This window comes from Argiope bruennichi, chromosome 8 (genome assembly GCF_947563725.1).
Source record: "Argiope bruennichi chromosome 8, qqArgBrue1.1, whole genome shotgun sequence".
Lineage (NCBI taxonomy): Eukaryota > Metazoa > Arthropoda > Arachnida > Araneae > Araneidae > Argiope > Argiope bruennichi.
Genome location: NC_079158.1, coordinates 110,022,695 through 110,092,266, shown reverse-complemented (window position 1 = coordinate 110,092,266; position 69,572 = coordinate 110,022,695). Strand labels below are relative to the sequence as shown.

Genomic DNA, 69,572 nt, shown 5'->3' with positions numbered 1-69,572 from the left:
TGCCTTCACACACTTAACCCACCGACCCTTCCACTGCCGAAAACACTCCAGGAAGACTTCTTTTGGAATGGTGTTACTTTCTGGCTGTTGCGTTCTAAGATATCTTCTCTAGGCTCAAAATGGGATTTTGAGGGTAGAGAAGAATTTCAGCGGCATCTTCAATTTCGGAAACAACCATAAGGAATCATATTTGAATCGTAGGGAGGTTGGAAGACGACTTGAATTCCGTGTTTCACCAAGAAAGTCTAGATCAGGTGTGAGGAATGAACCGGAGAATTGTCAGGATTTAGCTGCCAGTTTTTCGTCGTCCAGACATCTGCATCTCTGAGTCGGTGCAGAACCTGTTGATAGTAATCTTTTGTTCTTCCGGTGAGTATTCGTGATCTTTTCCACTGATGAGCGACCATTTTTGAATTGATTAAACCGCTCCTTTGTTTATGTTATCACCATAGCATCGTCTCCAAACACTTGCTAAATCTTACGGATTGTTTCGCTTTGAGAAAAACCAAGCTTTTGACGAAATTTGACACAGTATCTTTCATAGTTCAGGCATCTTGAGAGAAATCAAAAATCTGACGAACAATTATAACAACACTTTCCTCACTATTCAGCATGCAGCGATTGACACACTCGAATACGGAGAAAACATTCAAGCATGCGCATTGCGTATTAAGTCGTCTTCTTCCACTGTGCACAGTGGCGCCGCTCTAGCATCATTACCGTACGCAGGAAAATAGAAAGTTGGATACTTTTTAGACTGCCTTCGTATTTCATTACTAGTCACCTTTGACGACCAGCTAGTTTGACGCAGATATTGGTTATACTTAATTTCAGTTAGGTAGTTTAGATGTGTTCACAATTCCGCTATATTGTCAGGCATTAAAGCAATGTTATTATGATTGATTTACATATGTTCAGTTTACTGAATACATAAAGCTTTCCAATAAAAAATGACTGCACAACAAGATGTAGCTATTAAATACGTAAATGTGCGATTCACCTGTCATCAAAATTTCATTATATTGCAATTACAAGTTTCCTCTTATAAACTACACATATTGAACAGTAATCTTTTTTCAGCTTTCAATATTGGAATTTTTTTACATTTAATAAAATTACAGAATTAAATATTTTTTAAACAATGAAAGCATTTGAATTTCAGAGCAACTATATTATCTATTGCCGGAAATTAGGCAAAAAATATTTTTAGAAACCTTCCAAAATTCTGGAAAAATTTGCATTTTAATAAAGATTATTAAAAAGTGATTTTTAAAAATTTAGAAATGTTGTAAAATTTATATTTGTATAATAATACTTTCAGAAATTATAAAGGAAAAGAGGCGAAATTTTGTTTCGTTTATATTTAATTAAAATTCTTATAAAAATTTGGAAAAAAAAGGCGCACATTCCCATTTTTCAGTGTATATATATACTCTATTTGGTAGCTCTAAGTCGAACTGTCTGGCCTATAGAGAGACGGCACACATACATTATCTTCTATTTTTAGTACACACACTTTGATCATTATTAGAAACATATAATAGTTCCCAAGATAAGCCAGAAGTTATAAGATTCATTTAACTTTAGAAGCATCATTTTTTTTAAAAAAACCTATAAATCTATGAATTATTATTAGAATACCTTAAAATTTTATAAAGAGATTAATTTCATGATAAGTCAATTCAGCAAAAAAACAAAAGAAAACTTTCATTTTCAATTTTTCTAGCTGACAAACAAAGTTTTGGAGCTCGACCAATTTTGGGATAGGAAAAAAAAAAAAAAAATCGTTTTTTTTAAATATCGACGCATGCGTAATCTGATAGTCTCGTGATTGTTTCAAACTGGTTTAAACTTGTTAATGACTTAAATTAATTAAAATAATTCGTAAGAATTCAGAGAATGTATAATTTGGAAATCAAATTGTAACTTTAGTTGGCGATAAATCGTCAAATGTGACAACCTTCTGCATTATTTTGTAATAACCATATTTTAATTAGTTGAAATTATCCCTGAACCAACAATCTTTATCGATTAAACAAACAATATTTTAATTTATTTGGTATTTTTAAAAAACGTTGCGCGAGTTAGGCAATAACACTGTGATTTCCAAGGAAAATACTACAACAGCGGACGATAGATAATTCAAAAGCTATACAGTGAAAGCCGACTCCAAAATAAAACTATATTAGCAGATGATAGATAATGGAAAAACTATACTGTGAAAGCCGACTTCAATATAAAACTGCATTAGCAGACGATAGATATTTCAAAAGCTATACTGTGAAAGCCGACTCCAAAATAAAGAAAGGGATAAATAAAAAAAAAAAAGGGCTTCAACAATTTGTTGCCTTCAAATCGCTCCAAAAACCTCAAACCAAAACAATATCATGTTCTCACATGATAAAAAAATACCGTATTTTGAAGATAGTAAGATTATTAGATCAAAATATTTAGAACAAAAAATATCAATGGCGATATTATTGATTTATATAATTCTTAATGGATCTAAAGTATACTGATGTTGTTTTATTGAGTAATGAAACAAGATGAAATTTTAAATTGATAAGCATTCCATATGGACAAATTAAAAGCCTATGAAGCCAATATTTTGTATAACAAAGCTAATATACAAGGAGTTGGTGTTATAACAATGGACGTAAATTTGACATTTTTATGATTATCATATTTTTTTTTTTGATGGATAGCATATCAAATTTCAAAAGATGTCTTCTATAAGATTTGAATTAAAAATTAATGATACTGCAAAAATAACGACACACATAGATGAAAGCTACTGATTTTTTAAAAAGAAAAAATATATAAATAATAAAAATGAAATCTACAATCGCAAATTTCAAGTTATCAGGTGAGAACATTATTATTTTTAAATCATTATTTGTCTTAATTAATTTAAGTCATTAACCAGTTTAAACCAATTTGAAACAATCCCGAGACTTCTCTATCGGTCTCTATCCCTGTCTCTCTCTCTCTCTATCTATCTATCTATTTTATATATATATATAATTTTTTTAAACTTTTATTTTCAATTTTTCTAGCTAGCAAACAAAGTTTTGGAGCTCGACCGATTTTAAGATGACAAAAAAAAAAAAAAAAAAACATTGTTTTTCTAAATATCGTCGCATGCATAATCTGATAGTCTCGTTATTGTTTCAAACCGGTTTAAACTGGTTAATGACTTAAATTAATCAAGACAATTCGTAAGAATTCAGAGAATGAATAATTTGGAAATCAAGTTGTAATTTTTTTGGCGATAAATCGCCAAATGTGACAACCTTCTACAATATTTTCTAATAACCCTAAAGGTGAAAAAGGCTGATTGAAAATTGACATTTCTATCAAATATCACATTTTCTATTTATTTCATTTCATACAATCACGTGCTGAAAATTAAATTTTTCTAGATTTAATTTGAAGTAGTATTTAACTTATTTTTTAATCAGAGCTTTTGTAAATGTGATGGTAAAAAATTAATAAAAGCTAATTTTTTGCGATGCTCGTGCAGATTAAATTTTATTTTTATTTTGTGCGAAATTAATTGTTGAAAAACATGATTACATTATATTTTTAAAAATTCATTAAAAATAGAAACTTAATTTATAGATCAAAACATTAATATCATTGAAACGATTATTTTTTGAACTTCAACATGATGTAGAAATCAATTTTGTGCTGTAATATTTTCGCCAATTTGTTGATTACTGAATTTGAGGCTTCAAGAAAAAAAACTCAAACAGAAAAAAAAAACCATCATGTTCTCACATGATAATAAAGAATCATCTTTTCATTAGTTAATGCTTGAAACGAATCGAATCATCTTATGTGTTTACAAATTTTTTTTTTATCTTTTCAATGTGATCAATAGTCAAAATCGACAAAAATCAAAGTTCTAGTTTTTCAGGTGGTATTATATTGATTTAAAATAGTGATCAATAAACAGATTACAGTACGATATTAAGTAGCTTATTTTTCAACGAAAGTGCTATTGTTACGAAAAGCACTTTCACTTCTTCTGAGACAACTCAACTCCTGGAATTCCTGAAAACAAATTCGGAACTTTTTCTTCAGCGAACTTTGCGATGTGTGGTGTTACAGCTCCATCGCATATGTTTATACTAAAAATCCTGTATATAATTCTGTAAATAATTTCAACTAATTAAATGTCTTAGTATTTGTTTAGATTGGCTCTCTTCAGTATTGATGACTGATTGATTTAATTTAATAGCAACTCGCATTAATGTCGATTCGTACGTTCGATGTGACTTCATTCAGCTCGAAAAGAGCTACCGCAGGCGCTATAAAATAGCTTATGAGTTTATTATGCGTATTATTTTATAGCACAGCTATAAAATAATAAGCATAATGATGAAATTTTATACCCTGTAAATGGTCATATTGAAGAACCAAATTTTTAACACGCAGAAGACTCGAAAGCATTCGTTTTCACGAAATGCCTTGAAAAATGACTGATTTGATAAAGATTTTACTGCTATTTAGAAGCTAATTCTGCATTTTTTTATAGAAATTATTCTTTTTCAAGGAACTAAATTATATATTTAAGAAAATTCGTTTCTTTAAATAACTTCTATTTCTAAATAACCTCCTCTTAAAAATAATTGCTTCAATGTCGAATTATTTCTTTAGACATAAAACGATATTAGTAAGTGAATAAGAATTAGTGGTTAGAAATTTTCGTTTTCAGTTTTGTTATCGGTTACAAAGATCGGAAGTTTAAAATGACAGTCATAATGTGTTATGCACTGCTATTCTACGCTGTAATTTAGTATAGATACTCTGTATTTCTTCCTGTTATGGGCTATGCATCTCAAAAACGCAGCTGTTAATACAGTTTTAACATTGAACTCAAGTCAAAACATTTAACGTACTCTGTTGTGACAAATTCCAAGGAAAGAAAAAAATTACGTTTCAATTTCAGAAGATTTTGAAATTTTATGAAAATCTTATGGATTAATCTTTAATATATACTTGGAAATCTTACTGAAGAAAAAAAAATTCCGAATTAGGATTTTTTTTTTTTTTTTTGAATAAATCTACATGCTTGGACAAAAATGTTAAAAGTTTTAGATTTTTTTTAAAAATTTGTTTTATTATTTTTGCTCTTTATAAGTCGTCTATCTATCAAGAAGAAACTAGTTCATATTAAATCGTTTGGAGTTTCTGAATATACAGGTTAAATAATTTTTCTATAAATAAATTTAAAATTTTCTGAAATATTTTCTGATTTTTTTAATGAAATGATAATAGAATGATATATAATTCTCTGTTCTAAATTCCTTTGACGTGTAAAATATTTCTTTAAGATATTAAATGAATGTAAAAAATAAAGGCTTCAAAATCAGAGTCACATACTTCGAAGAAATGCCTTTCTAAAAATTATTTTTCAAAGAATATACATTTATAATTATATGGTTTTTATGCTGTACAGATAACATAAAGATGTAATATTTGTTTGTTCGAAATTCTTTTGGAGAGAAAAAATATTTCTTTAGAATATTAATACATCAAAGGTAAAAATGTTTCCAAATCGGAGCCACATACTTCGCAGAAATACCCTTCTGAAATTTCTTAACAAAAAGGGGAATGTTTCTCAGATGCATCAAAGAACAAGAATGAAAAATAATAAATTTCCAAAGAATGATTACGAACCATTCTTACCTAGGTAGAGTCATTTTGAGAGCTCACTATTCTGTGAATTTATATGAATTTTTGTTGTTTTTCATTTGTTGGACGGAAATGTAAGAGCGAAAATGTTTTATTTCCTGAGCAGATATTTGACATATTTCGTTTATGTAGTTTTCTTGGTAGAAAATTTTACTCAAACTGTAAGTTTGTATGATTTATCGGAAAAAACATTTCTATTCACTCAGCTTATGATTATATTGCTGATAATATCACTTTACACAACAATATTGAAAAGGCATCGGCCAATGTTACAATTTATGCATGCATTCAATGAGTTATTTAGATTGCTACCCGATATAGAATTCATAGAAAAGAAAAATCATTTTGTTGGTTACTTTATTTACAAACACATTTATTTATTTATTCTTATTTTTTAGAGCAGTATTGCAGAAAATTGGTCAGAATTTGCTCATTCTGGAGGATTTTGCGACGTACCATTAATACAAAATTATTTCAGCTTCAAAATGTTTCCATGATGTTCCATTACATCTTACATACTTGACAATTAATATTTCATATTGGCAAATGCTCTTTTACAAATATTCACAATCTATTACTTTTTTTTTGCAGATTTTTACGATTGTTTTATCAGCATTTGTTGTAAATCTGGAAATCTGTAATTTGGTCAAAGATTTGCCAAAGTTGCCAAGTGTGTGCTCTGAAACCACAATAATCGTGTCAAGAATTAATGATGCCTTTTCTTTTTCTGTTTTTCTTGTATTCTGTATTAACTTGATTGATTTATTTCGGTATTTTATTAGACCGCTGTTCAGGTCATTATGTCTGCAGATTATCTTTTGGGTTTGTTGCAGATCATTTCCGTATTTCTCCCTTTGATATTCATGCTTGTTTCCATCCGCGACGAAAGAAATGGCAGAAAAAAACAAAGATGTTATAAAATATTTAGTATATAGATATCCCTTACATAGAGAAGAGCTGAAAGCCGCGTATAAAAAAGATTTCGTTCCAAATAATTTCCTTAGAGTGTGGAATCACTATGTGCTACATCTATCCCTTTTCATATGCTGCATCGGCACATTATTAATGTACGGAATGTTATTAGGAAGTTCAAGTAAATAAAATAAAACTGGAAGAAAGACATATCTATGCATTCATATGCTCAGATATTCCATCTAATTTCAAAACTCATAACCAATAATACGATTTTCAGCAATTCTTACCGCGAATTACTCACTTTCTTAATGTTATTAAAAAGCAATGTTGACTTTATACTGTAGAATTTTAAAAAAATGAAATAAAAAATAATTACTTTTAAATTTTAAGATAATACGAAAGCCATTATTGCGGAATAATTGTTTTGGAAGATATGGTCATAAATTCCAACTGGTTTACATAAATTCCCTTTTATGGCCATAGCGATTACACCTCTGGTGAAAGATTGACTAATTTCAAGCTCGATTAAACATTCTGTTTGACCCGTATTTCTTGATTTCTTTTACATTATTATTATGTGAGAACATGATATTGTTTAGGCTAGAGGGTTTTGAAGCTCTAAATCGCGTAGGCAATGAATAAAGCACAAATGGAAATTTTCATCATCGTCTTTTAATCGCATACATTTTTTTACCTGCTTTTACAAGTATTGCATTATTATTATGTATGCTTCTTTGAAAGCAGATACGCTTTTAAAAGGTTGACCTGCTTTTACCAGTATTGCTTTAGTATTAGGTATGCTTCTTTGACAGTAGATGCGTTTCTAAAAGGTTATATATATATATATATATATATATATATATATATATATATATATATATATATATATATATATATATATATATATATATATATATATATATATATATATATATATATATATATATATATATATATATATTGTTACAAACCTGTAATTTAGCTTCCCAGCTCGAATACTGTCATCATAAGAAAGACCGTTTTACAGTCATCTGTATTGGATGCTGTCGGATGCCGAACCAGTGATCTCAGAGATTGCCGATAAACTTAGCGACCATTTGGCGACAAAATGGATAATGCTTGAAATTTCGAGAATTTTGTCGATCCGTCCATTAGGAACCGAGACACGCCTGATTGGTCTAGAAGATTATAGGTTAGCCTCCCGGGAACTTTAAAGGCCGGCACGCTCAAGCTGTGGGGTGTCGTCGTGAGTCTTTGTGAATTGTAGTTGGAGTCGCAGACAAGAAACGAGTCTTCGAGAAGATAGCGAAGTGCCAGCGTTGCGTGGAGCGAATGCTGAACTGCTGTGTGCCGAATCCTGTTGCCTACTGTGAAAGCAGCGTCGTATCTTTTGTGTAGTAGCCAGTTGTGAGAAGTAGAGAGTCGGTAGTTAAAGCTAGAAGTTCAGTCGTTTGGAGAGACCGTAGCGCGAAGCTCCGAGGATTCCCTCTCCTGCTGGATTCTGTCTGGCCGCTTCGTGTGCTGTGAACGATTACTACTTGTGGGCTACTGTTTACTGTAATATTAATGTATTCGTCTCGGCTGTAAATATTTGTCATCTTTGTGCTTTCCTGTCTTCGTGTAAATAAAGTCGTAGTTGTTTTCTATTGAGACCTGCTGATTGTGTTTTTCCACACCATACACCCACTATCAAAAGAACCCTGCGGTCGGAAATCCGTAACAATATATATATAGATATAGATAGATAGATAGAGAGAGAGAGAGAGAGAGAGAGAGGAATAGAGGAAACTGGTTAATAACTTAAAAATAATAATGTTCTCACATGGTAAGTTGAAATTTGTGATCGTAGATTTCATTTTAATTTTATTATTCATTTATTTTTATTTTCCCTTTTTTTATATAATTAATATCTAATGCTGAGTAAAGTGCCTAAAGAAATTGAAATAAAAACTAATTACTAGTGATATAATTCAATAAGTGTAAAAACTTCTTTTTCAGATCATACGAAAGTGAAACCAAAACTTTATTAAAAAAATGTTAGCGAATTTTGCTATTGTACTCAGCAACACTTTGATTTGAAAACTAATGAAGTTGCTTATTGAATTTACCGATAAACATTGTGGCAAAACGCAATAACAGTTGATACAATGGCGCAACAGAGCCAAACATAGCTCTTGCGCTAATAAGTCGCACCGAGCAACTAACGTAACGAGAATAAAACATATATTAAAGGGTTAAGTGCGAAAGATTTAATAAATAGTCTAAAGATATTTTAAAAACTTTTACTTATATATATATTTCTTTAATTTAAGATATTTTTTACAATTATTTTACAAAGGAAACACCATTTTATAAGATATACATGAATTTTCCTATTTAACTTCTTACTAAATAAAGCCTACAGCATGGTTCTTTTGATGCTTGCACTGCATAATATCATTCTTTGAGTAACTACAGCTTAAATAATTAAACTCTATCAGATAGGCTTCGCTATTGTGACATCGCATGCTTAGATTGTAAATGAATGTTGTTTTGAGACTGTTTATGTTACTAATGATTAATAGGTGTATTATATTTTAAGAAAAATGCCAACAATAAATATTTGAAAAGATTTCACGAAATCCTGGCAATGTTCAAATGATGTGTGATGTAACCTTAAATCATGGAAACTCGATGGCTTCTTTTTGCAAATGTTTTTTTCCATGCTATTAGATATGAAGTTAAAAATCTATTTCCTGAACCATCATTTTACTTTTTGAATCCATGCACTTCATTTTTTTTCATATTATATAAGTTGTTTAGATTTTTTTCTTTATTAAGCAAGTCTATTTTAATTGTTACTACCAATAATTAATTGAACTCATAGGAAGAAATTATGATGTTTACTTATCTGTTTCCTACTCAATACTTACTGTTGATAAAAAAAGTAATATATAATAAAAAATTAAGTCAATTCCTACTTAGGTCAACAATTTTTTTAAATTGCATAATGAATGAAGAATTATGTCAAGTAATATATAAATTTTTTTAATTGAATTCCTTCTTATTTTCTTTTATTATTCATATATATCTTGTATTATTTATGATCGGTTGTCGCGTCAGTAATTTCAGAGCTTGGCGACAAATTTGGCAACCATTTGGCGACAAAATAGTAATTACAAGACAAATTTAATTAATTAATTAATATTTGAAAAAAACTATATTAACATCAAGTGTCATCCACTACAAGTTTAAAAAAATGTATTTGAACTTGAGTGGATGAATAAAAAGTGTTTTATTAACGACTGAAAATTTGAACAAGATATATATATATATATATATATATATATATATATATATATATATATATATATATATATATATATATATATATATATATATATATATATATATATATATATATATATATATATATATAGGGAGAGTGTGAACTAATAGAAGGAATTGAAAAGAGATTTGTCAAGTTGATATGTGATGTATGATTTTTGAATAAAAAAAATTCGCCAGCCCGTTGTTTTATTTATTTTTTAAAAAAACTAATTTCTGTTTTTTTTTTCAAAATATCTACATTTAACGATTTAGAGGCTTTTTTTACGTCTTGAATGAATAGATTTTATTAAATTCTTATTGATATCATTTATAAAATTAAAAAGTAGAGCTTTGCATTTATAGTAGAGTAAATTTATTTGATAATAATCTCACTATAATAATCCCTATTTTTTCGTACAATCAGTTACAGTATAAGATGGTCTGAAGACGGGTAATATGCGCTTTAACTTCCTACCTATTGAATGTAAATAAGCGTCGTAAATTTCAAAAGTGTTAAAATCCCAAATTCATTGATATTAAAAAAAACAGACTTGCTATTAATTTTCAAAAAATTATAGCTTTTAAATCTGTTCATAATTTACTTAGAGAAAACTGTCGATTAAAAAAAGTTACCCTTTTTCCAACAGCATCATTATGACAAATTGTAAACCAGTGGCTTTGAAAGTGATTGAATTATGTTTAATTAAATATTGTGGCAAGGATATATGAAATTGGAAATAGAGGTAAATCAAGAACTGGAAAACAATTGTGATACGAGACAAAGTCATGCAAATTCTTCCTAAACTTGCAATAATTGCACGAATTTTCTAGATTTTTTTTTTTAATTAAGAAGAACTATTTTTTTCATAAAATGTATTTTAGCTGAATTCTTAAAGACGAATTCGAAGATGATTTTTCTTTTCCTGGTTGCGGAACTTAAATAAAGAATTTTACAGAAAAAGAAAACTTCCAAAAATTCAATGTCTAGATTTTGAGGAATCTCCAAATTTCAATTTCTTCCGAGACAACGGCATATTTTTGGAATTAGATCTGTTTGCCTATGAGCATACGAATTCAAAAACACTTTAGGCTTAACGAATGACATTAGAAGTATGGTCTTTACACTAAATTTGTATATTTTTTATGAAATTATAAAAAAAAGCATTCAGAAATAGCTCTTCTATCTGTCAGAGACCAAGAGATGCGATAACTACATAACATTTAGAGCTAAATGGATAAAATTTATTTCACAGTTTCAGTATCTAGAATACATATTTGTGTCAAATTTTGTATCATATCTATCATAGGATTGACTTCTATCAATATGTAGTTTTACAAGCATATAAAGCATATATTACAAGATGCTGTGACTTTGATAGCTCAAATTTTATATGTGACTAGCCGCCTTTGGCGACCATCCGGTTCGCCAATCTTAATGTTCGTTAAAATTTTAATAATTAAATATTTTATGCAATTCCTACTTTAATAGCTTCTTCACCAAAATATTTTAAAACTTCAGATTTTGATAGTCATATAATTCTCTCATAATATTATAAACGCCTTCAGTCATAACGTAATATGTATCTCTCTAATTTTCTGTTAGTTCCCGTAGAATTTATACTATAAATTAAAGTGGAAAGGATTAATCTGCAATTAATATAATAATATTTTTTACTGAAACAAAGTATTTTTTTGTAATATGATTACTGAAAACATTCACTGAGCGTTTAAACTTTATGGGCACTAATGAATATCTTTCCTAATTTATGTAATATTTCAAGAATTTGTCAACAAAATATTCTCAGATTCATTATGACCAGAACGATTAATTAACAATGTTTAATTTTAAATGCATCAAACACTAAGAAAATAAAACGAATCGTTTAAAATAATCGGTTGAAAACAGGTTTAAAAAAACGATGTACGTAAAACTATAAGCGTATGCAAAAAATATATAACATAAATACAATTTAATTACAAAAACATGCAACTAACCTAAAAATAATTTAAATCATCCGTTGATAATGGTTGTCATGTCAATAATCAGAACACAATGCGCATGAGTGAATTTTCAACGCAGTTACGGTAACGCAAATGCGTGAGTTTTTCTACGCCAGTTGGGGTAACGCTATGCAGATTAGAAATTTTTAATTTCCTTTATTCTGTTTTATTTTAATTCAAAAGTACTTAAGAATGAATCTGAAAGATCGATTAATTAACAATGTTTCATTTTAAATGCATCAAACATTAAGAAAATAAATAGAATCGTTTCAAATAATCAGCCGAAAAATCTTAAGCCTAGCCTCATGACTGTTGGGGGAAAAAACTGAAGCCGTACTCATTTGGCGGTGGGGAAAATGAAAAGATTTTTTTGGCGGGAAAGTTAGTTTTTAATTAATAATTACAATTCTAATTAAAAATTCAAAAAAGGGCTATCCTATCTTTTAAGTTAGATCAAACTGCACACGGTGTGCAAATTTTATTAAAATTGATTAAGTAGTTTAGGAGTCCATCGCGGACAAACAACGTGACACGTAATTTATATATATTAAGATATTATTATTGGGATTGTACTTTCTTGAGAATTCTGGTTGCAATTAGCAAAAAAAGACATCTAAAATGCATCTTTGATTTTTTAAATTATATTATGAAGCTCAAAACACTCATTTGAGGAACTGAGAAAACGAAAACTTGATCACTCCCAGTATTCGTGCCCAAGGATGACGTCTTTATTAAGGAAAGTGTATGATCGATTTTCGGGAAGATTACTCAAGTATATTTTCTTTTAAATACGATTAAGTCGATTTATGTTAAAGTGATAAACTTAAACTGGCGAGTTACCATTCATATTTCACATCCACCAATTAATGTTTAAAAAAAATAGCAACGATAGTAAAAAAATGCTCGTTTATTGATAGATTTATTTATTATTTGTTTTATATTCTCTTGGGAATTTGGTTTTATATATGCACATGAGAATTTTATTTACGCTTTGCGGATATTTTTAGCTTCTCAGACTTTGTTTAGTTTTCTAAATATCAATTTCCATTTATGGTAGAATTATTCACTTCATATATTTCATTAGAGTGTGTCAAATTAGAATTGACAGAATTTGTTTTAATTTACAATATATTTAATTCTTTTCTTTACATTTTTAACATACTAAATATTAATTAATAGTTATTAATAGCAGTGTGTTTGTCAACATTATTAAGTTAGATCTAAAAGATCGCATTTCAAACACCGATGCAGTTTTAAGAAATTCTCTTCGAAGTTTTACACACACACATTTAATAATTCGAATTCAGAATGAGTACACGAACATTTATAAGCAATTGACATCATTTATTGTAATACTGTTTAATTATCCTATATCATTTAAAAAGTTTTTAAAATCGAAATGCAACTGTTATCGTAACATCTCTTTCGAAAATCGTAGCATTGCATCAGTAATACCCGCATTTCTTAATATTTATTCGCCCTATGGCTGCTTGGCGCTTACACAACCAAATTGATGACAATGGCATTAATTTCACCTTAATTTACTATATATTTAATTATTTCCTTCATGGCATTGTAAATGAAGTTAAACATTAGAATGTATGAAGATATTACTTAATTTAACGTACAAACGATCCATTTAGAAACTTTTAGTTACGTCGAATTTTAAAAATGCAAATTTTTTTAAATTGCGCAATTTACTTATAATTTATCCTGATTACAGCTAGGATGATGGCAATCGTACCGAAAAATTATTTTTCTCGAATATACATAATGGAATTGGAACTCACTATTTTATAAAAAAAATTTATAAATAAAATTTTACTGAAATACCAACTACTGTTCTGGAGCCGAATAAAGAAAAAAAGGATAGTGATTAGGGTTTAACAAATACCCGAGTTTGCTGTATCAGATATAAGTTAATACTGATACTCGATTGCGCCTGATATAACCGGTAGTCAATTCTTTTCACGCCGAAACGAAATAATCTTATAAAAAAATATGTAATACTGAATACATGAGGAAATTTTGAATATTTTCTCTTTAATGGTGGTATCAAATAAATATTATTTTCATCAAAGAATTCATATTTGTAAATTAGCCCCTGTTTAAACAAGTAATAAGTAGTTAATATTTTAATTATAACACGAAGTTTTCCAAATTTTGTCGCCAGTTGCCAGCACAGTCAGAAATGTTCAAAAGTTATCTATTAATGACCAGCTGGAAGTCGTTGTTTTGACACTGGGGATAAATTAATGAGAAGAGTAATGGAAAAGTTTCGTCTATACATTCGTAAAGGAAAGGTGGTGGTACACATTATCGTCTGATACACGCATCCTCATATGGGATAAAGAAGAGCAATGGCTGAATAGAAGATTAATTGTTGAGAAAAAAACTTTAGGGATTTTCTCTTATATAAAAGTATTGGATCTTAAGTTGATAGTTTTCTTTTGTGGGTTAGGTTTATTGCTGTTTTGAGGAATATAAATGGATATAAAAAGAATCAGTCATATGGAACTTCATTTACTTTAAAGAGAAAGAATATTCATTTAAATAATATCTTATAAAGCTATTCATTCCTTCAACTTAAAAAAAAATTGCTAAGAAAGCACTCAATTATCTCTTTATGTTGCCAATATCTCTCATCACATAATTCGTAGAAATCTTATCCAAATCTCTCAAATCACTGAGATGAGACAAATTAAAGTAAATTTATTCTAGACTCGAAATCAACAGTCTCAAACAAATTATAGATATAAACTTTATCTAAAAAAATAGTTTAATAGCGGTGAGTTTACACTATTTCAATAACTAAACACATTCATACTACTAAATTAAAATGTCTTGGGATGCTTAGTATGCACATAAATCCACATTAGCGTAAATCTCACTAATGAACTCAAAAATACAATGGAATAGAACATCAAGTGAAAAATTCTATTATATGTTTTGGATGCTGCTGCAAATATTTCAAAACCATTTAAGAAATACCGTGATGTAGATGTTTCGTTTGCTGTAGAAGAAATTACATATAGTTTTCTGCATTAGTTGAGTTTATTGCACAACATTTAATATCAGGGGAAATGCAAGTAATGAATAATCTAATTAGCTGGAAAAGAAAAGCTTTGAATATTACTGCTCTGAACCGAACGTGTAATCTTAAAATGGCTCTCTGCATGAAAGGAAAGTTATATCCTCTATTTTCCTAAAGTAGCAAGCAAAATTCCGTAAGTCAACAAAGCACCGATACTGGATATTACGAGATGGCGATTCAATACATAAATCTTCCACAAAGTCAAATTGCTTTCTTTTGTTCTAATATTCAGTTTCTCCAAGTGATTCGCGCAATGCTTATTCAGCGATTCCTGAAAGGCATTTTTGGCTTTGTTTACTGATTCATTCGTCAGAGAAGCTGATACAATGAGGAATAGTAGCGATAATAAGTGGAAAAATGAAGTTATAATATAGATTATTTTTAGTCTTTGAGATAGTGAGGGGTAGAATATCAACCTGTATCCAGCGGAAAATAAGCTAATCATTGCCAGGACAGTAGAGAGAAAAGCAGGAAGTGAAAATTCCTCATCGAAGGTGCTCAAGTTTCTCAATATCGTTTGGTAAATTGCAAGATATTTTTCGATATCTTTCAGAGAACAAGGATTTTGAAGTTGTTTATACAGATGGCGTAAAGTGATTCTGTTATATCTGCAAACCAAACTGTAGTAAATAACAAAGACTGACTGAGAGTTTCCAGCAAAGAAGTAAAAGAATATTGCAATTATTTCTAATATAAGAATAAACAGCGACGGAAGTTTCTCAAAACCTCTGATGGAAGATATTATTTGCAAATAATACGCCTGAGTTCTTAGTAAATCAATAGTCCACATTATTTTATATGCTACAGAAAAGGTGAAAATAAAGTGAATAGGAAAGTTGCTTTTTTTGAGTAACTACCAGGTAAAAATTTCGATATATTTCTTAAATTTAGTAGAATCGGTAATACATGTCTTCGTTTAACATACATTGAGATGTAAAAGAGAATTTTGACTAACTGCATAATAAATAATGCTAACTCACTTCTTTTATCTGGCGAGACTATTGCGCAAGTTATGAAAATTAGTATATTGACAAAGAAAATTGCCGAAATGAAGAATTTGAAACATCTTTCAACGAGTATTCTCTTATAAAATTGCCGAAAATTGCCGAAATGAAGAATTTGAAACATCTTTCAACGAGTATTCTCTTATAAAATTGCCGAAAATTGCCGAAATGAAGAATTTGAAACATCTTTCAACGAGTATTCTCTTATAAAATTGCCGAAAATTGCCGAAATGAAGAATTTGAAACATCTTTCAACGAGTATTCTCTTATAAAATTGCCGAAAATTGCCGAAATGAAGAATTTGAAACATCTTTCAACGAGTATTCTCTTATAAAAAGTTCGATTATCTTCGTAAATTGTTGTCAAAGGATTAGAATTCGTAAATTTCGAATAATACCGAATATCAATGCCAACTGAATAAAATAAAATGAGCAGAAGTCGAAAATCATCCATTTTAATGAAGAAACAATTTTCTTGCAAGTACTTATAACGAATTCTTACACTCCAAGAAGAATTTTATGTTTAGTTGGTTAAATGAACAATCGATTAAATGAAATCCTTCGTCTTGCTGTATGAATTCAACAATGATGTCTCCCGATATCTCCAGCAATTGATTTATCTGCAGAAAGATATAAATTTTAAACATTCAATATTTTTGCTATATTTGTCTTAACCGAAATACATGTTATATGTCAACTATTCTTCTATAATATAGTTAATTTTTTTTACATTAATACCTAAATAAGAAAAAATGTATTCTAAATAGTTACAAATTTGTATAATGGATGTGATTAGTTTTGAATAGATTCTTACCACTTAGCTAATTAAAGAGTTTTGGTCGGCATGCATAATTATATTTGATTATATTTATGATTATATTTGTGTCAATTTAGAATTTTTCGCTATTGCATTTCACCATTGATCTTCAAAAACAGTTAGTAATTTATCATAAGCAGAAATCACATTCAAAATTTGCAGAATTCGTCTTTGTAAAATGATAATTTTAGTTTTATTTATATACTAATAGTAATGTTCAGATTTGTAATAACAAAGTTTTTCAAAATAACGTAATTATATAACTCTATATGCACAATTTTTTAATCATTTTGTGTTTCTGAAACGACATAATCTGAACCAATCTTTTATTTATTTTTCTTCTGCCAGGTTTAAATATCGTCTGCTTTGAAAAATAAATTAGAATATTAAATAATTTTTTTTAAAAAAAAAGAATATTTAATATTCTAGCTTGTTCTTTTCAATACTTATAATGACAATATTTTTTCAAATATAATTTTGATTTTTTTTTTCGAAGTTGATATTTTAATGGTTTGACATTATTAACGTGTGTGATTCCACAGCTTCAACAAGATAAGTTCTCTGTTGCTCTTACAGATACTCTTATTTTAATACTAATATTATTAAATACTCTTATTTATATTTTTTTAAATGTTTAAAAGAATAAACGAGAGTTTATTCGAGCATTAATTAATAGTCATTGCTTAATGTTCTTTAACTCTTATGGTGGCAATACTTTTACTGATATAATTTTCGATGTTTTCTATGTTCTGATATGAGTTTTTTTTTCGATGTTGACATTTTAAGTTTGACATTATTAACGTGTGTGATTTCTCAGCTTCAGAAAGATGAGTTTCCATTGTTCTTACCGATAAATGATGTTATTTATATTTTTAAATAAGTAAAAAAATGAATGAAAGTTTATTCGGTCTTTATTTAACATTTTAAAGGAAAAGGAATTTTGGCTGCGTTTCGTCTTTATGGTGTTAAGTGCAATAGAAGAAACAATAGAAGATACAAATATACTGGATTATAAGTCTTTGTCACGTATGATTAATTAAGATAAGTGCTTTTTCCAATATTTTCTTCCAATATTCTTTCCAATATTTTTTTCCAATATTGATCTTCAGGCGATATATCAAATTTCATTTATGTAGCTCAAAGCGTGTTTCTGAGTCATCTGTTTTTGGTGACGGACAGATATCCTTCCAAAAATATGTGTTTCGGATTCAGAGAGAGCTGAGAAACATGAAATTTCATGAAAATCTTGAGTTAGCATTTTAACATGATTACAACATTATGTTATATTTTGTATAGGAAAAAAAAGTTTAAAATGTCAAATATCTACTTTTCAAAACAAAAGAAAATATTAAAACCTCTAAGCTAGCAAAGGAGCCATATATGAAACAGTAATTAAATTATAGAGTACATAATCTACAAAAACGTTAAGATACACCCCACATAATTAATTTTTAAATTTTAGAGCTTTGTAATTCTCTTCAAATAATTACTCATTTCTTTCTGGTGAACACCATTTTATTTTCGGACACATTTTTTGTGCCACTTCATGTAGACTGTTACAGATTAGGACACCTCTCACAGTTGGATGCCTCGTCTCACTCACAGAATCGTTCTTACACACTCTCCGTTCTCATACAAAAAAGGCATTAACAGAACTTTGTACTCGACAGATACGCCATCTATCGGCGTGAAGCTGTAACAAGATTCAAATTACTTTTCATTATTTATAAAGTAATTTTGAATAGAATTAAACTGCTTTCAGCTTTGCTTGTCAGATTAAATGATATTAGGAATAATAAAAAGAAAGAATTTATATAACTTAAAAATATATATATAAGTTTTTATAAGAAATTAATACCAAGCAAACTTTTATCCTTATTGGACTACAGTCTTCATAGAACTGAAGTAAAGTTAATTTTTCACCCAAGCTAGATATAGTTTTGAAGGCTATTATTTAATTTAACTTGCTTCACGCTTGAAGTTTAAAATTTTGCATTCTTGTATTTATGAAAGAGAAATAATTTAGTATTTCAGGTATTTAATAATCGATAAATTAGTAATTAAATTAAGTTTGGGTTTTATAGAATATCGCTATAAATTTGAAAAAAAAATCAATTCTACTTATAATGAAATGTTATTTAAATAATAAAAATAGGATAATATATATATATTTAAAAATCTACGTTTTAATAAACGAAAAATTGTGTTTTTAAACTGTTTTTATTTTAGTTTCAGAAAATTGTTACACCTTGTTGATGCTCTTTTGTATATTACATCTCTGAAGGAATTATTTGTTATAAAAGGGTCTTTCATGAATCCTTTTCGATCATCCTTATTAGTAGGTCCCAATAAGTCTAATTCATATCGCAAAAACCTTTGAGAGAAGCATTTGCCCTGAGTCATGAGAAACATTTTGCCCATCACTGTCTTCTATAGCAATAACAAGTAAATACTTTTAGTTATGAATTTTGAGTTTCAACAGTTACAGCAGTGAAGTTACAACAGTTACAAAAGGCAATAGTACAATAATACAACATATACATATGTTACAAATAGCAATAATTCTCCAAAAAAACCATTCAATAAGTAGATTCAATAATTTTGACAAAGGACCAAAAACAACTACACTGTTAAAACAAATACAACGACACAAAACTGAAACTAAATACTAAACAGTACAAAAAATAATTTAAAACAACGAACATTAGGTAAAATAAAGACGTGCCTAAAGCTCAAAATTCTAAAAAATTTTTAGTTATATATACATAATGATTACTACCAAAGGCATCCAGTGTGTGTTTGTGTGCAATATCTCAAAATCTAAATTAAAACCTAGTTAATTTTCTAATTTTTATCTTACTTTTACGCAAATTTACTTAATTCTAAAATGTTCTTTCTATTTCATGATCCAATTCCATCTTTTTTATTTAATTAATGCAGCACAGCTCTGAAATCGGCAAGTTCCCACATTCCGAGTGAAGGGTTAAAAATCTTTCCGATATAAACAAATTCTTTTAAAAGATACCTATTTCTGCTTACCTAAATCGACACGTGTTAAGAAACCCCTATCAGAATCTCGCAGTATATAGTCATGGGGATAAACACTTCGTGCACTCTTTTTGCTTTTCTATCGCTTGTGATGGATGTCAGCTGGTCCGCGTTTCTTGTTCATAAATTATGCCTCCCTGGATGGAATAAAACGAAGCTCAAAAATTAAAAGTTTCGTCAGCCACGAAAACTGCTTCAAAAATATATGTTTTACATTATTTTTGAAGCATTTTCGCATTTTACCTAAGCGCGGATGGACTGACGTCCGTTCATAAGCGATTCAAAAGCGAAAAGAGCACATGAAATATTTAGGTAAGGGAATTATAGGTATATTTTAAAAAAATGGTTTAGATCGACATATATTTATTTATCCCTTCATTCGGAAATGTTAACTTGCTGATTTCAGTAATTTTATAGAGCTACGCAGCCTTAATTAAATAAAAAAGGCATGCTTTTATCTATTGTAATAACTTCATAAAAGATAATTACTTAAGAACATTTTTTAAAGATTATACTTGTATCATGTTTTATAAGTAGGATAAATAATCTTCTTACTTTTTGAATTATTTGAATTTTCTGGAAGTGGAGTTAAGTGGACGATGGACTCTAATAGGCACTTTTGCGAATTATTCACTTAGGTTTATTGAATTTTCAGGCATATGTATTAAAATATAAATAAGTGAAATATCTATAAAAACTCATTAACACGAATTATATTATTTCTAAAAAATTAAAAAATATATCCTTTTTAAAATTTTAAAATATTTCAGGCGATTTAATTTTTAATTTTTTTCTTATGTTTTTTTCCTTGTCTATACTTATAATAAAGCTCAATGCGTGTGTGTGTGTGTGTGACGCTCTATAGGGCCAGACCGTTTAACCTACAGCTACCAAATTTGTTACATATATACCTAGGGATTGCAATACCGGTATACCGGGATACCGAATACCGGTATTTTGAGTCATTTGTACAATTTCGTAATACCGGTATTCACAAGTTTAAATACAGGTTTTTCGGTATTTACTAGAAATTTTTTAAATGGTCTCCACTATATGTTCAGGTATCGAGAACATAGCAAAATAGTATACGTTTTCGTTTATATGTCTCCCTAACGGGCGAAATTCATTAGCCAATTAATGGCTTAAATCTAAATTAGCGAAACATGGATTATCTCTCAAAGAAAATATTATAACCATAACGACTGATGGGGCAACAATTATGAAAAAAGTTGGAAAGTTGTGCTATGCACATGGAATTCAATTAGGAATAATAGATGTATTATACCAAAAAAATAAAGAACCTAAGAAACCAAATACTGTGGATATAGAAATTTTGGATTCCAACTTTGAAGAGAGTAAGAGTGAGAGTGATATTGACAATGAAGATAATGAGAATGTAATTCTTGAAGAAGATATTGCTAATGAGGATGAAATATTAATCTATCAAGAATTGCTTCCTATAATTTATAAAGTTCGAAAAATTGTTAAGATATTTAAACGTTCCCTCATAAAAAGGATATATTACTAAAATATATACTAACTGAAAATAAAACAGAATATATGTTAATATTAGATTCTAAAACACGTTGGGAACAGTTTACTTCTAATGATGGAACGATTTTTGAAACTGAGAAATCCAATCCAAAAAGCAATAATCGACTTAAATAAAAAAAATTCAACGAACCAAAATACAATACAGAAATCAGCTATATCCAAAACCATCCGACGAGAAATTGATTTATTTGAAGATGAGGGATTTAGAGGTAAATACTTGGAAAAAGTATATCGCGCATTGCTAACAGTACCACCAACTACCGTAGATGCCGAAAGAGCGTTTTCGACAGGCTGGTCATTTTTACACAAAATTGCTTTTCAGGCTTAATGACAGTACAATTGATGATTATGTTTTTTAAGATCACATTTCAAAAATTTGTAATAGTATCACAGACTGAATAGTGATATTTACATTTTTTTTGTGATTTAAATAAATAAGATTTTTCTTTACTTTTTTGTGATTATATACTGCTATAATTTATAAGTTACAAATTATTTTTTGTGATATTTACACTCCCTAACAAAACTGGCAAATAAAACAAAGAAACACCTGTGTTTTCTTTCTTTTTCCAAAATTTCTAATACCGGTATTAAAACCGGTATCCCGGTATTAAGATTTAAAAAATACCGAATACCGGTATTGAAATTTTGGTCCGGTATTGCAATCCCTATATATACCTTAGAGGTCGGGAATGTACACCTCAGAACGATTTTTTAATGTTTAATTATAATATTAATTAAGTAAAAATTAAGCGAAATTCGGCGTTTTTAAGCGATAGCTTCCGACAATATTATTGCATAAACAAAATTTTTGCATGAAGTTACAGATAAAAAAAATTAGCTTTTCAATGATACCAATGATTCAACATATAATTTAAATTTCTATTTGTATAGAATTTTTTAAAAAAATACTTTAACCATATTACTCAACAATTATTTTGAGCAAAATAAAACTTAATCTGCATCGAGCATAGGAAAAAAAAAATTAGCTTATATCAATGTGTTGCCATCACATTGATAAAAACTCAAGCTTAAAAGAAATAAGTTAACTGTTAATGGAAATTAAACTAGAAAATACCAATTTTCAGCAAGTGTCTACATAAAATGAAATATATTTTCTAAAAAGTAAATGCAAGAAAAAATTTTCTGACTTTTTCACAGTATCTGTATTATTAATTCAATAAATGAGTTTTATTCAAGGCAAACATGGGTTTAATATACACAGGATATCCACTCTAATCAGGGCTCAGTAGTTACTTGATAAACCTGTAATAAAAAAACATATTTCTGAAAACAAAACGCTCTAAATGAAGTAAATAATTATATTTTTTATGTAATTTGAGTCAATAAATGCTCTGATGAATTAGGACTTTTAAATTTTTACATAGATCCTCTGCCCGGTGAATCGTATTTAACAAAATATTCTGGAGACGTTAATATTTTAAATAAAAAGAGTTGCACTTCTATCAATCAAATCAATCTCTAAAAATAACTGACTTATGAAAATCTGAATATCACTATTTTATAAAAACTGGCGATTTTAGATCATTTCATCGACCGTCTTAAAGATCATTATGCCAATCATACCCCAGTATTTCTCAAGAGTGATTGGCTAAAGATTGTGAAAATGTTGATTATTCTAAAATTGTAATATTTAATCTTCATAAATCGACCAGATTTGATCGCAGAAAATAGAAATGATTATTTAATTTTTTTAAAGTTAGAGTGCCAAGAATATTTCGCAGAATAGGATTCCTTAGGATCAAAGGACTGTCTAAAAATAAAACTTCCAGAATTTTTTGAAGTTTATTTATCGACCGAAACAAATTTAAATATTATTATTGACTCCATTTATATCCTTTTGAAAATAAAACTAAAAACTTAATTTTACGATGAATCAGGTAAATTTTTGTTGATTAATCCTTTGAGATATTATATAAACTATAAAAATTATTCTGTAGAGCACATAAGACTTCAGAGTCGATAATTGATTTCAACTATCATATTTAAGAAACATGCTTGGTTTTAGTAAAAAAAGGCTTTTATATTACTTTCAGTTTAACATTTCCATTTTATGCAAATGTATCTCTGCAAAAAGTACAGAGATACGTTGTAAAATTAACAGAAACGTTTAAGGCCTGCATAATAGAATGACTGAATTATATGGCTATCAAAATTTAAAAGTAGTTATTAAAAGAGAAAATGGTATAAAATATTTAATTGAAAATTTTAGTGTGGTCGGCTGGTCGTCAAAGGAGGCTAGTTACTTAATATAAATTTATTTGGAACAAAATTGTGAATGATTTTGTAATTTCTATTAAATGCTAATTTTTTAGAAATATTTTTATGCATACTTAGTGAATTTTCATTGGAATTTTATGGTTTTCTGAACTAAAATTGACCTCAAAATATAAAATGCATGTAGCTTTTTTTTAATGCTTAACTGAAATCTTTATTACCAATTCCATCTAATTTCTTCAAAAATTAAGACACTGGGAACATTTCAAAGACGTTTAAATATAATTATAATATATTGATAAAACTCAATAAATTGTACGTTTTTTTTCTCTAGGCCCTTCAAATATCTATTTTATTGAACATTACATTTTATAACTTTATTTTAGTTGAATATAAATATATATTTTGGTGATGAAACGACGAAAATAAAATTTCACGGTTTCGTCCATTTTTGATTATTTCAAATTCTATCGTCTCCTTAAGAAAAATGCTCTTATCACAATTAACTTTTCAGTTTAAAAAATGAACTTTTCAATTCTCAGTTTTCTGAAGTCAAACACGCACTTAGTCGAATTTTCGAAAGTTAATAATTTTTTTCAATCTTATTATGCTTAATTTTAGTTGACTAATTATTCCAATGAATAACACAAAGACATATTAGGGTGTCCTATAAGTTTCTTTCCTATTTCTAATATGAAATGAATACACAATATTTACTGTTTAAAATATTATTTGTTTTGTTATATAAGAACTCTTTTGCTCTATTACCTTCTTCCATCTCTCAGGAAACCTCATTATGCCTTCTTTCCAAAATTGTTGTGTTTTGAGCGAGAAATAATCCTCGTGGTACGCTTTTATTTCACTGATGAATTTAAAGCGCTTATTGCGAAGAGAATTTTTTAAAGACAGAAAGAAGTAATAATGAAATGGAGCGATATCTGCAGAGTATGCAGGATGCGGTAAAACATCCCAATCAAATTGTAAGAACTTCTCTCTTACGATTTATGCAATATGTCGTCTCGCGTTGCCATGATGAAAAATAAAACTCCCTCGGTTCATTAATTCTGGCCGGTTTTTTTTTTTTTTCCTATGGCAGCTTTCAATTGATCCAGTTGATGATAGCATTTCGTAGAATTTATTGTTTCATCTTGAGGAAAGAGCTCGTAGAAAATACCGCTTTTTAAATCACACCAAATGGACAAAAGAACTTTTTTTGGGATGTAGCCCTGGTTTGGGGTGTAGTAGAGCTCTAGTACGACTGAAACCGAGGACTTAGACGGCTAACAGATAAACCTACATGTTTCCACAAGCAGAGCCAGGTAAGGCCATTCATAGCGCTATGAGAAGGAAACTTTTGGGATACCTTAATACATTACGTCTAATTGTCAACCTTGTTGGCGCACAAATTAAAAAGGCTGATATTTGCTTCCAATAAGATGTGATTCTTGTGTCTCTAATTAAATGTTCTGACTTTGTTTCAGCTAGCCCGGTGATTTTTTATCATGTGAGAATATAATGTTGTTTACATTTGTGATTTTTGAAGCCTCAAAATGCATGGGTAGAAAATTGGCGATTCGTTGCTTTTCAGGCATCAATTTGTCACTTTTAGAGTTATTAGAATATGATAAATAGGGTGTCACATTTCGCGACTTACCATCGACAAAAAATTAATGTTATCCCGAATATCCGCAATGTACCTTTCAGGCCAATAAAGGGCGGGGTATATTAAATATTATTTTTTTAATTTTCAATTTTTCTAGCCGGCAAAAAAAGTTTTGGAGCTAGAAAACGATTTTGAGATGAAAAAAGACAAACATAGGTTTTCTAAGATTTGACGATTGCGCAATACAGTAGTCATGTGATCATTCCAAATCAGTTTAAAATTGTTTTCAAAGAAAAAAAAATATTTCGGCCCCGAGAAAAAATTTTAGAACTCAACTGATTCTGAGATGGCCAAAACCCATCGCTTTTTTAAATGTTAGTGAATGCGAAATATTAGTCATGTGAGAACAGGGTATTATTTTCCTGTCAGATTGATAAATTTTAAAATTAAAAATAATGTTCTCACATGATTGAAATCTTCGGTAACAGATTTCAATTTTTTTTAAATTTTATTCTATGAATCGCTATATTGCTCGTACAAATTATTTTTAGTTATTCATAGTGCTTGCCTTTACAATAACAATACGAACTTTAGCTTAACATTATATATATATATATATATAAGTATGAATATGTAAACATAATTTTTGAAAGCAGAGTCGGGGCTGAAGACAAAAGTGACACTTTGCATTTTTATTTTCATCCCGGGAGGCACAATCAGCACGGACAAAACAAGTCCTCTCACGGCGCGATACTAAGAGCAGTTACCGAGATATAAAACATAGAGCAAATAACATAAAAAAGAGAAAGAAAGTAGTTTTCCCAGTGTTTATCTATATCTATATCTATATCTATATCTATACTTATAATAAAGCTCAATGTGTGTGTGTGTGTGTGTGTGTGTGTTGGCGCTCTACAGGCCAGGTCATTTGACATACAGCTACCAAATTTGGTACATGTATACCTTAGAGGTCGGGAATGTGCACCTGGGGTCCCTTTTTTTGAAATTTTAATTAGAATTTTAATTATTAATTAAAAACTAACTTTCCCGCCAAAAAAATCTTCCATTTTCCCCACCGCCAACTTTTCCGCCAAAATAATCTTCCATTTTCCCCAACGCCAAATGATTTAGGCTTTAGTTCTTTTTTTCTCCCAACAGTAATGAGGCTAGGGTTAAGATTTTTTGGCGGATTATTTCAAACGATTCTGTTTATTTTCTTAATGTTTTATGCATTTAAAATTAAACATTGTTAATTAATCCATGTTTCAGATTCATTCTGAAGTACTTTTGAATTAAAATAACACAGAATAAAGGAAATTAAAAATGTATAATCTGCATAGCGTTACCCCAACTGGAGTAGAAAAATTCACGCATTTGCGTTACCGTAAAAGGTGAAGAAAATTCACGCATGCGCACTGTGTTCTGATTGTTGGCATGGCAACCATTCTCAACGGACGATTTAAATTACTTTTAGGTTAGTTGTATGCTTTTGTAAGTAAATTGTGTTTATGTTAGTTATATATTTTTTGTATATGCTTATAGTTTTAAGTACATCGTTTTTTAAGTAGTTTTTTTTTAACCTGCTTTCAATGATTTAAATTATTTTTAGGCTAATTGCATGCTTTTGTAATAAAATTGTATTTATGTTAGTTATATATTTTTTGATATATGCTTATAGTTTTAAGTACATCGTTTTTTAAGTAGTTTTTTTAAACCTGTTTTCGACCGATTATTTTAAACGATTCATTTTATTTTCTTAGTGTTTGATGCATTTAAAATGAAACATTGTTAATGAATCGATCCGTTCATGATGAATGTGAGAAAATTTTGTTGACAAATTCTTGAGATATTATATAAATTAAGAAATATATTCTTTAGTGCCCATAAAGTTTAAACGCTCAGTGACTCTATTATCAGTAATCATATTATTAAAAAAAATGCTTTGTTTCAGTAAAAAATATTATTATATTAATTGCAGATTAATCCTTTATACTTTAATTTAAAGCATAAATTCTATGAGGGGTAACAGAAAATTAGAGAGATACATATCACGTTATGACTGAAGGCCTTTATAATATTATGAGTGAATTATATGACTATCAAAATTTGAAGTTTTAAAATATTTTGCTGAAGAATCTATTAAAGTTCGAATTGCATAAAATATTTAATTATTAAAATTTTAACGAACATTAAGATTGGCGAACCGGCTGGTCGCCAAAGGCGGCTAGTATACTATAAAATTCTGATAGGGATTTCTTACGCGTGTCGATTTTGATAAGGGAAACATAAGAATCTTTTAAAATTAAGTGCTTGCTAGACAGCTTTTTATACCTCCCCTCGAAACGTGTGAAAATGCAAATTTAAGCATATTTACAAAACTTGTCTTGAATTAATTAAATAGAAAAGGTGGAACGGGATCAGAAAATAAGGGAATAGAATGAAGTTAATATGAGCTAAATTGAGATTAAAATTAGGAAATTAATTAAGTTTAAATTAGATTTTACAATATCATTACTTTTATATAGATAAATAGATATACAACAGGATAAATCAATTTACCAAGCGTTACATACACAAGACAAGATACATTAAAGTGTAATAAATCGATTATTATTAATAACAGTTGATTAATCACATTTTTCGTATCATATTTCAAGTATATGCAAGCAGTAGCCATCGTTAATTGTAATTAAGTCATATTTAAGTATACGTTTATTGTCTAAATAATTTTTAGCAACCACTTGCCACTGTTGTTGCATTAATTTCTTTCATAAACCATTGCGATGCAACAGCCACAAGTGAATTCTTATGACTCGAGTTTCGGCTGATTGACATTTCCAAAACAATAGCGATTACAATGACGTTAAATTAAAAATATATATATTATATGTCTCATGACATCTTAAATGGATATTAAACATTAGAAATATTGAAGTTTGTACATTTTTTCAATATGGAATAGGACCATTCCAAACATTTGACCCCATCGACTTCAAAAAAAATCATTATCGCTTTCCAAATTCTACATTATGTTTAAATTTACCCTAAACGATGCAAAGATCATGAAAGTGTTTTTTTTAACTTTGTCACGATTGTATCAAGAATAATGACAGCATTCTGGTTTGCCAACACGAAGATCGAAGAAATATACTTTTTCTAATAGAGTTTTTCTTAGGTCTGTGCGTTAAAGTAATCGATTAGTGCTAAAGCAACAATAAATACATTTACTTGCTTGTAATACCAAATGCTATTCTACGACTCAATAGAGGAAACTTAGTACAGAATTTAGAAAAATAATACTATTAAGAGTCGTATGCTTATAAGCAAATTTTTCATTCAATTTCGAATATGCAGTGTCTGCATGAAGCTGATTTGTTACATAATGTTTAATATCATGAATATAACAAGTTTCAAAGAATCTATTTAACTTGAAAATAGAATAACCATAAAATGAGCTAAAAAATGTCATACTTGAAAGCAGGCACACTTAAATTACAAAAGTTTCTATGGATAAGAAAAAGGTCCTCGTTCTATTTTCCTAAAGTGGCAAACAAAATTCCATAAGTGACCAAGGTGCCGATACTAGACATTGCAAGTTGCCTGTCCAATACATAAATCTTCCACAAAGTCAAATTGCTTTCTTCAGTATTTATGCATAATCGTCGCTTTTCTGAGTCATTGGGACAGATCTTGTTCAAAGATTCGTGAAGGGCGTTTTGGATTTCTTTCAGTGATTCATTTGCGAGAGAAGCTGTTATCATGAGTATTAGTTGAGTTGATAAATAGAAAGTTAAAGAAATAATGTAATAGATAATCGTTATTTGTGATAAATCGGGGGAAAACGCCAACGAGTATCCGGCAGAAAACGAGCAATTCATTGATATTAGAGTAGAAAGAAATGCAGCTAGAGAAAAGTGCTTATCAAAAGAACTCATGTTTTCCACTATCTTTTCATACACTGCAAGATATTTATCAAAATCCTTGAGTGAACATTCATTTTGAAGTTGGTTATGTAGGTTGCATAAAAGAATTTCGAAATTTTTACACACGAAACTATAGTAAGTGACAAAGACAGACTGCGCAACGCCACCTACGAAATAAAAATATACAGCTAATATTTCTGCAAAAAGAGCACAAAATGACGGAAGACTTTCAAAAAATTTCAAATTGGATATTATTTTCTTCTTAAACGACCGATTTATACTGTAATATATAGTCCACATTAGTTTAAATGCTGTAGAATAAACAAAAAATAAGATGAATAGGAAATTTGTTCGCTTTGGGCAATCAGTTTGTAAGAATTTCAATATATCTCTTATATTTTTTATCATTGATAATATATGTCGTCGTTTAATATACATTGCAAAGAATAAGGAAAGTCTGATTATCCTCAATATAAGCACTGCAAGCTCATTTCTTTTGTCTGGTGAGTATAGTAAGCAAGATCCGAAGAAGAGTATGTTTTCAGATAAAACAATAATATTGAAGTAGCTCAAACATTTATCAATCAACAATTTCTTCCAATTATTTCTATTGTAAATTGTTTCCAGAGGTCTTCTATTATTAACATTCGAATGATAGAGAATTTCAATACCAACTATATAAAACATAATACGCATATATATGAAGTTATCCATGTGAAGAAAGGTGATAATTTATTTTTCTGTATATTCTTCAAACGAGCTGTTAATTGAATAAGAATTTTGTGTTCGAATCGGTTAAATAAACAAACGATTAGATTAGATTAGTGCTTATGAGACTTCAAAAATTCTTATCTTCAATAAGAACTGCTGAGAAATAGTAATTTTCAATATTCATTGTTCTTGTGATATTTTATCTAAATCAAATATATTTTATATTATACTTTGATCTCTCAATTCTAGTGCAGTTTCAAATTTTTCAGTTTTTTTCAGCTGTTTTAGTCAGAAAATGTATCCTTACAATGCCTTTTCAATTTCTGAATCTAAAAGGAAATTCGAGGCAACTCATATTGATTGTAAATTATATATCAAATGTAACTAAGTAGCTAATTATTTCTGCAATGGATACGGTTAGTTTTTACTAGATTCTAAAAGCACCGTTTAGCATATAATGTTCCATAAGCGTGAATATATTATTTATTCCGTGATTGAGTTCGGTTGTAGTTAGAACAATTAAAGCAGTTATAATTTGCCATAATAGGAAATCGAATTCAAAGTCACAGAAATTGTTAAAAAGTAATATCATTAGTTTATGTTATTAGCTATATTTTTTCTGTATTATTAATATTCTAATGGATATTTTAAAGATTCTAATAGATAAATAGAAAGTTCTTTAAAATTATTCAGCCCTATAAAGCAATAAATGTGTAATTGCCCATATAATCTGACACTTAAAAACCTTTCATTGTTTTTTCTTCTGTCGAGTTCAAATATCGTCTGCATTATGAAACAAACTAGAATATTGAACATTTCTTTCTTAACAACAACGAATATTTTATATTCTTATTTGCATTCTAACACTAATATTAGCAATAAGAATTTAATAGTAATTTTCATACCTTTAATAAATTTTATTTTTTCGAAGTTAGTATTCCAGGAATATGTCCATTCTAAAATGTGTGATTCCATATCTTCAATAATGCTAAATTCTTCGGGGTTTTTTTTTAAATATTTTTTTCTTTTTTAAAATAAGTAAAAGAAAAAGAGCCTATACATTAATACAATTATTAATATGCATTAAATAATATTTTGAAGGTAAAAGAAACTTTTTTTTTAATTTGGTGGGGGGGGGGGTTATAGTATATAAGTCAAGCGACGAAGTTGTATTATACAAATCATTATTTGAATTCTCGTTGCGTAATTTTTTTACAATTATTTCTTTTAATTTACTTTCGGTTCTTTGAAATTTAATTTAAGGTGGTATAGCTTTACAGTTCATTTTCGATTTTGAATGAATTTTTAATAAATATATTACTTCAAAACTGAAGTACTTATTCTCTTAATGTACTGTTTTATGTGATAGTTCTTTTAAAATAGTGCCGAATATCTTAACCTGCATAGTAAAATGAAGAGATTGTCATTGATCTGAAGATTACACAAATTTTCTACGAAATCAAAGTGCCCACCATAGAATCGATTATTTAATTTACGAGCTTCAAATTATCATCCTCCATTTCTCTATATAATATAAAAAGACAATGAAACTAATACACATAACCAATCACAGGAGACCTAAGAATCAATTGCACGAAACAACCAATTAGAAGCGAGAACACAAATCTGATGAAAAGTTACAGCTCATCTCGATATAACATCAGTTCTAAATTTAAATTCTAAAGAATTATGACGAATTAATACTCGGGCGGTTAAAAGACGGCAAGTATTTCAGCGCATAAGTAGAAAGGGACTGATTTATGTTTGCCACAATTTCATAATATAGATTCAGGTATTCCATGTTTGGCTATAAATTATCTTTTCGACGTCCCTGGATTTTCCTTTTTCACTGAATATCGTATTAAAATGATGTATTTGCTATTTACACAAAGAAACATGGTAAAATAAAAAAAGAATCTCAGCATACCTTAATTTGGACAACTATAAAAAAAACACAACATTGCATTAGAAAGAACAAAGAGCAAAAATGTCAGAATTAATCTATGATAAGTGATCCATTTTTCAACGCCAAAAACCCATGCCAAAATCTAGAAAAGTATGCGCAATAAGAAAAAAATACAATACATTGGCACATTTTTGTCCCGTAGGAACAATTACTTGCCATCGAATGAACAGCATTTTTCACCCTTTCTACGTATGCGCTGCCCGTAAAGTGTAAACCCGGTGTAACGTTGTTTATGAGCATTAATTTTCTAAAAAATGGCTAAAAAGTAGAATAATCGATGCGATTATTGTAAACGCTATCGAAATGAAGCTGACTATTCTGAAGCAGACAGTATTTATCGGTAAAATAACTGAGATGCAATTAACACACGGCAAAGAAATACTCGCATAAGAAGAACTGAATGAAAATGAGTGTCTATGGGAGACTATCAGACTATGTACCTTTTTTGGTACACTGACTGGTACACTGACACTGGTGCATTGACCTGGTACACTGAGTGAAGAATGTAGATATCAGACGATGTGCCTTCTTTATTAATTGGTATATTCAGTGAAGAATATGATGCTATTTCATTTCTTGAGGAGTATGGCAGACCTAAACACAATTGTTGTCACCATGGTAAATCTGAACTCGCCGGTGTTATCTATCCAGAAATTATTTTCCTCAGCAGTCATTCCGATGCTATTATTTTTATCCAAATTTTCACTTGCGGTGGCTGCTTTTTGCCCACCACAAGAAATGTCTTTCTAAGGTATGAATTGTATTACTTTTAAAAGTGATGTCAATGTTAGGGCAACTTCAAGTTCGATTCCAGTTAATTATCAAAAGTACGCATTTGTACAAATTTATATACAGGACAATGATTCTGCTTTGTCAATAGAATTTCTGTTCGAAATGTTCTACTTATTATTCAAAACTTTGATAATTGTGCTGAAAATAACACAATTTTGTAAAGTTATGACAAGTGACAAAGTAGGTAATTCTGTGGTAGTACCAATAATTATACTAAATAGTAATGACATGTCTTTTGTTTGACACAGGAAAGTTTCCTTTTCGACTAGCTTTTGTCATGACCATTAACAAGGCACAAGGTGAAACCATTGAAAAAATTGGTATTTATATAGATAAAAATAAACCAATTTTTGGACATGAAGTGTTGATATACTTTTTCTTATTATTCACTATCATACACTAATTTATTCATTTTTGCATTCGTTTTCCAAATTTATGCATAATTACCCAAATATGTTAGTTTATAATTTAAGCAACGTATTAGTTAACAGTAATTTATGTTTAATTATTAAAATGTATTAGTTTATAAATTGTTTGAATAATTTTTATTTAAGTACTTTATAGGGAGCGTCCGGCAACCTATTAATTGAGTCAGGTATTGCCACGCGTGCTTCGTTAATGGAAATTAATCTTCGGTTTATTCCCTACTAGCCGCCTTTGGCGACCAGCCGGTTCGCCAGTATTACCGCTCGCTACAATATTCAATTAAATATTTCAAATAACTTGTCTCTTTTAATAGCTTCTCAAACAAAACATTTTTAATCTTCAAATTTTGATAGTCATACCAAACTTATACTGTTGTTTAGATCGTTTCGTTCAATTAACTATATATATTTTCTTAATGTATTGTCATTTCCGGTAAAACTTCAACTTTAATTTAAAATGCAAATGCTGAAATTGCAATTACTGCAAAGATATTTTTAATGAAACCAAGCGTTTTATTTTATTTATCATTTTTATCGTTATTTATTATTATTGAATATGAGTACTGCAAACAGAATCGCTCAGTATTTAAGTCTTATGTGAACTACAAAATATTTTTCATAATTTATGTAATATCGCAAATAATAATTCAACAAAAATTTCTCAGATTCAGCATAAAATTCAGTTTTTAGTTTTGCTTTCAAAAGGATTGAAATGAAATCAATAATAATATTTTGTTCCGACCTATAAATATATTTCAAAAATTATGAAGTCAAAATTTAATGCAGTAAGGTATCATATTCTGAGAAATATTCTGGACATACCAAATTTTAAATAAATGAATGAATGTTTCTATTTTCCACGATCAACTAAGACTGATTTATGAAACTGAATGTTAAAAATTTAGAAAAACTCAACATTTTCATAATCTTAGGCCCATTAATCTTGAGAAACCTGCACGCTGATTGGAGTATTTTCTTTGAAATGATTGATAGAAAATCTAAAATTATCTTTTTTTATTGAATAGTGATATTCAAATTTTCATAAATCAGTCAGTTTAAGGGATTGATTTAGTTGATTGGAAATTGACCCTTTTTATTTAAAATATCAGTGTTTCAAGAACATTTTGTTAAACGGGATTTCCACAGCAGAAGCTTTATGTAAAATCAAAAATTCAATTATTTATTAGAGCATTTATTGAATCAAGTTACATAAAATATAATCATTTTCCATTTAGACCATTTTAGCAGATCTGTATCTATTACTAAAGGTTTATAAATTAGCTGTGTGACCCTGATTTGAATGGATATCCAGTTCATATTAAACAAAACCTGCCTTAAAATATAACTGATTTATTGGATTAATAATATAGATAGTGTAAAAGATCATAAAATAACTTTTCTTAAATTTATTTTTTTAGAAGAAAAAAAAATATTTTATATTTGTTTCATTTCCTACAGACACGTGCTGAAAATTATATTTTTACAGATTTCATTTCCAAAAAGATTTAATTTATTTTTAATTGGAGCTTTAATCAATGTGATGGCAACACTTTGAAAAAAGCTAATTTTTTCCCATGAATGCGAAACCTGCTCTTGCAGCTTAAATTTTATTTTTATTTTGTACGAAAAAAATTGTTGAAAAATATAGTTAAAATATTTATTTAAAAATTAATTAAAAATAGAAAATTAATTTTAAGGTTAAAATACTGGTATCATTTGAAAGATAAATTTTTGATCTTTAACTTGATGTAAAAATCTTTTTTGTGCGGTAATATTTTCGGAATTTATAGCAGAAACACGCTAAAATTTAGCTTAATTTTTAAATAAATAAAATTCTAATTAAAAATTCAAAAAAGGGACCCCAGGTGCACATTCCCGCCCTCCAAGGTATACACGTGCCAAATTTGGTAGCTGTACGTCAAACGGTCTGGCCTGTAGAGCGCCAACACACACACACACACATTGAGCTTTATTATAAGTATAGATAATCCATTTTACCTCATCTTGCTTCCTTAGTTTAATATATTAATTTATTACTTATTTCTTTGTTTTCTTATAATATTGCCAGATTTACACTCGGTCTGTAGGCAGCGCATGCGTAGAAAGGCTGAAAAATGATGTTCGGTCGATGGCAAATAATTGCCCAGACAGGTACAACAACATGCAGCGATATTGTATTATTGTATTATATTATATTCTTTTAATTAAAAGTGAAAAATATCTACAACTTTATTAGTGACATTTATCAAAAATTTTAATCTTTCAGAATCCTTAAATTTTAATATTTGTGATACGTTTAATATATATACAGAATATTCATGATTCTGATTGGAAAATATTCTAGAATATTGTTCGAAAATCCATCTAACATATAAAAACGAATGCTTTTTCGTATTTTATGCGCTGCCATACCATTCATTCGATTGCGATAAAATTTTGCCAACTTATTGCTTCCTCTTGCGTGAAGATTATAGACATAGTGCAATCACTAGTATTTATTTTGAATACAATAAAACTTACAAACAAATTGTTTCATATGTTTCAATTATGGAACAAAATTTTGAAATTGACAACTGACGAAAAGCAAATAGTAAACGACGCATGTCATTCGGAGTTAATCATATATATATCAAACTAAATAAAATTATTATCATCGATTCCAATCAATATGAGTGAAATGAAATAGGGAATATTTAGTGCAAGCGCTAATATTTTTGTCTTTTCGTTAATGAATAGTCATCCACACAACATAGTGTCATTCAATGTGCACAATGTTTTGGCTATGTCGAACCGCACATATTATTCAGAGTTTATCTCGCACATACAAAATAGAATTATTATTATCAATGCCGACCACGGTAAGATATATATAAAGAAAATTTTCCACTGAAAACAGTAATTTTTCTATTTATTCAATGAATTGACAAACGATATTTCGTTCATACAAGCGTTGATTTCTTCGTCAAAAAATATGCGTCCGAAACGTCGTCGCTGAGTAGATCTTAGTAGACTAGCTTAATAACTTAGAAATAAGCAAATTAATGTGCTTCAAGAGGTTGACACGAGAGCAATGAAGCAGATCGTTTATGAATTGCAAATTCATGCGCTACAGAATCTCCAGATCAACATACGTCAAGAATTCTAAAGACAACATTTACGTGCTAATTGATCACGAGCATCAAAATCAGAAGACCAACATACGTCGAGAATCGAGGCACTAATCTTAACTGAAAGTCGAATGGAGATGTGCTCATTCCCATTATTCCTACCAAAATGTCTTTTGATTCAAATGACTGCACATACGACTTGCATTCTCGATGACCATTTAGAAGGCGCAAGGTCAATCTTTTCAAAAGTGGACTGAACTTAGTAAATCAATGTTTTTCATATGGCCAGTATGACCTATGTATGTTGGATGCTCACCAGTTGGACAGCCAAGAAATTTTTCTTTGCTTAAGAAGGGAAAAAAATGCCTACTCTAAAGCACTTGAATAATAAAGTAAAAAAACATAGAAAAAATATTATTTATGCTTCTATTATATTATTAACATTTCTACTTTATATATCGTTCGATTTCAATGAATGTATTATTATCGACAAGGAAATAAATATAAATCTTTCTATTATTCCTAATTAAACAAGATCATAATTTCAAATTTCAAACGATATTTGCCAAGTTATTTCTTCAGTTGCTGCAACGCGCCTGGTACTAGCTAGTTAAATAAAAAAAATTTATAATGCAAAGACATTGACATTTTATGATGATGTAAAAATCAATTTGTACTTTCATACTATCAGAGATTATTGAGGAAAAAAGTCAAAATTTGTTCTAATTTCTAATAAACTTTTTTAAAAATTGCTTTATGGTGCACATTCTCACCTTACAAAGTACATACATAGTATATGTAAAGTTTGGTAGCTTATTATAAGTAAAAATAAAGAAGTACTAAAACGAAAAACGTTTTTCTTTTTATTCCACTGAAAGAACATGCCCTTGAAAACAGCTGTCCTTTTAGTTAAAAACATGCTAAGCGTTAACGATTTTTTAAAATCTTTCCTTTCATGATGATGATATTAAGTATGGAATAAGATTAGACAATTACTTTGTAAAATTATAGAACTCTAAAAGGAATGATAAATTAATTACAAAAATTCTATTATTAAAGCCATGTAACATGCAATGTTGAAAAGAAGTGCTTAAAAATATAGGTTTATATGAATTTGAATTTATTAATGAATAAAATTTTCTTGTTTAAATAGGTATGTTTTGTAGCGTACAAATTCATTTTAGGCAAATTTGACATAGTCTTTTTTAATTTTATTTTAACTTATTTCAGTTTTTTTATTTGTTTATTTATTTAAAATGTATTTTCATCACTTGAGCTAAAAGTATTTTTTAACCAAAATTTTTTAGGTTAAAACATATTTTTTTTAGTTTTTCCAACTGCCTGAACGTAGTAAATAAAAGTAAAATGATTTTCAATACAATTACGAATGTACCCATTATAGTAATTTTTATCCAATATATATTCTTAAAATACGAGCGATATGTATTCTTAAAATGCTTAAAGCGATTGCAAGTTGAAAGTTATTTTCATTTTTGTTAAACAATAATTACTTGTCAAAGTACTGTTATAGTAAAATTTCTTCACTTCTTTCTATACATCTTTTTTTTACAATGTCAACTTACAAATCGTTTGTTATCAATAATTGTTTGTTATTTTTGCAAGTGCAACCGATTTGCTTCCTAATTTTCAGAAAGTTATAAGTTATTGTTCACAAATTACGATTATTTATCGATATTTATATAAGACCTTTAGAAATAAATAGAATTTTTTTTCTAAAATAATCACAATTTAATTTTTGTGAGAAATAAATAGCACATTACGCAGTTCAGTGTTTATCATAATTGATTTAACTGCAAAAGCATGAATTACTCATATTCATTATATATGGAAACAAAGTAATCATGGAAACATAAAATAATGAAAATTAAGTTATTTCCGTTATAGTAGTTTTCATTGTTTTGTACATCCATATCTTCAATTCTATGTAACTAAATAAATGCAAAAAGGAATGTTTTTTAGTAAATTGAAATGTAAAGCATGAATGTGAGGTAATACGATCCCTCTGGAGCGGCTGCTTATTTTTGCGCAATCGCAAATAATAGAGGCGCCAGGCGAGAGCCGATGTCTGACGTATTTCCTATTTGAGGAGAGTACGCTCAAACGGCTCAGGCGATGTAAATCCAAGGTGAAAACAAAAGTGTGTGGATTTTAATCAGAACGATTCTTTGGTGATTTATTTCTGAAGATGTAATTTTAACAACCTTCGGATAGCTGCAATTAATGTCCCCAAAATGGTGACTTGGACAACAATTTTATAAAACGGAAAAAAAGTCTTCTACTACCGCTTTCGTTCCAGCATGACTGAAGTAAGCACTGTAAGAATTCCTCCCTACAATTTCAGCGATCCACATCTGTGGTTTGCTATGTGTGAAAGAATTTTTGAGCTTGGTGTACCGAAACCAGTGACCGAAAGTGTAACTTAATTCAACTAAATAGTATCAAATTTTCCGCCGGAAGCCGCTGCCATAATACGAGATGTCATCATAAATCCCGATGCAACAGACCCATATACTGCAATTAAAACGCATACAAAGATCCGGTGAATCTTCGCAACAAGAAATATGAAAATTGCTTTCCGGTGAGGAATTAGGAGATAGAAAATTTTCATAATTACTAAGGACTATCGTCGTCCCGCTTCACACAGCTTTCCAAAAGAACTTGCTGTAACTTTTCTTAGCAAATGCCAATTTCTGTTCAAAATATTTTGGCATCAATTACACCAATAACTGGAAAAAGCCGTGGAAATTGATGATCGCATCCTCGAAATGAACTCGTCGAATAATTCCCTTTCAACTAATGCAATATCTTCAACCGGCGAAAATCAGATTTTTCAGGAAATCGAAAAACTTAATAAGAGAATTGACAAATGCACAATTCGATTAAATGCACGAAGAAAGATTACAGAAGTCGCTCTCGTCCACGCAGCCGTTCATCTACCCGTCCCAGAGACTCAAATGTGTGTTGGTACCATAGGAAATTCCAAGAAGCAGCAGGGAAATGCATTCCTCCATGCAATTTTTCAAAAAATTCCTCGAGCGAGCAATAAAAGCGATTACCTCCTCGCTGCGTCATGTTTCGCGTCACTTATTTATCAGGACAGATCATCAAATATTTCTTTTCTCATTGATACAGGATCTGATGTTAGTGTACTCCCTGCATCATTTGCCGAGAAAAAGAAACATAATTGTATACAGCTACTGTCGGCCGCTAACACATCTCCCATCAATGTATACGGTAAGAGACTTCTGACTTTAGATTTGAATTTAAGAAGCGTATTTCAATTCAAATTTCTAATTGCATCAGTTTCGAAGCCTATTGTTGTGACTGAAGACGATCTTTTATCTATAAACTATTTATTTTACATTATGTACAGAAACTATATCAAAAACTTAAACATGGATGAAATTCTACACTAATTTTTTCTTCCGTTGCCAGTAGGGATTGCAATACCGGTATACCGGGATACCGAATACCGGTATTTTGAGCCATTTGTACAATTTTGTAATACCGGTATTCACAAGTTTAAATACCGGTTTTTCGGTATTTACTAGAAATTTTTAAAATGGTCTCCACTATATGTTTAGGGATCGCAAACATAGCAAAATAGTATATATTTTTGTTTTTATGTCTCCCTAACGGGCGAAATTAATTAGCTAATTAATGGCTTAATTAATTGCTTAAATCTAAATTAGTGAAACATGGATTATCCCTGAAAGAAAATATTGTATCCATAACGACTGATAGAGCAACGATTATGAAAAAAGTTGTAAAGTTGATTGGTGCAAATCAGCTGTTGTGCTATGCACATGGAATTCAATTAGGAGTAATAGATGTATAATACCAAAAAAATAAAGAACAGAAGAATCCAAATACTGTGGATATAGAAACTTCGGATTCCAACTTTGAAAAGAGTAAGAGTGAGAGTGATATTGACAATGAAGATAATGACAATGTAATTGTTGAAGAAGATATTGCTAATGACGATGAAATATTAATCTATCAAGAATTGCTTCCTATAATTTATAAAGTTTGAAAAACTGTTAAGATATTTAAACGTTCCCCTATAAAAAAGGATATATTACTAAAATATATATTAACTGAAAATAAAACAGAATATATGTTAATATTAGATTCTAAAACACGTTGGAACAGTTTACTCCTAATGATGGAACGATTTTTGAAACTGAGAAATCCAATCCAAAAAGCAATAATCGACTTAAACATGTAAATTATTTTTTCAGATAGTGAATTCGACTTAATATCCAGAATTATATCAGCTCTATTTCTAATAAAACTGACCATTGAGGCATTATGTCGAAGAGATTCTAATAACAGCAAATGCAACAATAAATTTCATGTTGCAGTCACTGAAAGAACAGCACACATCACTATCTAAAGAATTATATATTACATTGAAAAATCGCACAGGAGAAAGGCATACCAAAATAGAAAGTCTTATGGTATTTACATAATTATAATGATTTTAAAAATGAAAATGAAGAAGAAGGAAAGAAAATAACCAGTTCAAATCTGATTAAGTTTAGAGTAAATTTTCTTAAAATTTTTTACCCACAAACCTATCCACATTCAGAAGAATTCGGTTCAATTATCGAAGATTATGATGCCACTACTGTCGATAGAGAAAAGGAATTGTCTCTTGAACAAAAATTAGAATTAGCGATAAATAAAAAAAATTTCAACGAACCAAAATGCAATACAGAAATGAGCTATATCCAAAACCATCCGACGAGAAATCGATTTATTTGAAGATGAGGGATTTAGAGGTAAATACTTGAAAAAAGTATATCGCGCATTGCTAAGAGTACCACCAGCTAGCGTAGATGCCGAAAGAGCGTTTTCGACAGCTGGTCATTTTTACACAAAATTACTTTTCAGGCTTAATGACAGTACAATTGATGTATTACTTTTTTTTATGATCACATTTCAAAAATTTGTAATAATACCACAGATTGAATAGTGATATTTACACTTTTTTTGTGATTTAAATAAATAAGATGTTCCTTTACTTTTTTGTGATTATATAATGTTATAATTTATAAGTTACAAATTATTTTTTGTGATATTTACACTGTCTGACAAAGCTGGCAAATAAAACAAAGAAACACCTGTGTTTTCTTTCTTTTTCTAAAATTTCTAATACCGGTATTAAAACCGGTATCCCGGTATTAAGATTTAAAAAATACCGAATACCGGTATTGAAATTTTGATCCGGTATTGCAATCCCTAGTTGCCAGTATCGCTAGCTGAATAACAAGTTACATAATTAGAAAAGACAACAGGAAGTGCGAAATATAAAATGAGTGGCAACATTCTCCCACCTTTTGTATTGCAGACAAACACTTTAAAGCAATACAAAACATGAACAAATTATTACACACGCATTACAAACTCAAAATCTTACATATGACATTACAAACAGTTTACAAATTCAGTCTTTTAACAGGAATTAATGGACTGCCACATCGAGATTTTTATGAGTATGCAAAACCAGTCTTTCTAGAAGAGGATGGTCTGGTAAAACTGTAGGATGTGTAAAGTCCTCTGGATCTTGACTGAGAATCAGTCTTGTTTGAACTTTCAGGATGCCATTTTCCTCGAAAAACTGTATCGTATCCTTGTATTTCTCACGTATTTCAGAGGGCTATTCTGACTGCATGATTTTTATTAGAGTCTCCTCTGCCTTTTGAATCTCTTCACATGAAAGTGAATTAACTAACTTAGGAGAGTTTCTTTTAAAATTGTTGCAGAATCTGAGAACATAAGCAGTCATTCGGAGAATTTTCTTATAGCTCGAAAAGTACAGGAATCTATCTCCAAATCTAACTTCGTTTCCTGTGGCTAAATTTGTCACAACTGTCTTACGCCGCTCTAGAAATGCTTCATCCGGAGTCTCTGATACCTCAGAACATGGCCAAGATTCTTCATCGTTATACAGCTAGCCGGGACCCTCCCACCATTTGCTTTGCAGGAGGTCCGACCAATCACAGCATCGGGTAGCTAGAATAGCAGGGTTGACTTCTCCAGGTACATGTCTCCAGTCATCTATATTGGTCAAATCCCTGATTTCCTTCACTCTATTTCCAACGAATGTGTTCCATGGCTCCCTTTCCTTAATCCAGCTTAAAACTATCATTGAATCGCACCAAAAGTAGGTTTTAGAAGCAGTTCGTAGGACGTTTGCAATAAATATACGTAATACAATGAAATAATAACATGCAATATATGAAAATAATATACAATAAATACATGGAAATTACAGCTTAACTAATAATAGGTAATGATATTAAAGTCATTAATTTAATTTACAATTCCAATTTCCACCGACTCCTAACTCTAGAAGAAGTAGTCGTAACTCCACGAGCAGTAGTAGTAACTCTAGAAGTAGTAGTCGTAACTTCACTAGCAGTAGTAATAACTCTAGGAGCAGTAGTAATAACTCTAGGAGCAGTATTCGTAACTCCACGAGCTCTAGGAGCAGTAGTCGTAACTCCACGAGCAGTAGTAGTAACTCTAGGAGCAGGAGTCGTAACTCTAGGAGCAGTGGTCGTAACTCCAAGCGCAGCAGCCGTAACTCTAGGAGCAGGATGTCCAGCTAGCCATGGCAAAGCCGCTTCATATCTTTGATCTTCACAGATCCTAATTGTTTCCTTAAAATGGGTCAAAGTTTCTTCTTCAAGAAGGCTTTCCTTTATCTTCTCTATTGGATCTGTAATGCCCAAAACTTCCAAGTCCCACATTTTAGGCACGTCCATATTTTGTAAGCTTAATGTGACTAGGTTAACAACTTCCTTTTTCTTTCTCAGTCCTAAAATTGTACAACCCAGCAAGGTCTCAACTGCAGATACTCCTGAAGATAATACTTCTATTCTGCCAGACAAAATGCTTCCAAGTATATCAGCTCCCAGAAGAACTCGTATAGGTGGTGAATCTCTTCCAACATCTGTAAGTTTTATTCCTCTGGAAGCAAGCTCAGAAAACAATTTTCTGTCATGTATTCTAGGCAGGGTTGAGCATATCTTTTGTTGCTCGAGAAGAGACAATGGAGTTGAATATTTGCGATTTAAACTTTCTACGTTTACCATGTATCTCTTATGCTCAGAAGCAGGGGAAATTCCTCCGCCAAACAGTCCATGAGAAAATATCTCTCTTCCAGATGGAGAAAGGAATAGTTCTGCAGCTAAATTCTTTTCAATATAGGACCACTGGGATCCATCATCTAACAATGCTCGAACACAGACTTCCTAGTCTCTATTTCGTAGTCTGATCATAATAGTTTTGAGATGTATTTCATGTTCAGAGGGAAGATTTGTTAGCAGTGATTCTGTAGATCTCTGTTCATTATCGGCTGTTCTGTCCTTAGACGAAAAATTACTTTCCTTTTCCTTGCGTAAATCTGGGCAAAGTAATGGATAATGTCTCCGTTTACAAATTAAGCATCTCACACCACTATGACATCTTTTTGCTAAATGTCCAACCTTAAGGCAAACAAAACAGCATCTTTTTCTTATAACTTGCGATTTTCTGCCCTCATAACTCATATCAGATAACTTTTGACAGTCTTGACTTAGATGAGGGCGGTCACAGAAAATACAATTAAGTTTTGCACCAGTTGTACTTGAAATTAACGTAGCCGCAGTGGGTTCATCTTTATGGACCGATTTCTGACAATCTTTTCGTATAGCCCCACTTCCCCTATCTTTACCGAATCCTTCACAAGCTAAACGTATCATTTCTTCTGATTCGACTTCATGGCGTAAAAAGCACATAAGTTTTTCCAGGGATCTCTGACTTGTAGCATCATCAGTACTTTCCGAAATTCTACTCCTTTCCCACGCTCGCAGAACATTTTCTGCAAACATGACTCCACCAATGGCTCTAGAAATTCAGCAAATTTTTCTTTTGTGTGCCCTAAGCTTTCCAATGCTCTTAATTTTGTTTCCAGCATATCGTAGAGGGTGGCTAAATCAGGGGCATTCTTTCCAATCGTAGCATTTTTCAGAACCAGTGATCGCGGACATATATTTGCACTAAGAGATCTTCCCGGCCAAATCTTAATTTCAGCTGTTTGAGGGCTTTTGGATAATTTTCAGTTGTTATTGGGAAACTGGAAATTAATCTAGCAGCTCTCGAATCAGGCACCATAGACTGGTATAAATATTGGAATTTGTCTATATCAGTCAGTTCCTCTGAATCATGAATTTTTGAAAATATACTCCAAAATGTCAAAAATTCCTTAGGATCATCGGAAAACATCTTTAATTCAAATTTAGGTAAGTTTAATTTTACCACATCAAGCTCGGAAGAATTTCCCAAAAAATATCCAGAATCTTTATTTAATAGCGTTTCTATCTTGGATTTAAGCTCAAGAAAATTATCTCTATAATCCTCTGCCGCCTGAAAATCAGTTTCGTATTCGGCAGCAGTGTCAATATTTTCTAAAAGAAACGACGAAATTTCATTCTGAATCTCATCTAAACGTAAGAATTTATCTTGTAACTGAGAGTTCAATGCGCGCAGCTTATCGCCATCCTTGGCGTCTTCTTTCTTCGCCAAACATTCCTTCAACTTGTTCGCCGTAGCCGTAAACGAAGTTCTTAACGACTTTCGTTTTATTTTCAAAGCATCCATATTCACATGAAAACTTAAAATAGTTTCTTAAAATGATTCGTAATAAATTCTTAATGTATGTTTATAAAGAAGAAAATAAAGTGAATATACTTTCTGAAACTTAAATCACTTTCGTAAACTTCATATCGTAACTCATAAGCAGTAATTTAAATTATTCGTACCTGCACATTTTTTAGTTCTGAATTCTTCGAAAGCAGAATTCTATCCTGTCGCCGGACGCCAATTTGTTGTGACTGAAGACGATCTTTTATCTATAAACTATTTATTTTACATTATGTACAGAAACTATATCAAAAACTTAAACATGGATGAAATTCTACACTAATTTTTTCTTCCGTTGCCAGTATCGCTAGCTGAATAACAAGTTACATAATTAGAAAAGACAACAGGAAGTGCGAAATATAATATGAGTGGCAACACCTATAATAGGAGCAGATTTTTTATATTATTTTAATATTTCACCTGATCTTCGAAACAGACAATTAATAGATAATGCGACCAAATTAAATACTCGTTGCAAGCTGTGCCATCTGAAGTTCATTCCATTAAACTTATTTCGGGCGAGAGTATTCTTCATGATGTTTTAAGAGAATTTCCTGAAATTATCAAACCTCCTTCCTTTTCTAAAAAAATCAAATACAATGTAAAACATATATCGAAACTTCTGGTCCACCTGTTTTTGCCAAACCTAGGCGATTAGCTCCTGATCGGTTAAAAGCAGCCAAAGCAGAATTTCAGCATATGCTTGATTTTGGCCATATAAGACTTTTTAAAAGCCACTATGCATCTCCTGCACATATTGTACCTAGGAAAGATTGTAATGATTGGAGACCTGTTCGAAATTACCGTGTCTTGAATGCTCAAACTAAAAAGGACAAGTACTATATTTCTAACATTTTAGATTTTGCTTCAGAGCTACATGGCAAAACAATTTTCTCACATATTGATTGAATAAAAGCTTATCATCAAATACCTACTCACGAAGATGATATTCATAAAACTGTCATCACCACTCCATTTGGACTGTATGAAAGTACTAGAATGCAGTTCGGCCTTTGCAACGCCGCTTCTACTTTTCAACGTTTTGTTGATGAAGTTCTGAGAAATTTAAACTTTGTGTATGCTTTCATCGATGACATTTTGGTTACGTCAACTTCTGAGGAAGATCATGTACAACATCTATGATTACTTTTCGAGTGTTTGGATCAGTACGGACTGTCTATAAATCCTTCTAAGTGTATATTAGGAGTACCCAATTAGAATTTATAGGATTTCAAGTATGTAAGACTCGAATAAAACCTCTACCAGATAGAATAGATGCTATTTTAAAATTTCCTAGACCATCCACTATCACACAGTTACGTCGTTTTCTTGGCATGTTAAACTACTATAGATGCTTCATTAGACAATGTGCCCATATACTCACTCCCTTAGTAAAATTCTTCGAGGGCATAAAGAATAAAAAGCGTTCAAAGAAAAAAGTTAACACCAAACCAGAAGAAGTTCTTTCATGGACAAATGAGGCCTTCACAGCTTTTGAACAGATAAAGGAAGCCCTTGCACAGGCAACTTTATTACATCACCCAAAACCAAATGCACCACTAAGTATTTGGGATGTTGCTTCAGATTTTGCTGTTGGTGGTGCACTAACGCAATATAGTGATAATTCCTGGCAGCCACGGGCATTCTTGTCAATGAAACTGACTTCTTTCCAAAAGAAATGGTCTACGTACGATAGAGAACTCTTAGTCATCTGTACGATGATCAAATGGTTTGGTACATGTTGGAAGGAAGAGGCTTTCTGATTAATACCGATCAAAAGCCTCTTATTTATGCCTTTCAGCAGAAAGTTGACAAATGCAGTCCACTTCAACTGAGACACTTGGATTTTATTTCGCAGTTCTCTACAGATATTCGGCATGTTCCGAGTACAGAAAAATTTGGTACCTGACACCTTATCTCGGATCGAAATCTACTCAATTTCCCAGAAAACCTCTCTCAATTACAAGGACATTGCATCAACTCAGTTAGTAGAAGATGAACTCAAACAACTTCTTCAATCAAACTCATCATCTTTAATACTGAAACAGCAATAATTTCCTTTAGAAGTTATCACGCTTACATGTGATGTCTCCACAAATGTTCCTCGTCCTTTCATCCCCAAGGATTACCGCAGACAGGTTTTCAAACACATGCATAGTTTCTCTCATCCTGGTATTTCTACCACAACAAAAATGATTACTCAATGTTTTGTGTGCCTAATATCAAGAGGGATATTAAGATATGAGTGAAATCCTGTCAACCCTGCCAAAGATCAAAGATTCATCGACATACAAAATCATCACTTGGTACGTTTGCCTTACCTGATGCCAGATTATATGAATTTCAATAAAATAATTTTTGAATGAGCACACCTCACTGGAGAAGAAATTCAAATAAAATTGGAATTACTGAAGGGCTTATTTCGTTTTAAATTTTAATGTGAAGACTTATTTTCTTGCCCGATGGAGGACTTCGAAATTGCTGAGGAAAAGTTAGAATTTTGATTAATTTTCAAAAAAAGTGTAATGAAACTATTGAAATTTCTTTCAATGAGATTAAAATGTGCTACTTTAAACTTTTATATTTTTGTCATATTTGGCCATGTAGATTCAAATGTCTGTAATGCAGTCATGCTACAACAGAAATTGCTAACTATTAATACATAATTACAGTTTTTCTGTTTCTTCCAATAAAAATAACACCAATCAATTAAAAAAAAACATTTTTGTCAGTTTCTTTTTCATTCGATAAAAAAATAAGAAAATAAAGCTGTTGAATGCGATGCAAGTGTTGAAATTTAACACATGCATTACATTAAAGTGGTTGAGTAAATTGTCATAAAATGTTCTTATTGCACTACTACTTATATAAATTACCATTTCCGATAAGTAATTCTACACACTTCTTGACAAATATTTAAGGACATGCATTTTACATGTGGGTTTTTGGACAACGGTTGATCAAAAGTTTGAACTTTTGATCGACAGTGTTCGGAAAGTGTAGAGTCTTAATATGCTTCAAAAATTGCATTGAAAACTAAAGACACATTTCTTTGAAAACGGAAAAAGATGTGAAATATAATGACAACAAATATAAAAAAGACTATAACATACTGCTTGAAATAGAATAGTTCGATAGATATAAAAGTAAAAAACATTTGATAAAAATGTAAAAATTTAAGTAAGGATAAAATATGAAATATATATATACATGTGTGTGTGTGGCGACGAGCGCATCAAAACAAAACGACACAAGAGCGAAAAGAAATTATATATTGTGACATTTTGGTAGCGATTTCTTTACACATGTCATTTCAGTAGGAGAATCTAAGTATCTTTTAAAGGAATGTCTTAGATCAACAAATGTTTATCCCTTCACTCCGTGTGTGGGAACTTTTCGACTTCAGCAATTTTTGACCTAGTGTAGTATTAATTAAATAAAAAAGGCAGAATTAGATCAGAAAATAGGAGAACGTTTTAGAATGAAGTTAATATGGGCTGAATTAAGATAAAACTTTTGAATTTAATTAGGATTAAATTAGATTTGGAAATATCATTACATTTATATACATAATTTCATGCAAATTTTAACAGGGAAATTAATTATAATACATTTATAATGAGAAATCTATAAATATCAAAATTGGATAAAGTTCTGATTTAAAAAATTCTGCGGATTATTTTCGAAAATAAGAATAAACTGAATAACACAAAAATATATTATGGAAATGTTGCATTTTGCCACATTTCTTGCTTAACTTACTGTCACAGAATAATGTTTAAAAATATTATGAATTTTTCAAGTTTTAAATATTAAAATTTAAACTAAACCATTTTTAATTGGGAAAAAATTATATCATCTAGGTAACTGTGCAATACTTTAAGTTTTTATTATAAAAATCATAAGAAAGATTACATACTTCTTTAAAAGAATATCATATAAAGTATCTCAATATTTTTTTACTTGCTTCGATTTTTAAAAAGCTCAGATAAATCAATGACAGCATTTTAATCTAATAGCAAAAATATTAGTAGAAAAGGAAAAATAAAATAAAAAGATAAAAAAAATACTTATACTATGCATTAATCACCCAGTTTTGAAAAAAGAAAATAACTTATTTTTTCCCATTCAGGATATCCTATTAATAATTACTCGGTCCTTAAAAGAAATATTATTTATTTCTTGACGTTTCCTATCCATGTCCCATTATTCTTTTTATATATTGTTTAGAAAAACTTCTTTCTTTAAAATCGTTTGAAGTATTTATTTATTTATTTTTTTTTTGCATCAAGTTCTTTAAATTTCTTTTATCATCAGAGACAGTTCTGATTGATTTTCTCGGACTGCAAGATTATGAACAAAGCATTCGTAGAGCACGAATGCTTTGTTTCAGAAAATATCTGTCAAGTTTAACTATCACAGACACAAGATTTTGTTAGCAGATATAATATGAATAATATAAAAAATTATCTTAAAACCGACCTCAAGATAAATTTTTAAATAAAAAAAATTTAGCTAATGATAAAATCTTTTGCAATACAATAGAATCTCATTATAACGAAATAATTAAAATTTTGATAATCATAATAATTATAATATTATACTCATTTTTTTAATTTGAGCTTTTGTCAATATGATGACAACACATTCATAAAAGTTAATTTTTTCCAAAATTTTATTTTTGCAGCCAAAATTTTATTTTTATTTTGTGCAAATTAAAATGCTGAAAAATATAGCTAAAATAATTTTTAAATTCATTAAAAGTAGAAATTTAATTTATAGGTTAAAATATTAATAATATTTAAAAAGATTATTTTTTGCGATTGAATTTGATATAAAAATTATATTTGTGCGATAATATTTTCTGAAGTTATAGCGGAAAAACGCCAAAATTTATCTTAATTTTTAAGTAATTTAAATTCCAATTAAAAATTTAAAAAATCTCTCAGTATTGCAACTTTTCAATCACCAAGATGATCAAATGTGATAGCTATAGGATTAATGAACTGGCCTGTAGAGTGCCAACACACACACACGCACACACACACATACAGATAATTTCAAGCCTATTAGTCCATTATAATGTCTCTAACATTTTTCAACCACACAAATAAATCTTCTCAAGGCTTTCGCATGGAAAGGTTTTCTTCATATCTGCCATTCACAGCAATTATGCGCAATTAATTTTAATTATGAATTTTGACATTATAAAGTCAAATAATAAAAGATAGAAATTAAAATATGAATGTCATAAATTGTTATGAATTGTCTTGTAAAATGACATTCTAAAAAGGTAAAGTTGACATGACGATAGTTAAAAACAAAATATAATTATGTAGATATATTGATTATTATTTTAACCTTGCACAACATTTTGCATAAGACATGGCACAATGGGAAAATGTATTTGAAACAATGAAGCAACATTATGCAGACATGCTTCACTAAACGAATGCTGGCTCCCATTTTTTACTATTTTAAATATTTAAGGGTGATTTGACCCCAATTTAGTAATTAAACAAAATGCAGATCCTAAATAGTCAAATTACATCGTTGAAATATATACATGCTTCCTTAACCTGTTTGTTTTTCATGCAAATCCTTATTTGATTAGATACTGTGTATTTAATAATATGTAATTATTTATCAATTAAGAAAATAATTTTTTAAGCCATACAATAGTTAGAAAAATTTCCATTTGAATAGTTAAATCTTGTTATTGAATGAATGTACGAACTATTAATGAATAATATTTTGAACTGAATGGGTTAGTTTGAAGAAAAAATAAATAGACTACAATTAGTTAAACAAATAAAAATAAATAGAATACGATTAGTTTAGCAAATGAAATCTTTCAATATATAATTATGGAAGCATGTTATTTTCTTTCGTGCCCTGAATCGTCATTTTTCTTGAATATTTTGAAAATTTTATATAACGAACAATTTTTGATCAACAACCAACACGCAACAATTTTTCAGTTCGAAGAATTAGATTGTCTAGATGCCATTTAGATTTAATTTGAGAAAATGAATTGAGATGGATTGTTTCTGCAAATAGAAATCATTATTAAATTAAATTTTAAATGTATATAAAGAAACCTTTCATCCTTTTCATCGATATTAATGAGTTTCTATTCATATGAATTATCTGCTATCTGATTGGAATGGATAAATATCGTTTCTATAGGCGGAGATCCTTTTTTATTCGAGTACGACCGGAGTGACAGACGAATTCGTTGCGTGAACTGGAATGGGAGACTAGAATGGAGGAAACATGTCATTCCACAGGCAAAGATCCTTGTTTATTCCAGTGCGACATGAGTGACAGACAAATTTGTTGCGTGGAACGGTGGGCCAGAGGATGTTTCACATATACATTTTTATTATTATATTTGCACCTGTAGGGTATTATATATCCTACATAGTACTTGCAAAAGATGAAAGGGGTGCTCGCATAACTTTGATATTAATAAATATGAGAACCTTATTAGTTGTACTAACGCACAGGGAATGACGACAAATGTTATTAATGGCAAACAATATGAGAAATATTTTAGGCAATTTGCCAGGCCTTAAAATACAATAAAATGGCTATCTATCTTTTCATATTCTTTGCTAAAAATATTATATATATATATATATATATATATATATATATATATATATATATATATATATATATATATATATATATATATATATATATATATATATATATATATATATATATATATATATATATATATATATATATATATATATATTTAAGTAACTGGAAACATAATAGTTTTAATATATATATATATAGTACATAAATAACTAAAAATATAGTAGTTTGAAAAATATAATATTTTTGGTCTTTTGTGGTCTTTAAGAAGGCAAGATTATATCTTTGAAATGAAATACACCATTGAATGTTTAAAAATTATACCGCCATATTACTCTTGATGGCAGAAATACTTGAAGAGCTCTTTCATTTCATAATTACTTTCAAGCAATCTCCATTTGTCACTTATTACAGTTTCATACGCTAAAAATTCAAATATATTTTAATTACTTGTATTCCCACATTTACAACGCATATACGGTTCAGGAGATTTAGAAATGAATTGCTTTGCACAGAGAGCTCTTGAGAAGAATAAACAGTGTTTGATAAATATTTTTCATTTTCTGCTTTCATGTCTGTTTGCTTAACAACTTTAAAACAGCATTCTTAACACTTCTTTAACACATGACACAAGTTTAAAATGGACAAACTTTCACATTTTTCTACTTATCTCTTCGTTTATTCCTAACATCAGCCTCTCTCAAGAATGTGGCAGTAAGCGAAACAAAAAGCATTCTTCAAGAAATTATAAATAAACATCATTGTTTGAAAGCTCAGAGATTTTCACCAAGATCATTCCTTTGTAGAATCTTCGGAGAATCATTAAAAAAAACAGCATTGAAGTATATTTTGTTCTAAATAGATCCTAAGTTATGCCTAGTATTTGTATTTTGATAAATTACTGAATTTTACAGTATTGTTACATCGATAACATTGTAAAAGTAGGTGCTTTTATTGATTTACTACTTGCTTCTTTTTATATTTCAGCCCAATATATGAGAATATAAACAAAATATATGAATATCTCTAAAAATATATGTATTGAGCATCAGACAAATGGGGAAAATATTGCTCTGTCAAAATTGAGTTGGCTATCAGTTACTTTTTGTTTGTTTGTTTCTTATGGCACTTGCCACTGACAAGCCCGCTGTTACGAAGACAGCGATTTAAGCCTGAGGGGAACGTCTCTTATTTTTTATAGCAGCGCCAACTAGGGCCAAGAGTACGACTTTGCCACTCACGCATCATTCATTCGCTTGCACAACCCCTTTTTACAGGAGGGCACATTCACACATCTCACAGATAGAACAACAGAAGAACAACCATGCCCAAACCGGGACGCCCAGATCACGGGGAAGACGCGCTACCCCTATGCCAGGACGCCGGCTCAGTTACTTTTAAAACAACTTATCTATAACGAAATAGAGGTTTAAAACAATTAATTATATGATAACGAACATAAAATTAATCTTGAGCGGAAATATTGTATATATTGAAATATTGAATCTGAGGTTAAAAATATCAGAAGATTTAAATTCTGAGTCACACCGACGTTTTCGAGCTTAAGTTTGATTGTGTTTTATGGCACAAAAGCTATATTTAGCTAAGTTGAGCTACACCAATGGAATTAAAATGTTTGTTCCAATTTATAATAAAATCGAAACAGCGAATGCCTATGAAATCCAAATCTTAAAAAGTGTAAAATGAGAATCATGGGAAAGCTCAAGAATGATGTAAGATATAGAACAGTACTAAAATGCGTGACTAATACGATTATTTAAAAAAAACAATATTTAAAAAAACTATAAAGAGCAACGCGAGGAGTTTTGGGAAGCAACTCGACCAAATCAGGATGTGATTTCTGAAAAAAAAATGTAAGACGCTGTCAAGAAAATCTCGGACATCCTACAAGAATGTGTAAAACAGACATACACTGCTTAAAAAAAAGTAGGACAGTCCTTTTCTGTAATTTTTTATATTATATTTCTTTTATATTCGTTTTTGTACAAAATCAATTTTAAAATTTTAATTTTATGAACATGAAAAAAGAAAAAGGGAAAGAAAGAATTAACTTTCACATTTTTCTAAGAAAATTGGGGATAGCATTTATTAATTAATTCATTTTTGCTTTTATAGCACTGATATTTAGATTCCTTTTAAAAATTCCTGTAATAATACTGATAATATTTTTTCAAATTTATCACCTTTTTTACTTTGTTGTTCAATAAAGCATGATTCACTTTATTCATAGATTTTCCTTGTTCATTTATGCATGAATTTCATCAAAATTATTCTGACAATCTTGAATAAAAAATAAAAATTGCATCCCTTTTTTAAAATAAAAAATATTCCCAATATGTTAAAAAATATTGTTTCTAAATTAATAAGTTTTGACTTAGTATTAAATATGAAAGGAAAAGCATGTGTATTGTATGAATGTGTGACATATAATAACTTTTTTCAGAACTAAACGACTTACTGAAATGTTCGGTATATTCACATCATCTATAGATAGGACTTCTTAATTTTGAATTACGGTCATATGAAGAGGGCGATACCTGAGCTGGCACACCCCTCTCCACACCAGCGGGGGGACGTTCGTTCCGGTCGGATTTAACGTGCATCAGACCCGCCTCACGACGGTTCTTCGGTGGAACTGGTTCTCGAACCTGAAACGCTACGGTTCTGAAGCCGAGACCTTACCACCAGGCCACAGCACCCTGGTAAATCCTAAGAAATGAGGAAAATAAGAACATAACCAAAAATTTTTTGTTCCATCTTCATTGTGTTCAACATTTGCACAAGTTTATGTATTACTTGGTGTTTAGCATAGCTTTGATTTTTAAGCACGGATGGGCATTCAGTCGATCGCGATCGACCAGTGGACCGCTAAGACATTTTGTAGTGACCGCCTTTACTAAGACCTAAGACACGGATACTAATAGAAGCATATTTATGGAACACCGAAGAAAAATTTCAAAACTATTTCTGACGAATTGTTTAAAAACGGAAGTACATTAATGAAAGAGAATTATTATGAAGAAATAACAAAACTTCACTTAGAATTCGAGGTACGTTTTCAAGAATTTACTAGAGTAGAACTAATTCTTACATTCATGTCTTACCCATTTGGCAATGTTGATGTGGAAAAAAATAAATGAAAATATAAATTATATATTTTTTTTTATCTCTAAAAGTTTTTCTCTTTCAAAATGGCATAATTTTAAAAGCAAATACTTCAGAATCTACGAATAACTGTTGGAATCTAATGGATAAAGTAAACCATGTTAATTTTTTAAAAAAAAAATGTTGCATATCATTTAACAGTGTTCATTGGCTCTATCTACCAGTGTGAATCTGCATTTTCAACGATGAATATAATTAAAACAACATACCTTTCCCGTCTCACAGACGACCACTTAGAATTTGGTGCAATATTAGCAGTTTGCAATTATACACTGAGATATTCAAGATTGGCGGACAGTATGCAGACTGTCACTTCTACTAACAATACGAGAACTCACTTTAGATAAAAAGTATTTATTTTCTGATATATTTTGAATTGTTTGATATGAACTGCATCAACTGATATTATCATATTTGTGGCTATTATTATTATCTTTATATCTTGCTATTATTAATATGTGGGTAGTTATTTAGGCAAGTACATATTCCGTATTTATCATTAAGTTATAATAAATATTGCAGTCCTTTTTTTTTTTACCTCACCACACCTCCGCCACTGGGTGAAGCGCAACACCTTGAAAAAATTAGAAGTATCCCATAGATTTAAGTATATTACATTCTTGGTCTTCTAAATTGAAATGTAGTGAAATTAAGATTAAATATATTTGGTCTACAGAGGCTTTTAACAACATTACAAGTAAAATTAAAAATAAAACACTACGATATTTCAAGTATTTAAGTAATTAGTATTAATTATTTTAACATTTCACATATGATAATTCAATAAAATCTTTACTCCTCTCATTTCAATTTTTTTAAAATCTTTTTTGGGGGGTTATTCATTCCATGAAATATGTATTATAGGAAAATATGCCAGATCAAGCTTTATCTACTGTAATAACATCATAAAAGGTAATTACTTATATTTTTTAAAGATTATAGTTGTATCTTGTTTATAAAACAAGATACAACTTATTCTATAAACAATATAAACGTTTTTACTTTTTTGAATTTCTTGAAATTTCAGGACACGGGGGTAAGGAGACTGTGGGTTCTATTAGGCACTTTTCCGAATTATTCACTTAGACTTATGAGATGTTTATGCATATGTATTAAAATATAAATATGTCAAATATAAATAAAAAAAACTCTTTAAAACGAATTATAATATTTCTAAAAAATTAAAAGATCTATAATTTTTAAAGTTTTAAAATATTCCAGGTGATTTAATTTTTAATTTTTTTTCTTTCGATTCTTCCTTTTTACCCAATATAAATTTATTTGGAATGAATCTTTCTAGAATTCCAATTAAATGCTAATTTCTTTGGAAACCTTTTTATCCACGCGTAGTGAATTTTCGTCGGAATTTTATGATTTTTTGAACTAATGTTGGCTTTTAACTAGCTATAAAAATTCAGAAAATGAAATGCATACTACTTTTACTTTTAATATATAACCGAAATCATTATTACCAATTCTATTTAATTTCTACAAAAATTTGTCGTGTAAGCGGAGCTGGTGCACACTAAATCCGTCGGGGCCAAGCGTTTCCAGGGAGACAACTCAGGTATCGTCTGCGTCATCTGACCGTGGTTCAAAATTGCGAGGTCCGTCCCAAAACAGCGCTAGTGTTGCTTTAAAACAGGACGTTAATTTAACTAAACTAACTAATTCTTCAAAAATTAAGACACAGGGAACATTTCAAAGATGTTTAAATTAATTATAATTTCAGTTTGATAAAAGTCATTAAATTGTACATTTTCCCTCTAAGCCCTTCAAATATTTATTTTATTGAACAATACATTTTATAATATTATTTTAGTTTAATATAAAACATACATTTTGGTGATGGAGCGAAAATAAATTTACAATAAAAACGAACGAAAAACGAAACGAAACGAAAATAAAATTTCCTGTTTCCGTCCATTTCTGATTATTTCAAAATCTGATGATGCCATGTTTGCATTACAACGGAAAAGGGGTGTAGTAGTTTTTGAGGGTAAGGACCACTGAGCACCCGAGGACAGAAGTCTGACTTCTAGCTCATATGAAAACAATTCTGACTCACTCGCTTGCACAACCCCTTTTTACAGAGGGACTCTTTCACAAACCTCACAGATATAATACAGCGTAAAGAACAACCATGCCCGAACCCGCGACGCCCAGATCATGGGGAAGACGCGCTACTCCTAAGCCAAGACGCCGTCATTTCAAAATCTACTGTCTCATTCAGAAAAATGCTTCTCTCTCAATGAACTTTTCAATTGGAAAAAAAAAAGTTCTCAATGTGAAACACGCACATAAAGCATTTTGAAAGTTAATAATTTTTTTCTCTTATTATACCCAATTTCAATAGACTAATAATGTTGTTGATATTATTTACACCATTTGCCATAGACAACCTAGCTGACGAAGTCAGAGTTTTAAGTAGAGTTTATGCAGTAACTTCTGAAGGTAAACGTCCCTGAGCACCCGAGAGCAGAAGTCTGACTTCTAGATCATATGAAGACGACACTCACACACTCGCTTGCACAACCCCTTTTTACAGAGGGGGGGGGGCTCTTTCACAAACCTCAAAGATAGAAGACAGCGTAAAGAACAAACATGAACGAATCCGGGAAGCCCAAATCACCAGGAAAACGTGATACTCCTAGACCAGGACGCCGGCACAGACTAATTATTCCAATGAATAACACAAAGATATTCATTATGTTTAATTCCCAACTTTATTGGTGTACAAATTTTAAAAGTTGATATCTGCTTCCAATAAGATGTGGTTCTTGCGTCTCTAATTCAAAACAAACTGTAAAAATATTTTTATATATTTTCTTATTTTGTTTCAGCAAGCCTAGTGATTTCTTATCATGTGAGAACATAATGTTGTTTTAGTTTCAGGTTCTTGAAGTCTCAAAATGCACAGTCAGAAAATTGGTGATTCATTGACTTTGAGGCTTCAATTTTTTGCTTTTAGTGTTCGGTAGAAATCATAATCAAAATCTGTAAATAGACATTTAGTAGAAGATTCCTTTTCAGACATTTTATAACTGCTACTATTTTTATTTAGTAAACATATTATTAAAAAGTAAAAGAAAACTATTTTTTCCTTGATAAATATATTTTGTTAATATTATTTCGTTTATTTTTTTGTATAACAGCTGATGATCAATTGTAAACCTTCTGGAATCTGGCAATGTTTGTAATATATCCTGTTAAGTTGAAAGAATAAACAAACAGATGGAATTCTAAAAAGCTTGGAGTATTTTTTTAGTTTTTAAGAATTTAAGATGCTCTGCAAGTTATAGTTTGAAGCTTAAGAAAATGGATAATTTTCTAGAAAGCATGCAAAATTTAGAGTTATTAGAAAATGACAAATAAAGTTGTCACATTTGGCGACTTATCATCGACAAAAAATTTAATGTTGACCCGAATGTCCGCCATTTACCTTTCTGGCCAATAAAGGGCAGGATATATTATATAATTACTTTTTTTTTATTTTCAATCTTTCTAGCTGGCAAAAAAGAGTTTTCTAGCTCGAAAATGATTTTGTAATGAAAAAAAAATCTAAAAGATGACAATTGTTCACTACAACATTCACGTAATCATTCCAAACCAGTTTAAAATTGTTTTCACGAAAAAAAAAAATTCTGGCCCCGAAAAAAAAAACTTTAGAACTCAATTGATTCTGAGATGGTCAAAAATAATCGCTTTTTTAAATGTTAGTGATTGCGAAATATTTGTCATGTGAGAACATGATGTTGTTTTCATGTCAGATTGATAAAATTTAAAGTAAAAAATACTGTTCTCACATGATAACTTGAAATTTTGGATAAAGATTTCAATTTTTATTATTTTTATTTTGGTTTCATTCAATGAATCGAATATTTGTATTTACATTGCTCATACAAATTTTACTTATTCATATTGTTTACCTTTACAATTACAATTCGAACTTCAGCTTAACATTCAAATTCTAATACAAATAGCTAGAATTAAGATTGAATATATATAGATAGATAAGTACATAGATAGATAGATATAGATATACACTGTGATAAATCAATTAACCATGCGTTACATACACAAGACAATATTCATTAAATTGTAATAAATAATGATTGATAACATTTCTCGTTCATATTAACAGTTGATGAATCACATTTTTCGCTCATATTAACAATTGATGAATCACATTTTTCGCTCACATTAACAGTTGATGAATCACATTTTTCGTTCACACTAACAGTTGATTAATCACATTTTTCTTAACATATTTCAAGTATATGCAAGCTTCAGCCATCGTTAATTGTAATTAAGTAGTATTTAAGTATTCGTTTATTGTCGAAATAATTTTTAGCAACCACTTGCTATTGTTGTTATAACAATTTCTTTCATAAACCAATTCTATACAACAGCCACAGGCGAACTCTTATGACTCAAGTTTTGGCTACTTGACATTTCCAAAACCAAAGAGATTACAATGGCTTTAAAGTAAAAAAAAATGCGTCTTATGTCATCGTAAGTAGGTGTAAACATTCGAAATATTGAAGTTTGTACATTTTTTTCAATATGGAATAGGACCATTCCAAACATTTGGCCACGTCGACTTTTAAAAACAATCACTATCTCTTTATAAATTATACATTATTTTTAAATTTATCATGAACGATGCAAGGATCATGACAAATGGTTTGTTTAATTTTTTCACTATCATATCAGGAAGAATGACGACACTCTGGTTTTCTAACACAAAGATCGATAAAATAAACTTTCTCGAATGACAATTTTCTTTGGTCTGTGTGTTAAAGTGTTCGTTTAGGTTAAAAGAACAATAAATAAATCTACTTTCCTGTAATACCAAATACCATTCTACGACTCGGGAGAAGAAAGTTAATACGAAATTTCGAAAAATAGTATTCTGCAGAGTCGTATGCTTCAAAGTATATTATGCTTTTAATTATCATTATACAGAGTCCGTAGGTAAGTGTGTTTAAATATTCGTTTAGTGTTAAAAGAACAATAAATAAATTTACTTTCTTGTAATACCAAATGCTGTTCTACGACTCAGTGGAAGAAAGTTAGTACGGAATTTCTAAAAATAGTATTATTCAGAGTCATATGCTTCAAATTATATTTCTTTTAATTACGATTATACAGTATTCTAAGGTAAGTGAGTTCAAATGTTCGCTTAGTGCTAAAAGAATAATAAATAAATTTACTTTCTTGTAATACCAAATACTATTCTATGACTAAATGGAGGAAACTTAGTAGGGAATTTCGAAAAATAGTGCTATTCAGAGTCGTATGTTTAAAAGCAAATTTTTATTTAATTACGAATATGCAGTGTCCGCATGAAGTTGAGTTGTTACATAATGTTTAATGTAATGAATAAATAAAGTAATAAAGAATCTATTTAACTTAAAAATAGAATAAACATAAAATGATCTATAAAAATGTCATACTTGAATGCGGGCACACTTAAACTACAGAACTCTTGATAAAAAAAAGTGACTCGTTCTATTTTCCTAAGGTGGCAAGCAAAATTCCATAAGTGACCAAAGTGCCGATACTGGACATTGCAAGTGATCTGTCCAATACATAAATCTTCCACAAAGTCAAATTGCTTTCTTCAGTATTTATGCATATTCTTCTTTTTTCCGAGTCACTAGGGTAGAGCTTGTTCAGAGACTCCTGAAGGACGTTTTGGATTTCATTCAATAATTCATTTGCGAGAGAATCTGTAATCATGAGTACTAGTTGAGTTGATAAATAGAAAGATAAAGAGATAATGTAATAGATAATCGTTGTTTGCGATAAATCGGGAGAAAATGCCAACGAGTAACCGGAGGAAAATGAACAAATCATTGCTAGAAGAGTAGAAAGAAAAGCAACTAGAGAAAAATGCTCATCGAATGTGCTCATGTTTTCCACTATCTTTTCATACACTGCAAGATATTTATCAAAATCCTTGACTGAACATTTATTTTGAAGTTGGTTATGTAGGTTGCACAAAAGAATTTCTAAATTTTTACACACGAAACTATAGTAAGTGACAAAAACAGACTGAGAAACGCCAGCTACAAAATAAAAATGTATAGCCAATGCTTCTACAATATAAGCAAAAATCGATGGAATTTTATCAAAACCCAAAGGGATGATTATTTTCACTTGAGCTAACCGATTTATTATGAAATGTAGAGTCCACATTAGTTTATATGCTGTAGATAAAGCAAAAAATAGGATGAATAGGCAAATTGTTCTTTTAGAGCAATGAGTTTGTAAGAATTTCGATATATATCTTATATTTTTTATCATTGATAATACATGTCGTCGTTTAATATACATTGCAATGTATAAGAGAACTCTAAGTAGCGTCAACATAAGAATTGCCAGCTCATTTCTTTTGTTTGGTGAGATAAATAAATAAGAGCCGTAATATAGTATGTTTGCAGAAAAAACAATAATATTGAAGTAGCTCAAACATCTGTCAATCAATAATTTCTTCCAATTATTTCTATTGTGAATTGTTTTTAGAAGTCCGCTATTGTTAACATTCGAATGATAGAGAATTTCGATACCACCTATATAAAACATAAGGCGCATGTATCTAAAGTTATCCATATGAAGAAAGGTGATAATTTATTTTTCTGTATATTCTTAAAGCGAGTTAATTGAATCAGAATTTCGTGTTCGAATCAGTTAAATAAACAAACGATTAGATTAGTGTTGCCATCTTTCCTTATGAGAATTCAAAAATTCTTTTCTTCTATGAGAACTGCTGAGGAATAGCAATTTTAAATATTCATTATTCTTGTGATATTTTATCTAAAACCAATATATTTTATATTATACTTTGATTGCTCGATTCTAGTACAGTTTAAAAATTTTCAGTTTTTTTTTTTTTTTTTTTTTTTTTTTTTCCCCAGCCTTTCGTGGTGAAATTCGTGGCAACTTGTGTTGATTACAAATTTACTGTGAAAAAAAACTTACCAAGAATAATATAACTATGTAGCTAATATTTCTGCAACGGATACGATTTGCGATTCTAAAAACACCGTTTAGCGTATAAATGTTTACGCTAATGAATGTTGAATTGCGTAATCTAATTCATGGGCGTGAATATATTATTTACTCCGTTATTGAGTTCGGCTGTAGTCTTTAAAGCAGTTATAATTTGTCCTAATAGGAAATCGAATTCAAAGTTTGCAGAAATTGTGAAAAGACATTTGAATTTGCAATTAGTTTTCTGTATTATTAATATTATGATAGATAGTTTTAGCTTTTAAATAGAAAAGTTCTTGAAAAGTATTCAGCCATATAAAGTAATAAATTTGTAAATGTCCATATAATCTGACTCTTAAAAACCTTTCAGTGTTTATTCTTCTGTCAAATTTAAATATCGTCTGTATTACGAAACAAATTGGAATAATGAATATTTTTTAAGAACAAAGAATATTTAATATTCTTATTTGTATTTTAACACGCATATAGGCAATAATTGTTAAATCGTAATTTAAATAAAATTTATTTAATAAATTTTATTTTTGCGAAGTTGATATTCTATGAATATTTCCAATTTAAAATGTATGATTCCATACATTCAATAATGCTAAATTATCCGGATTTTTTAAAATAAATTAATGCAGTTTTCATTCATTAAATTTAAAAGGTCAATTAAAAATTAATAATAAATTAATAATTTACCTTTTTTTATGAGTAAAAGAAAAAGAGTTTATACATTAATACAGTTATTAATATGCATTAAATAATAATTTGAAGGTAAAAGAAATTTAATTAAAAAAACATTTTTTTTTTCGCATTATCTATACTCATAATAAAGCTCAATGTGTGTGTGTGTGTTGGCGCTCTACAGGCAAGGTCATTTGACATACAGCTATCAAATTTGGTACATGTATATCTTAGAGGTCGGGAATGTGCACCTGGGGTCCCTTTTTTTGAAATTTTAATTAGAATTTTAATTATTAATTAAAAACTAACTTTCCCGCCAAAAAAATCTTCCATTTTCCTCTCCGCCAAATGAGTAAGACTTCAGTATTTTTTTTTTCTCCCAACAGTAATGAGGCTGGGGTTAACGTTTTTCGGCGGATTATTTTAAGAGATTCTGTTTATTTTCTTAATGTTTTATGCATTTAAAATTAAACATTGTTAATTAATCCATGTTTCAGATTCATTCTGAAGTACTTTTGAATTAAAATAACACAGAATAAAGGAAATTAAAAATGTATAATCTGCATAGCGTTACCCCAACTGGCGTAGTAAAATTCACGCATTTGCGTTACCGTAATTGGCGAAGAAAATTCACGCATGCTCATTGTGTTCCGATTGTTGCCATGACAACCATTATCAACGGACGATTTAAATTATTTTTAGGTTAGTTGCATGCTTTTGTAAGTAAATTGTATTTATGTTTTTTATAAATTTTTGTATATGCTTATAGTTTTAAGTACATCGTTTTTTAAGTAGTTTTTTTAAACCTGTTTTCAATGATTTAAATTATTGTTAGGTTAATTGCATGCTTTCGTATTTAAATTGTGTTTATGTTAGTTATATATTTTTTGTATATGCTTATAGTTTTAAGTACATCGTTTTTTTAGTAGTTTTTTTAACCTGTTTATTTTAAGATAATAATCGGAGACTGCCGATTATTTTAAACGATTCGTTTTATTTTCTTAGTGTTTGATGCATTTAAAATTAAACATTGTTAATGAATCGATCTGTTCATGATGAATCTGAGAAAATTTTGTTGACAAATTCTTGAGATATTACATAAATTAAGAAAGATATTCTTTAGTGCCCTTAAACTTTAAACGCTCAGTGACTCTATTATCAGTAATCATATTATTAAAAAAAATGCTTTGTTTCAGTAAAAAATATTATTATATTAATTGCAGATTAATCATTTACACTTTAATTTAAAGCATAAATTCTACGAGGGGTAACAGAAAATGAGAGAGATACATATCACGTTATGACTGAAGGCCTTTATAATATTATGAGTAAATTATATGACTATCAAAATTTGAAGTTTTAAAATATTTTGCTGAAGAATCTATTAAAGTTGGAATTGCATAAAATATTTAATTATTAAAATTTTAACGAACATTAAGATTGGCGAACAGGCTGGTCGCCAAAGGCGGCTAGTAGTATATAAGTTAAGTGGAGATGAAATACAAGCAAAAGAGTAGAAGAGTCGAAGTTGCATTATACAAGTCCTTACTTGAATTTCCGTTGTAGAATTGATTTTTATAATTATTTCTTTTCACAATTAATGATATAATAATTAATATATTAATAGTTTCACATTATTTAAGTTTTTTAAATTCGGTTTAAGGTGGTATTTCTTTACAGCTCATTTTCGATTTTGAATGAATTTTATTTAAATATCGAATAGTTCTTTTGTTCTATATGTGATAGTTCTTTTAAAATAGTGCCGAACATCTTAACCTGCATAGTAAAATGAAGAGATTGTCATTGATCTGAAGATTACACAAATTTTCTACGAAATCAAAGTGCCCACCATAGAATCGATTATTTAATTTACGAGCTTTAAATTATCATCCTATATTTCTCTATATAATATAAAAAGCTAATGAAACGATAACACATAGAAATCCTAGAAGCCATAACGATCAATAGCACTAAACAGCCCATCTAAATTCAAATTCTAAAGAATTATGCCGGGTTTACATTAGGACGGTTAAAAGACGGTCAGTAGGCAGCGCATGTGTAGAAAGGGATTGATTTATGTTTGCCACAATTTCATAGGATAGATTCAGGCATTCCATACTTCGCTATAAATTGCCGTTTCGGCGTCCCTGAATTTTCCTTTTTCACTGCATATGTATTAAAATGATGGATATTTACAAAAAGAAATATGGTAAAATAAAAAAAAAATGTTCAGCATACTTATATTTCGAAAACTATAGAAAAAATAAAATGAAAATACACACACACACACACAATCTCGTATCAGAAAAAAAAGAGCAAAAAATGTCGGAATTAATCTATGATAAGTGGCTAATTTTTTCAAGCCTGAAAACCCCGCCAAATTTTACAAACCCATGCGCAGGAAGAAAAATACAATAAATCGGCTCGTTTTTCTCGAATTGTAACAATTACTTGCCATCGAATGAATAACATTTTTCAGCCTTTTTACGCATGCGCTGCCTACTGATCGCCTTATAACATGACTGAATGTAAACCCTGCATTAATTGTTGTTTGTAAGCATTAATTTTACTTAAAAATGGCTAAAATTCTGAATAATCGATGCGATTATTATAAACGCTCTCGACAGTGACATGCAGCTCAATATTTTGCAGCTGACCGTATTTCTCGGTAAAATAACCGAGATGTAATTAACACATGGCAAAAAAATACTCTCATAAGAATAACTGAAGAGGCTATATGAGTATCTAGGGGAGACTATCAGACGACGTACCTTCTTTATTAATTGGCACACTCAGTGAAGAATGTGTATATCAAACGACGCACCTTCTGTATTAATTGGTACATTCAGTGCAGAATGTAGATATCAGACGATATACCTTCTTTATTAATTGGTACACTCAGTGAAGAATGTGTATATCAAACGACGCACCTTCTGTATTAATTGGTACATTCAGTGAAGAATGTAGATATCAGACGATATACCTTCTTTATTAATTGGCACACTCAGTGAAGAATGTGTATATCAAACGACGCACCTTCTGTATTAATTGGTACATTCAGTGAAGAATGTAGATATCAGACGATATACCTTCTTTATTAATTGGTACACTCAGTGAAGAATGTGTATATCAAACGACGCACCTTCTGTATTAATTGGTACATTCAGTGAAGAATGTAGATATCAGACGATATACCTTCTTTATTAATTGGTACACTCAGTGAAGAATGTACATATTATGCTGCTCTTTCAGTTTTTGCAGAGCATGGCAGACCTAAACACAATTGTCACCACGGTAAAGTTAAACTCGCCGATGTTATTTATGCCGAAATTCTTTTGCTCAGCCGTCATTCCGATACTATTGGTTTTCGCCAAAATATTCGATCGTACAATTCTTCATTTGCGTTTTCTGCCTTTTGCCCATCACAATAAATATCTTTCTAAGGTATAAGTTGTATTACTTTTAAAAATGATGTCAATGTTAGGGTTACTATAAGTTTGATTCCAGTTAATCAACAAAAGCACAGATTTGTACAAATTTATATAAAGTACAATGATTCTGCTTTGTCAATAGAATTTCTGTTAGAAATGTTCTGCTTATTATTCAAAACTTTGCTAATTGTGCGGAGAATAACAAAAAAAACGTACAATTTTGAAAAATTATCACAGGTGACAAAGCAGAAAATTCTGTGGTAGAACCAATAATTGCATTAAATAATAAGGACTGTCTTTTGTTTGACACACCAGTCGAACAGAAACAGTTTCCAGTTCGACTGGCTTTTGCCATCAGCATTAACAAGGCACAAGGTCAAACCATTGAAAGATTTGGTCTTTATGTCGATAAAAATAAACACATTTTTGGACATGGTTAATTTTATGTTGCAATTTCAAAATGCCACTCTAAACATAGTATCAAAGTACAAGCCGTTGGTGCAAAAATCAAAACTGAAAAATATTATACAGGGTGATCAAGAAATAACAGGAGGTGTTTAGAGCCCTGTAGCGTGTTATGTACTGGACGAAATATAACAAAATTTGGCCACCATACACATTAAAGTATGCGGTTTCGATTTATCAAGAAAAAAATTAGTACCAAAAACGCCGATACAGGAAATTCTGGCCCTCCAAGCGCATAATATGTGGAAAAAGAATACATAACTGTCAATGGAAACAGTAAATAGCAAAACACCAAATACAATTTAAAACGTTTATTATAGTAACTTACAAATTTGGTTCAAGGTGACCACCAACTTGATGTTCCAATAATTGCATGCGGTACACGAGGTTTTTAACGGTGGCTCGCAGCATATGGCATGTATTCGTCTGACATGCAACATTATTTGATCATTTAGAGTAGGAATGTCAGGAACATGTCCTTAATAAATAACGCCTTTCAAATAAATCAGAACCGCCTAACAACCAGAAATTGCCAAAATTCAGATCAGTATCATCATTTAATGGGTGTTATATTATACGGATAAAATTTCACCCTCTTACGTAACATCTTCTGCATCGTCGAGAACTGGGTATCTGTTTGTCGTGAAATATTTGAAAATATTCGTAGAATATTGTTTAAAAATCCATCTAACATATAAAAACGAATGCTTTTTCGTATTTTATGCGCTGCCGTACCATTCATTCGATTGCGATAAAATTATGCCAACTTATTGCTTTCTCTTGCGCGAGTGCGCCTCTTCCTCTAGACATAGTGCAGTCACTAGTATTTATTTTGAATACAATAAAATTTACAAACAAATCGTTTCAATTATTGAACATAATTTTGCAACTGACAACTGACGACAACTGACGTCAACTGACAACTGACACAACATAGTGTCATTCAACGTGCACAATTTTTTGGCTACGGCGAACCGCACATTTTATTCAGAGTTTATCTCGCACATACAAAATAGAATTATTATTATTATCGATGCCGACAACGGTAGGTTATATATAATTGGAAATTTTCCACTGATTCCAGTAATTTTTAATTAAAACAGTAATTTTTCTGTTTATTTAATGAATCGACAAACGATATTTCGTTCATACAAGCGTGTATCGGTTAATTGATTGTCAAAAAATATGCTTCCTAAACTTTCGTCACTTAGTTGATCTACCAGCTTAGCAACTTAGAAATAAGCGAATTCGAGTTTCTCAAACAAAAGAGATTGACAAGAGAGGAATGAAGCTGATCATTTACGAATTGCAAATTCCGGTGCTTTAAAATCTCCAGATCAATATACGGATCAGAATCAGAAGATCAACATACGGCGAGAATCGGAGCATTAATCTTAATTGAAAGTCGAGTGGAGATGTGCACATTCTATGCATTCCCGTTATTCCTACCAAAATGTCTTTTGATTTCAAACGACTGCAGTTCCACATTCGACTAGCATTCGCGATGAGCATTAATAAGGCGCAAGGTCAATCATTTCAAATGCGGATCGAACCTAGAAAATCTATGTTTTTCATATGGCCAATTGTATGTTAGATGCGCACCTGTCAGACAGACACTTTTTTTTTTCTTTTGCTGAATTCCGGAAAACAAAATATATATATATATATATATATATATATATATATATATATATATATATATATATATATATATATATATATATATATATATATATATATATATATATATATATATATATATATATTTTCTACGCTAAAGCACTTAAATAATAAAGTAAAAAAACATAGAATAAATATTATTTATGCCTCTATTATATTGTTAACACTTCTATTTTATATATCGTTCGATTTCAATGAATGTATTATTTTCGACAAGGAAATAAATATAATTCTTTCTATCATTTCTAATTAAACAAGATCATAATTTCAAATGATATTTACAAAGTTATTTCTTCAGCGGCAGATACTCGCCGGGTGCAAAATACAAAATCATACCAAAAAAAACTAGTTAAATAAAAAAAATATTTGTAATGCAAAAACATTGATATTTTAAGACGATGTAAAAATAAATTTGTACTTTCATACTATCAGAAGTTATTGAGGTAAAAAGTCAAAAAAAATTTGTTCTAATTTCTAATTAAAATTCGAAAAAAATTGAAATGGTGCACATTGTTATCTTTCAAAGAACATACATATATGTTAAGTTTGGAAGCTTATTATAAGAAGAAATAAAGAAATACTAAAATGAAAAACATTCTTCTTTTTATTCATTGAAGTGATTTTCATTACTTTGAGCATTCATTACTTCAATTCTATATAGCGAAATTAATACAAAAAATGAATGTTAATTTTTAGTAAATTGAAATTTAAAGAATGAGTGTAAAAATTTGTCATATATTTTAATCTTACTTTGCAATTTTTTTTTACTTTAATTCCTTTTAATTTGATAAATTTTATATATGAATTTCAATAACATAATTTTTGAATGATCACACCTCACTGGAAAAGAAATTCAAATAAATTTGGAATTACTAAATAACACATTAAAAAATATATTACGGAAATCTTGTATTTTGACGCATTTCTAGCTTAATTTACTATTATAAAATAATTTTTAAGAAAATTATGAACTTTCCAAGTTTTAATTATGAAATTTTAAATTAAATCAATTTTAATTGGGAAATAATTATAGCATATAGATAACTTTACAATACTTTAAGTTCTTTTTTACAAAAATCATAAGAAAAACTTTCGGAATGTGCAGCTGAAAAAAATTATTCTTCTTTAATAGAATATATTATATAGAGTATATTAACCTATCTCAATATTATTTTACTCGCTTCAATTTTTATAAAGTTCTGGTAAATCAAAGACTGCCTTTTAAACTAATAGCAAAAATATTAGAAGAAAAGGAAAAAGATCAAATAAAAAGAAATAAAAATGCTTATTTTATACATTAATCATCCCAGGCTTGAAACAGAAAAACAATAATTTATTTTCTCATTCAAGATATTCAATTAACAATACATCAGTCCATTAAAGGATCCATAATTATTTTTTAAGTTTCTTATCCATAGACCTAATTAGATACCGCTTCTTCCTTTATAAACATGAGTTTTTTTTTTTTTTGTTTTTTTTTTGCATTAAGCTCTTTTTTTTTTTATCATCAGAAATAATTCTTATTGACTTTCTCGGTTTTGAATACATAAGGTCGAAGGCTCTGTTTCAGAAAATATCTGTCGGTGTTTAAGTATTA

The 69,572-nt window shown here is 29.6% G+C and overlaps 1 protein-coding gene across 1 annotated transcript; it reads right to left on the bottom strand.

Moving 5' to 3' along the window:
• Window positions 1-43,489: 43,489 nt before the first annotated feature.
• LOC129980722 (uncharacterized) lies at window positions 43,490-44,107 on the bottom strand. Its single transcript, XM_056091105.1, has one exon. The coding sequence runs from the start codon at window positions 44,105-44,107 to the stop codon at window positions 43,490-43,492; it is 618 nt and encodes a 205-aa protein (XP_055947080.1).
• Window positions 44,108-69,572: the final 25,465 nt, after the last annotated feature.

Bases quoted from the DNA above. Each gene is read 5' to 3' on its own strand.
- LOC129980722 (XM_056091105.1), bottom strand. From the start codon at position 44,107: ATGTTTGCAGAAAATGTTCTGCGAGCGTGGGAAAGGAGTAGAATTTCG.